This window comes from Lissotriton helveticus, chromosome 6, assembly GCF_964261635.1.
Source record: "Lissotriton helveticus chromosome 6, aLisHel1.1, whole genome shotgun sequence".
In the NCBI taxonomy this organism is placed as follows: Eukaryota; Metazoa; Chordata; class Amphibia; order Caudata; family Salamandridae; genus Lissotriton; species Lissotriton helveticus.
The window spans coordinates 792896727-792968815 of NC_136067.1; positions in this window are offsets into that span (position 1 = coordinate 792896727).

The window sequence follows — 72089 nt, forward strand, 5'->3', positions numbered from 1 at the left end:
GGAGAGGCGCCGGCCCCGGGACTGCGAGGACCAGCATACAACACCTTCAGCTGGTCCTCTTCCCACGTGAGCCGCGCCCCCTCCCAGTGCCCGCCCCCAGCCAAGTTCGATAACTTCTCGCGGCCCCCGCTCCGCGGGGGCCGCTCGTGGATGAGAAGTTGCTGCTGCCTGCTTTGTGTCGCATCTGCTATTGGAGAAGCCTCTAATCTCTAACCTTGTTGCTGGTTTCAGGAGAAACACCCTTGTGGCCGCAGAGGAGGGAGAGGCGCCGGCCCCGGGACTGCGAGGACCAGCATACAACACCTTCAGCTGGTCCTCTTCCCGCGTGAGCCGCGCCCCCTCCCAGTGCCCGCCCCCAGCCAAGTTCGATAACTTCTCGCGCCCCCGCTCCGCGGGAGCCGCTCGTGGATGAGAAGCCCGGGCAAAGGGCGGGCCGTCTGAGGCCGTCCGGGGACGAACGAGGACGGGACGGGCCACCCCTCTTCGATTTTCGCCTCGGACCCCATGATTAACGGAAACAAGCAGTGAATATCCAAGGCGCGACGTGGTGAGTAATAACTGATTCACCGAGGCGTAGATACAGGCACAGGAGCCTGGAATACCATTCCATCCTTTGCGAAACTTAAACCCACTCTCCCAACAGGTCTTAAATCATCATCCGAGACAATCTCACAAAATTATCCTGGAACAAGAGCAATCTCATAACTTTCAGTGGATCTACAGGTTACCTTAATGGCACTAAAAAAGCTACGATCAAGCACAATATATATGAGACGAATGGGCACCGAGGAAGCTGTTAGGAAATCCTCTGAAAAAGCATTAAAACACGGCCAACTTACTTGTACTCCAGCAATTAACAAATACTTTTCCGCTTTACCTTCGAAAAATCATTTACTTAATAACATTTCTGAAGTAGGAAACAAATCCGATCTCATGGATACTAAGGATGTAAAACAGTCTCCATCTTCCACTCATCAACGCGAAAACACCCAAAGCGACTTAGTCTCTGAGAGCAACCAAACTAAGATCCTACTAGCTGAAGACCTCCAAAAATCGGACCACGAATCGTCTCATTTAACACCCCTAACTCCGATAAAACAACTGGATAGTCAAATCTGCCTAGAGGATTCTGCCTGTAATATCATGAAATCAGGAAAGGATAAATCAGATTCACCGTTAACTCAACAACAGCCATTCACCAGCTCCCCGGAAAAATCATCTCATCATTATTCAGACCATGTGTCTTTTCCTGATCCCTTTTTCCCTAATTTAACTTCCACTAACCCCGTATCTCCTCTGTCAAAAGCTCTTTTTTCCCTGCAGGAAATCCTGGAATCGGTCCTTACTCATCTAGGCCATATACTAGCAAATTCTGACGACACTCTCGACGTACAAATAGGTATACTCAAATACCTAGTAGAGGAAAAAAGGAAAAAAGACTTAATTAACGTAACGTTAAAACATCACGATACAGATAAGTCGCTGCATTTGGAAGGCCATTTAACAAACCGAACCACAAACACATCGTCTCCAATTCAACGAGAAACAAGTTCACAAACTTCTGAAGTAGTAATATTAGAGACAAAAACGAAGGAATCAAGGAAAAATAAAAAATCTCCTATCACTTACTCACTCAAGAATCTATTCAAAGAAGATACAAAAAATACAACTAAACAGTACCCCATTTTTTTAAAATCTACAAAACAAACTGAATTACACCCAATTGGCCGTGATAATGACGCCGCGATAACCACTGCCTATACAGATCCTGATTTAGACCAAAAGGAAAATACCCCAAGCACAAACGGACCTGAAGATGCTGGGGGGAAAAAAAGGAGGAGAAAGCCACTAAGAAGAATTTACAAAAAAAAAGGGCGCAAATTCAAATTCCAAGATCCAACTACTTCCATCAAACCCGCAAAGGGCCAAAACGCCGTAACAATCCCTTTCACTTCGACATTGGCGGAACCTTCAGTTTTCTCAAACTATATCTAATGTGAAATGTTTGAATCCAAACGCTGAAGCTTATTTTCCGGCCCCATTATCTAAAAAAACTGGGCTAAGAATCAATGCAGCAAAAGACATAAACAATAGCAAATTCCAGTCCGGGGAAGGAATACCATCTAAACATTTAATAATTGAAGAACTCTTCCCCACAGACAACCTGCCACTAAATCGAGGCCGAATAATCAATCTCCTTCAACAAATACCATCTCTACAATCCCTCACAAGTAACAAAATAGATTTGGTGCTTTTTCCAAATAAAGAAAATAATAAATTAGCACTGGTATCATTCTGGTCACCAGTACTCCCAGGAATAATCATCAGAGAGAAGGAAATCCTACATAAAAATGGCTATGATGTGATTCTAAGAAATGAACCAAGGAAAAACAGACATAACAATGGAATAAATGGCCTATTTAATTCTGTTACACAAAGTAAAAGTCTTTACTCAACTAACTGGGAGGATCTCGCACCAAATGTTTCCAGAAACGACAGCTTAAAAATTCAAGTAACTCAAGGTGAAAGGACAGTATGGAGCCATGACTCAGAAGGAAGCGACGTCGAGAAAACAATAAAATCTTGGGCTTGGATATCGGAAACATTAAATTGTAAAAAAACTGTTAATCTCCAACAACATTCGGTTTAGCAAAGGTCTGAAGATTATCACATGGAATATGGCTGGGAAAACTGCTAAAAAAATGACAGAGGCCACAAAAAATTATCCAGACATCCTGGCCCTACAGGAAACATGGTCAACCATAACCTTTTCTCAAAAAGGATACTATGTTTACGACATTCCTGCAAAAAAATCTAACCGGGCCATGCAAAGGGTGGATTGGCAATTTTATTAAGCGAGGAATACTCATGGTCTCAAGAAAACATCGTTACAAACACAGACAATTTGCAGTGCATCAAGGTGGCTATGAAAACTCAATCAACAGCTGTTCATAATACAATATTGCTCTTCAATATTTATGCCCCTCCCAGTAATAATCATGATGCCCTCTTCGATCACATAATGGAAATTATCATCCACATACTCGAAGATCGCTCCTACATGCCATACTTAATCATGGGCGATCTGAACGGGAAAATTTCAAACTGCGAAATCGGTAAATGGGCAAAATTGTTTAAAGAAGAATCTTTTGAAATGTCCCTCCCTCAATTCCCTAAGGGTAACAAATCAGATAAGAGAGGCATGTCATTACTATCATTACTACCTAGTATAAACGGGACAATCCTCAATGGTAATACTGAAGGAGATATACCGGCCTCATACACTAGACAGGGAAATGGAATTTCTTCTATTCTTGACTACTTAATCTGTGGGATGGATATAAAGGAGACAATTACTCACCTAAACATCTACTTCACAGAAGAGAGCGATCACGCTCTCTTACATCTAACAACCCTCTGGAAGGCCTTCACCACTTTCATAAACCGGCCAATATTTCATAAATCTACAACTGAAGTAAATACATCCCAGAGGCGGATTTACTGGTCCTCTGCCAACATGGATTATATCGCCGCACTGGTTGCTCATACCCAATTGCTGACCAACACTCACTCAGACGATCCCATAACGAATTTTGAATATATAGTCTACAACCTTAAGAATGCGCTCGAAAATAAACTACAACAGGCTAGTTACTTGAAAAGTAAAAATAACAACAAAAATAAAAAATGGAACTCGCCAACTGTAAAAAAGCTCAACAGACTCATTCGAGCACAGTATCTGAATTTCTCTACAGCAACTAAGGTGGAAATCAACAAACTAAAAAATCAAATACGTAGAGAGAAATGCAAACACAAAAAGCAGCTGCAGGACTGTAACTGGGTTGATATCCAATTAGCAGCTAAACATCGCAATCAGCGTAAATACTGGTCTTTGATTGCTAAAATGACTGGATCAAAAAAGAAGCTTGTAGCAATCCCCGTCTCGTCTGAGGACTGGGATATATATCTGCGCGACCTCTATAAATCTAACTTATCCTCTTCTGAAAGGAAGGTATTAGACTATTACACGGAAAGTAATGACATCAAAATCACTAAGACTTCGGCAACCTCTATCACCACGAATATAAGAAAAGCAAGAAGCACTGGCGCCTCAGGTCCTGACCAGATTCCTATCAAGGTCCTCCAAACAGACCCCAAGGAGTGGAGCCAGATGCTCTCTCCTCTGTTCAATTACATCTTTGACACTGGCGAAATACCGGAGTCCTGGCAGGGAAGTACTATCATCCCAATTTATAAAAAAGGAAACAAAAACACAGCCGGAAATTATCGACAAATAGCGCTGATGGATGCTTCTGGGAAAATCTTTGCAGCGGAGGTATTGGACCGATTAAAAACCTGGGCATTTTCTCAGGGATTAATACCTATGTTTCAGGCAGGATTCCGACCCAATCATTCCGTTATCGACAACATAGCAATATTTCAGACCATTTTAGACAAATATACAGAAGGGAGATCACAACCTATATACGCAGCATTTATCGATTACTCAACTGCTTTTGACCGTGTGGACAGACCGACCCTGTGGAACAACTAAAGGAGGATGGGAATACCTGAACAATTACTTCAGGTGATTGTTAATCTTCACAGCAATACATGGTGCCGAGTACAAATGGGGAGTGAAAAGGGCCTGACAAAAATAATACGCATGTCTAATGGCCTTAAACAAGCACCGATTCTATTCTCTTTGTACTTAAGTGACCTACCTTTCCATCTGCAGCAAGGCTCCAGTACGCCTCCGAAGATCGCTGCCCAACGCATACATGCTTTGTTATATGCGGACGACATAGTAATGTTTGATCTTACGCCTTTTGGATTACAACGTCTGCTAGACATCTTAAACAATTATTCGAAAGACAACTTTTTAATTCCCAATCTAAATAAAACCAAAGTGGTTTCATTCTCTGGAAAGAAAAAAGGTGTCAAGTATTGCTGGAAGCTGGGCGGAGAGAAGTTAGATGAGGTTGAGGAATACACCTATTTAGGCAGGATATTTTCACATAACATGAAAAACATTAAACAAATAAACCACCTAAAAAGGAAATGCGAATTGCACGCTGGGGCACTTTCGAGACTGTATTCGGCCACCGGTAATAGGCACTTTTCCGCACTTATAAAAGTGTACCGAGCAAAGATCCCTCCCGTTCTGTCGTATGCCACTGAACATATCTCCATAAAACAGTGGTCTTATATGGATCTAAAAGAAGGCCAAATACTAAAGAAAATACTGAAAGTTTCTACATCCACACCAGTGCAGGCGCTAAGACTTGAATTCTCGATTACTAGCGCTTACGCTACAGCTGTAGCTAATATTATCATGTGGGCTTATAACCTTCTCCACGCTAAAGAAGGCTCACTACGATTTTTGTTAAAGACCGAGACCTTTGATAATGATACTTCATATTCTACTTTTTCTAGAAACATGATAGCGGCATTTCAATTAGCAAAAATAAGCTCTGAAATTCTGTTAACCTGGTCACCCTCACAACTCAAACTTTTTTAAAAATGTTTTACATCCAAACTGAGTTTTGATCTTGACCATTTACACTGTAACAATTTATCTTTGTACAAATCTTACACCGAATCCTTGGAGTACAAGCATGATCAGCCATACCTAGGCTTTTCCCTTACTCATGGTGCAAGGAGATCTATCACGATGATGCGCCTGGGCATATTACCTGTGTTATCTTTTACTTCAACTTGGAGCCCAGACAGATCCCCGCTATGTACTCTTTGTCAGGGGGGTAATCAGAACCTCGAGCACCTCTTATTCATATGCCCAAATGCCAAAGTTATAATCGCACGGTCAACATACCTAGACCCTACTTATCGGATATGTAGGATTGTTACTGCAAAAGAACTGTTACTTGTATGTAAACGGCCTCCGAATTAATTTTTTTGCTATAAAATTTATAAATTTTTAAAACTTTCATTGAAATTGTATTGATATGAAAAGTAAATTGCAACTTTTTATAACATTTGTGGTCCTCAGTCGAGTACCAAAACAAATAAAAATATTTTTGACTTGACTTGACTTGACTACCCACTACATTGTCAGTGAAGTGGATCTTTGGAGTTCCAGGTCATTACACAGATAGGGTGTTGGATTCCGCAGTGGGTGCAAGAGAAACTAGTACAACAACTAAGGAAGAAAGCTAGTGCATAAAGTACACACAGTTGGACAAATTTACAAGGTTGTGGGAAAAATGATGCAAAAGTGTCGCAAGGGGCTTGAAGACCTGTCGCAGTGTGTGGTAGAAAAGACGCAAGAAAGGACAGAAGTGTGCAAATTGCCCACTGCTATTCACGGGTAGTAGTTACCAAGAAGGATGAATAAAGGGCCTGCACTTTGAATTTGAAATAAAGAAGAATAATTGATAAGCTTAGGCAAGAATTGTAGCAAGTAGCTGTGTGTATTTGTGGTTGTTGTGTTCATTGAGTGGAAGATGACTAAGGTGAAAAATTTGAGAGGTTGCAGAGATGCAAACTTTCCATTTCTTTGTAAAGGAAGTGGGTGTTCAGTTTTCCAGTGCATATATATATTCACAGAAAAAACATAGTTATCAGGCATGTTATAGTTAAGAATTAGCATTTCAAACAACCTTAGAAATTCACTGAAAAAACCATAGGTTTCAGCCATGTTATAGTTAGGAATTAGCATTTAAAAAACCTTAGAAATTCACAGAAAAAACCATAGGTTTCACCCATGTTATAGTTAGCTGGACATTTCTCTCATACAAAACCATTGAAATTCCCCCGTTATAGTTAGTTCAGCTAACTATAACTCGTGCGCCCACAATGCACTGCTGATGACGTCACATATTACATCAGTCATTACATGGTCAGTGACATCACTGATGACATCACTGATGACATCTCAAACGACATCACTGATGACATCACTGATGAAATCATCCATGTGAAAGAGTGGCAGACCTCCTCTCACCCTAATATAACCTATAATACACACATTCAAAAATAGATACTAAAACTTTCAAAAAAATGGAGATACCAATACCAGTTAAACAACCTATTCAGTAATTCCAACATCTACATACACATCCGCTCATCTACTAACAGTTCTATATAGTCACTTAAACATGTAGTCACTCGGATTTTGAGTCTAGGAGAGGATGGCGGCTGACTAACAGCTCAGTCGCGAGCTCCCAATCTCGAAGAGCAATTCATATGGTATTCCTATCAGAAGCGCTGAAATGAGCAGGCAATAACGTACGGCAAGGAACCTACCGGCGAGCCGAGTTGGAGTTGTTGGAGTTGCTTCGGAGCCGTCAGAGTGCTGGAAGCAGGTGGTGGCGGTGAGAGAGAACCAGGAATCGCGTCGGACCACAGGTAAGAGAGCACGGACTACAGAGCCTGTCGGGGGCGACAGCAGTCGCAGTCGGTTGGGGTGCTCGGTTTCCCAAGAGTGAGCCAGGCAGAGCTAGACGGAGGACGGGAGGATGAGGCTGCAGATCGCGGATTGCCAAGAGTCGTGGAGCTGACCACAGAGCAACAGATGCACAATATACAGAAGCAGGGAACAGGAGCAGAGAATTGTGAGCAGGTAGAGTGAAAAAGAACAGTGGGAGCTGAGAGCACACAGAAAAAGAAACTGAGTAAGAGAACGGATCATGCTAAGGACATAGCGGCAGTCATAGTCACAGCCGGTAACAGCAATTAAAGCTCAGCTTCATAGAAGGGAGACCACAGATTTCGGAGATACACGGCGGGTGCGACTGGGTCCCAAAAGTTAGGCTCTCACTGGTGAGCTTCTGTTTGGCGCTATTTTACCCTCTTTTGCTCCTGCAGCCCTTCACAGAAATATATTGAGGCCTCCCAGCACATTAATCTTGGGGCACAGAAACGGAGCAGAAAGGGAGTAGAGTTTAGGATAAAGCAGCAAGAAGACAGCGAGAAGTCTACACCACCACAGCTATACAATCATAGTGTCAGAGAAAGGAGAGGTACACTGGAGGGCTCAGAGATACAGTATTCAGCAGATGGTGCCTACAGAGTCAGGGGGAGCTCAATGGTAGTATGGGCAGAGCCACAGGAGGGGGTTATAGCCTGAGGAGTCTGAAAAGTGGCTATTTGGGACGTAAAGATATTAAGGTTTCAAGGACCACTGAAGACCAAAAAATTGCTAGCGTACCTAGGATCGAAGACATTGGTAGAGGGAAAGGCAAGGCCTGCGCCACACGCGCACCCGCATCCGAAGCTTCTAGAGGGAGGAACAAAAAAAGCGCTGCACCTCTATCACATGCGACCCGGCTTAGTCTAACAAAGCCAGGTGGAAAAAGTGCTCTTTCTTTAAAGTACAAGAGAAGAAAGGTCTGAGTGAGGAGAAGGAGGAGAGACCTAGAGAAGCCCAAAGAGAAATTAATACACAAAAAGGCTAAACGATGGCAGGGAAGTCAAATTTGGGTAGCATTGGAGTAGCACCGAGTAATAAGTATCAAGCCCTGGAAAACCTTGAAATGCAGGAGGCAGCAAAAGGCAGTCAGGTACCAGAGACATCAAATCAACTTAAACAACCTAAACAAGTACAAGCCCAAGTATCGTCTTCCGAAACTGTTTTTGACTTAGAGCCAACCCACTTGAAGGGGAGAAATGACCTAAATCCAGAGGAGACAGGAGGGTCTCACGTAGAAAAGATCCTGGGGGAAATGGGAGAGATGATGAAGGAGCTAAGAGACAAATTTGCAACATCTGAACGGACCCATATTAAGATACATGAGTCATGTGAAACGCTGGACAAAAAGATGAATACCTTGATAGAAAGAGTCACGCATGTGGGAGGGGAAATAGAAGTTTTAAACAAAAAAACTGAAGCAAGCTGCAAAAAAATAAATAAACTGAAATTGAGAGAATCAGAAATGAGTGAGAGGATGGAGTCCGTAGAAAACCATGCTCGAAGAAATAATCTCAAGATTCTAAATATTCCAGAAGGTTTGGAAGGAGAGGATATAAAAGGTTTCACAATTCACCTTCTGGAAGAACTGATGCTTTGGACTAAATCAATAAACCTTGCTGAAGATACATCGTGACCCTTTCAGAAAAAGTGACCAAAGGAAAAATCCCAGGAAAATATTGATTAACTTTCTGACCTACGCGCTAAAGGAGAAGATCTTAAGCGAAGGCTTAATAGCAGCGTCATTTTCCAAAGATGGGTGGACTTGTAGGATCAGATCTGACATCTCCCGAGCCACACAAGACAGGCAGTGGGAGCTGGGCCAACTTATGCCACAACTTAAGGCATTATGAGCAAATGTTCAAATGCGCTTTCCAGCTTCCCTGAGGATTATGTGGAACAATAAAATTTTAATATAAGGGATTTAAAGGAGGTGGAAAGATTAATGGAGCAAATCAAGGCTCAGCAGGAAGATGATGCTCATACCAGTACGCACCCGTTATTAAGATACATTCGCCTTAAAAAAAAAATGGTTCAAGATGCTCGATGGATCTAACGGATTAGATGTAATCATAAGTTAGGAATACAAGGAAACACTTTAAGTAAATTTGCACTAAAGAGATAGGGAGCTCAAACAAGGGGCATTTATGCCCAAAGGAAGAAAGAAGAGGGAGGCTTCTCCCGGGGGTGGGGAGGGGGGGAACACAACACAGGTATGCTCACCAAAAAAAAGAACTTAGAAAAAAAACTTTCACTGGGTGGGGAGCAAATTGGGGGGAAAAAAAACAAATTCCTAATTACAAGTCAAGAGGAGTTATGGGGCCACCAAGCAATTTAGAAAGAGTGACCAAGAATGAGTAATACAAATATAGGAGGGAAAGAAAAAAAGCTTAACATACTGACCTGGAACGTAAATGGGCTGAGATTAAGAAAACGAAGATCAAAAATCCTGGAATACTTAAAAAATGTTGACTGTGAGATATTAATCATCCAAGAATCACACTTAACAAGAGAGGAATGGGAACCTATATGGAAGAAGCAAAGCTGGATAGACCATTGTATCTGCACAAATCAAAATTGCAATGTTAAAGGAGTGGCGATTATATTTAAGAAGTCCCTCAAAGCATCAATAGAGAGATCAGTAGTAGACAAGAAAGGAAGATGGGCAAGTGTGACAGCAAAAATACTAAATAATCTATATACAGTGGTGGGCTACTATGGACCAAATGTGGACAATCCAGAGCCAATACAAGATCTGTACTCACATTTACTTACAGTAAACTCACCTATAATAATAGGAGGTGATTTTAATTTCATATTAATCCCAAAAGAGGATAGATACCCTTTAGGGAAACTACCAGTAACCTCAAAAACGAGAGATTGGGTTGGAATTTGCATGTGGGATCTAGGGATAATGGATATTTGGAATGAGAAAGGGAACAAAGAACATACATTCACTTTTAAAAACAAAAGGCTAGGTCATGAATCTAGAATTGACTTTTTTCTTCTCAGTCATAAACTTGTTTAGTTCACAAGAGAGGTGGAACACGTACCAGAACATTTGTCTGACCACTCCGCGGTAAAACTAAACTTGGTACTGTCTGAGTTACCCACGCCCCAAATGTGGACTGTAGATAAGAGGATACTCCTAGATGAATCAAGAGTGGCCAACTTAGCAGAGGAGACACAACAGTTCTTTGACTTAAACAGAGAAGGAACCTCGAAACAAATAACGTGGAACACATATAAAGCCTAAATAAGAGGGAGTATAATTGCCCATAAGAACAAAGAGAAAAGAATTTATATAAAAAGCATTGAAAGGGACCTAGCGGGACTTAATATAGAATTAAAAAGGGCCAAAAACACTCAAGAAAGCAAAGTGCTGAGAGAAAGGGTAAGAACGAAGAAAATAGAACTGTCCGACTACCTGGAAATAATAGTTAGAGAAAGATGGGAGGTTAGCAAATTGTCAAACTATGAATACGGTGAGGGTTGTGGAAGAATTCTTGCCTGAAAAACAAGAACAGAGCGAGCCAGAAACCGTGTAAATAAAATACAAAGAGAAGATCAAATTGGATATGTCTCTGATAACATGGAAATAAGAAAAGAATTTGCACACTTCTTTGCAAAGCTATATACTGAAGAAACCACCTGCCCTGGTGATCAGATACAGAGACTGCTCGAAGAAATAGAGATTCCCGAAGCACCCCTAGAACAACAGAGACTCCTGAACAAAGAAATAACTGAGAAAGAGGTCTTGGATGCAATAAAATCCCTAAAAAGAGGGAAGGCGGCGGGCCCAGACTCCATACCAAACGAACTGTACCAGGCACTCCAAGAGTATGTTCTGACTCCGCTCACCAACCTTCTTAATCAAATTTTTTTAAATAATGGAGAACTTCCTAAATCATGGAATGAAGCCATAGTAAGTATACAACTAAAACCAGGAAAAGACCCTACTAAGTGTGAGTCATATAGACCTATATCCCTATTAAATAGCGACTACAAGATCTATACACAAATTCTGGTGAAAAGATTAGGGACAGAGGCAGGGTCCCTAATCCATCCAAACCAAAAGGATTTTATTAAGGGAAGACAGATCACCGAATTATCCCATGAACTTATTGCTACTATAGACATCGCAATGCACAATCACATACCCTTGGCAGTTATAACTTTCGCCGCTGCCAAAGCGTTCGATAGGGGTAGTTGGCCTTTCTTGAGTGCAACATTGGCAAAATTTAAGCTGGGAAATAATTTAGAGAAGGCAATAAAAAATATTTATAAAAACCCAACTGCTAGAATATTGGTCAATGGGACACTTACAGAAAACGTGCATATAAAGAGAGGAACCAGGCAGGGTTGCCCCCTGTCCCCATTGTTATTTAATTTTTATATAGAACCATTAGCTTGCCTTCTAAGAAGGGATGAAGAGATTGTATCCTTTAAATATCAGGGATGGGACAAGAAAGTCGCTTTGTTTGCTGACGACTTAATGATTTTCACCGGGAATCTGATCACCGCCCTCACAAAAATAGAAGGTATCATAAGTAAATTTGGGGCAGTTTCAGGCTATCACGTAAACAAATTAAAGTCAGAAATAATGGAATGGAACATTGTGTCAGGGAACCCTCTAGTGAAGAACAAAGGGGCATATTATCAAGGGGGTTTATCTCCACTTTTTTGGCTTTAAAAGCCAAGAAAGCGGAGATAAAATTATCTCCCTATTACCTAGCTGTCGCTAACACCAGTTAGCGACAGCTAGTAGGAGATAGCGACCATCTTGGGCTCCACTTTGCATGTCAGTGATATTTATCACTAATGACATGCAAAGTGGGCGTGCCAAGATGTTAGCGACTGCAAACAGTCTCTAACATCGCTATCTCCTATTACCAACTCATGGAGATATTCGCGCTAAGCGTGAATATCTCCAAAAGCTAACACCTGCCCTGAGCAGTTCTTAGCCATGTTATCCAATGGGAGGTGGATAACATGGCTAAGAGCATTAGCTCGATAATGCATGAATATCGCTGATTTTCCAGCGATATTCATGCATTGCGGCCAATTTTTATCGGATTTGCGATAAACCTTGGTAATACCAAGGTTTATTTGCAATAAAAATCGCCGCAGCTCAGCAGTAAATTTTTGTCTCTAACCAAGCAATAGCGATAATTATCGCTATTGCTTGGTAATATGCCCCAAAATAAAGTACCTGGGAATTGAGTACATTCAAAAGTTTGAAGGAATAGCAAGTCTAAATTTCAAAAGAGTGCATAAGGAAATAAGCAGGCTTTTAAAGGCTTGGTCAGGTCTACACTTATCTTTCCTAGGTAGATCAAATTTAGTAAAAATGACAGTACTACCAAAATGCACATATCTTTTTAATTCACTCCCAGTGGGTTCAGTAAGGGAGAAATTAAAAAACTGCAAGGGGAAATATCTGGCTTTATATGGGGGTCAAAAGGGGTAAGGATTAGCTGGAAAAAGCTGAGAAGAAATAAGCTACAGGCGGCATAGCCAGCCCAGACCTATTGGAATATTACAAAGCATTCCAGTTCCAAAATAAAAGGATTCTGTTAGGCAAAACTGAAGAATGGCCTTTGCATGGGAAAGCACTAATTGGACCTGGAAATGACCACTATCTATATAAATTGTGACATCCAAAATTTTTCCAAAAAATCAAATTGAAGACAATAAGAGCAGCAGCAAGAACCTGGTATGACATAAGAACCACCCTGGTAATACCATATTATAGTAAATGTTTAAAAGATAGCCTAAGCAACCCATTGAAAGAAGCTAACATAAACTACTGGGGACAGCTGATAAAAGGAACTAATATTATAGAATGGGAAACTCTGGATAGAGAAACCCAGGGGACACTATCGAGATTCAAATATTACCAACTAACAAGTTGGCTCAAAGGAGTAAGAGAAAGCTTTGAAAGGGATGACAGTATTGAACAAAAAACTCCAAAATACGAAACCCTTCAGAAAGGAGATATCATATTGGTACTGGGCTTTGATAAGATTGGGAGAAGAAGAATATAAAGTCCCTCAAGACACCTGGGGTAACTCTATGCCAGACCTAGACATTGGGAACCTTTGGGAAACTTCTAATTATATCGCAGGCAGCGTGATAAAATCAGCCCCGTTGAAGAAGAACCACTTGTTTACAATTCATAGAGCATATTGGACACCCAAAAAGCTGTTGAAATTTAAAAATAGTATGGTAAAGAAGTGTCCGAAATGCGGAGTGGAAAGAGCGGACGATTTACACATGGTCCGAGAGTGCTCGATGCTTGAAGAATTCTGGAACCAGATTGGTAAGACGCTTTCCGATGTTCTAGAGCAACACATAGAGGTAAGCATCGATCTAATTATTTTTGGGACATGTAAATATTCGCAAAACATCAAACTGTCTAAAGGGCAAGAATATATTCTCTTCTTATTGACTCTTTTAGCCAGGATGGAAATATGTACAAATTGGATAAAACAAGCATCACCAAGTCATTCCGACTGGTTAAATTCGACTCTAAGGGTTTATAAACTGGATAAACAGGGGGGAGACAGAGTAAGGAAAATAGGTTCTGGAACATTTGGGAAAAGTATAAATCGATAAATTAATATTAGATAGGGGGTCCAATGATTAAGGCAAAGGTACAATTGATTTCAAGCTGTGTCTTGAACCGAGTAGTCAAAATGATTAGCTCTTTTCCCTCCGAAAATAAGGTGCTAAGAGATGGACAAAAGGAGCCCCCAAAGGACAAGGTAAACAGAAGATCTCAAGAAGGAAGGGGCCGCTTAAAAGAAATGGGGCCTCTGACTCCTCCATACTCTGAATATGTTTTGCTTGATGAGGACAAAAAAATAAAAATAAAATAAATAAATAAACATGTAATCACTCATCATATGTACTCATACACCTACACATCCTGTTACACACCGATACTCATCCATACAGTTACTCACACACATACTCACACATGCAAATAAAGTATCAAACATCCATTTGTTTGTATATACAGCTATACACACACCAGTACACTTACTTTTACAGAAATGTACAAATACTTACTCTCTTAAACAATCAGTTATAGAAACACATACTTATTTATATAGGGACTTTTTCAATCTGTCACTGTTATATATCCTTACTTATATACATCAATAATCACATACACTAGTTTAAAACATATGTACTTACTCATAAAGACACTATTGAGGCAGTCAATCACTCACTAGCATACCCATACACACATTCATCCACCCTTACAGTCCTGCACACATGCTATCTTCAAAACACATACAAACAGTGAGTCAGTCATTCATGCATCTGTGCCCTAAGTAATACCCGCCACCAAACCATACAGACACTCATTCTGATACTCAAAAAAACAACTAATAAACCATATAGACACTTGTGTACCTACTCACCAACCCATGCAGCCACTTATACACAAAGTGAGACACTGATACAGATATTTACATATTTAAACATTACCCGCTAAGACATGTATTCACTAAGATGCACTTAATAAGTCAGTTATAAAAGGAAATTTACCAAAAAAATCCATTTAGATGCTTATTTACCTATTTATTCTTCCATCGACCTTTAGATGTACATATACAAAAATATTTATTTTTCAGAAAGACACACATTCAGTGGATGATGTCATCAGTGATGTCATCAGTGATGTTACTGACCATGTGATGAGTGATGTAATATGTGACGTCATCAGCAGTGCATTGCGGGCGCGCGAGTTATAGTTAGCTGAACTAACTATAACGGGGGAATTTCAATGGTTTTGTATGAGAGAAATGTCCAGCTAACTATAACATGGGTGAAACCTATTGTTTTTTTCAGTGAATTTCTAAGGTTTTTTAAATGCTAATTCCTAACTATAATGTTGCTGAAACCTATGTTTATTCTGTGAATATATATATAAATAAACATGGGCAGCATAAAGGAGGCAGTCCCCACACATATACCAACATTTATACACTTCAAGTAATGCATAGGCAAAACCTTATGAATATATTCTAAAATAGATAAAATTAATCCATAATAGTTATTCAAAAAACTGCATAAAACTGAAGATATATAAGTAAAAGAACGTTCTCCAATCCACCCATAAATATTAAATAAATATATATTAATACATACTAAAAACTCATTAAACGTATCAATTAAAGTCAATAAAGGAATTTAGACAGTTGATCAGTTGGTATCAAATTAGAGACATGTAAATAAATCTTCTGACATGTTGAGACTAGATGGCTGCTTAGTATTGAGTTCTAAAATGTATCTGTTCTCTACCTGCCGCAGTTTCTCCTCTCTGTTCCCCCCTCTCCTACTTGCTGGGACAGAGTCAATGACAAAGTATCTGAGATCACGGCTATTCGAGTCATGCTTGGATTTAAAATGTCTGGGTACTGGATATGTATTATCTTGGTTGTGTATGGCTCTCAGGTGTTGAAGGATCCTTTTGTGTACCTGGAGCTTTGTGCTCCCTACATATAGTAAGTTGCAGGGGCAGGACAAAACATAAACAGCATATTCTGTTTTACATGACAGTAATTTGTTAATTCTGTGCTCTTTCTGATGTTAATGTTAATGTTAATGTTAATATAAATTTATTAAGCGCTCGCACGCCCAGGAGCTTCATGGCGCTATAGAAGAAACACAGCACACCGGTTAGAGACAGAAATAGGGCGACTCATCAATAAGCCTGGGAGAAAAGCCAGGTTTTAAGGGAGCGTCTGAAACTCAAGATGTTGTCGCTCAGTTTTAATTGGTGGGGAAGGGAGTTCCAAAAGGTGGCTGCCAGGAGGTCAAAGCAGCAGCCTCCAAGACGCTTCCTCTTATAAGAGGGAATGGTCAAAAGGGATTTGTGAGCAGATCGAAGATTACGGGAAGGGTTATATCTGTTGAATAGATCTCTGATAAACTGAGGGCCAGAGTCATGCAAAGATTTAAAAAGAATACACCCAGTTTTGAAGGCTACTCGTTGCTCAATGGGCAGCCAATGTAGCTGTTTTAGCCCTAATCTGACAGACTGCCTTTTAGATAGGTTCAGAATAAGTCTAGCTGCTTGGTTTTGAACCAACTGGAGGCGTTTTAGCTCTCCAGCTGGGAGCCCGAGATAGAGGCTATTGGAAAAATCTAGTCTGGACAGGACCAGAGAAATGACAATCTGAGTAAGGGCAGCCGAGGAGAAAAAACAGGCAATTTTCTTAATTTTCTTCAGTTGAAAAAAGCAGGATGACACAACTGCGCCTACCTGTCTTTTCAGGGAGAGATCCTCACTGATAAAAATCCCCAAGCTCTTAACTGAAGATGACTTGGGCGGAGGAGCTCCCATGCTAGATGGCCAGAAACTAGGGTTCCAGCTAAGTGCACTCTTCCCAGGCAAGACCAATTCAGTCTTGCCTGGGTTAAGTTTCAAATGATTGCAGCTCATCCAACTCAGGATGTGAGACATGGTGTTTTGAAAATCTATCACTGAGTCCTTGGTGTCTAAAGGAAAGATGAGCTGCAAATCATCTGCGTAATTGAAGATGGTAACGTTAGCTTCCCTGAGAGAATACAGAAGAGGGCGTAGGTATAAATTAAAAAGCAAAGGTGATAATGACGAGCCCTGAGGCACTCCACAGATGGTAGGTGTAGTGGGAGCTGTGAAAGAACCCAATCTGACAGATTGAGTGCGGCCTGTAATGAAAGAGCGAATCCAGCTCAATGCAGGGCCCCTGAGACCCGCTTGTTCGACACGGTTGACCAAGATGGCATAGTCAACCGTGTCGAACGCCGCCGAAAGGTCCAGTAGTACCAGAGCCTGATGGGTCCCCCTATCAGCATTCCGCCTCAGGGTATTCTGCACCGCGAGGATGACCGCCTCGGTGGAGTGACAGGGGCGGAAACCCGCCTGATTGGGTGCAAGGTACTCTGAGTCTTCAACAAATTTGGAGATACTATCACAGACGTGAGCTTCCAGAAGTTTGGCACAGTAAGGCAGCAATGATATAGGCCTATAGTTAAGAGGGTCCAACGGATCAGCTCCGACTTTTTTTCGTAAGGGAATGAGGAGAGCTTTTTTAAGGTTGTTCGGGACTTTACCCTGTGAGAGGGATCCATTCAGCATGGAAAGCATACCTTCAGGAATGGTAGTTCCCACCTCCCTCAAAATGTGAGGGGGCAGATATCGTCAGGTGAACCTGATTTAACCCTGGCAAAGAGTTTAGATAAGATGGCACCATCAATAAGGGGAAAAGATTCCAGGATAGATGGGTTGTGATAGATATCCGCCAAAGGGGAGGGAGACGGAGTGATGAGGATGCTTTGTTTTATGGTACGAATTTTGTTAAAGAAAAAAGAATTCAGGGAATTGCAGAGATCCTGGGTAGGGGCCACAGGTTGAGAAGTCCTGTCACTGCCACTGAGACTTTCCACGATGTTAAACAGTTCTTTTGATTTATTGCGGGAATTAAGGATTTTTGCCGAGAAGTAATCAGTTTTATGTTTTTGGATAGTTTTCTGATATTCCTTTCGGGCCCTACAGTAATTGGCTTTGTCTAATTCAGAGTATGCTGTTCGCCATTTCCGCTCCTTTTGACGAACTTCAAGTTTTAAGACTTTGAGGTGGGGTGTAAACCACCTGTGAGCATCATTGGGGCGGGAGCGAGGACAATTAGAGCAAGGAGCGTGTAACTCAGCAGCCTGAAGTAGCCAGTTGGAAAAGGCTTCTTCAGTCCCATCAATATTCTGATCTAACGGGGGGAGGGATGCAGTAAGTGTGTCAATAAAGGCGGAAATGTCAACGTTTTTCCATATCCTAACTTTCCCTCCTTTTTGAAAAGGCTGTTTTTGATTTTTTGCAATTATGATAGTAAAATGAATCAGGAAGTGGTCCGACCAAATACAAGGGGTGATGGAATTAATAGCCAAAGGAATGTTCTGTGACCAAATTTGATCAAGGCTATGCCCTTTGTCATGAGTGGGTAGGTGTATTTGTTGGGTCAGATTCATATCCAAAAGGGACTCTTTCAGTGCAGCGGCCTGAGTATCCAACTCAGTGGAGTTCAGCCAGAGATTGAAATCGCCCAGCAGCACGATTTTATTATGATTAATTATTAAAGGAGCTAGATGTTCTACTAAGGATGCCACAAATGTGGGCATGTTTTGAGGAGGACGGTAGATGAGGATCATAAGAAGTGATCCGCTATTGGTGTCCATTTTGAAGATCATATCCTCAGATCCAGTAAGATCAAAAGACGGTAAAAGAGAAAATTTGTGAGTATTGTGAATAATTGCTGCAACACCCCCACCCCTTTTGTCAGCAGGTCTGTTAACATTAAGAATATAATAGTCAGAAGGAACTGCGGCCAAAATATAAGGTAAGGAGTCTGCATTGAGCCAGGTCTCAGTGAGGAGTAAGAGGTCGGGTTGCTCGGCCTGAAGTAGGAGAAATATGTCCATGTGATGTTTGACCATGGATCTGGTGTTTAGATAATAACATTTGAGAGTAATCTCTGGGTCAGGTGAGGGAGAAGAAGAAGATACGGGGTTAGGGTACGTGGATTTATTAACCGTGTATTTGGGGTTCAGAATTCCATAAGTTGCAGCGCGCTTACGTACGTGCGCAGATAGGGCTGGTCCCGAGCTGTCAGGAGGTCTGAGTTGCAGCAAGTCAGAGGAGGAATAGGAGTAGGTTTGACCAGGGGTTCTGACCCCGAGCCCCGGACTGCCGCGGACGGCCGCAGACGGGCTTGCCTTAGGCGCGCCTTCGGCGCGCAAACGGCGCTCCCGCTGCGCTCGTCCGCTGCGCTTCCGTTGGCAGCACATAATGTAGGGGGAAGGGGGTGTGGCCTGCAGGGGGCGTGTTGTGTTTGTACCTTGCTGACATGCTTTGCACACCTTACAGTTATAGAATCCAGTATGTTTTTGAAGCCAATTGGCTGATTCGATGACCTCAGGACTAGTTTTAATGAGTTCATCTCTCATGGAGCGCCCTCTGCTATATGTTATAGATGGTCTTTTGGGTAGTTTATGTCCAATTATTGGGTCGCTCAGCACTAAAGGCCAATTTTTCTTAATTATAGATTCTATCTTTTTGTGCTGTTGGCTATATTGGACAACAATTCTGAATGTATTTTCTTTCTCTTTTTCTGTAGTACTGTTATCTATGTGTTTTGTTTCAATGCCTGTAATTGCTGGTTTATTTCTACCTGTTGTTAGTAGTTCTAGCCTTTACTTTTTCATGGATTTCGTGATGGCTGTATTGAACACTGTTTCAGTGTAACCCCGCTACATAAATCTTGTTTTGCATTCTTGCTGAGCCACATGTAAGTCACTATCCTTACTGTGGATTCGTCTTAACCTCAGCATCTCCCCATAAGAGATACTTGTGATCAGGTGTTGAATGTGTGAACTACTAGAATGTAGGGTTGAGTTACCCGCCGTGGTTTTACGATGGAGTTTGGTTTCGATTCAGCCATTTTCTACAAAAATCTCTGTGTCTAGAAAGGTTATTGACGTGGCACTTATGTTGGATGTGAAGTGCAAGTTCAGAGTATTGTTATTGATGTCTTGCACAAATTATTCAGCAGTTTTAAGATCCCCATCCCATATAACAAATAAGTCGTCAATAAACCGAAGCCAAGTTTTGACATGTTTGTTCATGGCTTCTTTGTGTTCAGTCATGAGGACCAGCTCCTCCCACCAGCCCATGTGTAGGCAGGCATAGCTTGGGGAGAAGCTGGCACCCATGGCAACACCCCTTAGTTGTTTGTACAAGAGGTTGTTGAACATAAACACATTGTTATTTAAACAGATTTCCACCATATTTAGAATCATTATCTTGTGTTTTCTCATCTTGCCCAGTGACTTTATATATATATATATATATATATATATATATATATATATATATATATATATATATATATATATAAATATAATATATATATATATATATATATGTACGAAAACTCCTCCACGTCACTTCCAATCCGCACGGACCAGCAAGGCGTTCACACAGGAGACGGACCACAGATATATATATATATATATATCACTGCAACTCCTCCCACTAGCGAAGAAGCAGAGGCCACAGCGGGGAAACTGATGGAAGCTCTTTATTTGATGAAAGGGCATAATGCATTTCGGCTGGAAAATGGCCTTTCTCAGAAGCCATTAAGTGTTTTCTGGAGACTCATTCACCCATTTTGTATTCGCCCTGCCACTTTCCCATTGGATGGAGATCGCCACACCCCCTCGTTAGATATCTGCACACTGCTTGCTGTTCAAGGGAACTCCACGCCCCTGAATCCATTGCCCAGGTAACTTCTGCATGGGGTGTGTCCATGTGGATTTGCAATGTGTGGAAGAATAACGGAGTAAAAGGTAGTCAATATCCAGTAGATAAAATCACTAAGTGCTTCCTCCAGTTCCCAGATGTTCCATCCCCCCAGTTACAAGGGTCAGCCAGGCAGGGATCAAGAAGACAATGCAATTTCGATCCTCCGTGAAGTCACGGACCGCGTTGCAGCCGCCCTGGATTGCAATGTGTTGAGAGGCGGGCACCGGGCTGTTTCAATACCTTGCACTTGAAGAAAAACTGCCGAAGCAGGATATATATATATATATCTAAAACAACAGTCACTGTGAATACGAAGCTGTCAAAATGGCGGTCTGAGTTTGGGTTACCTGGAAACCCTGACATTCAACTCACTCTCCTCCCAGTCAACAGGAAATAATCAGACACTACCAGTATGCTCCAAAACTCCAGTTTAACCTCTTCCGTGCTCATGATGGCCCTGGCTGTCATGAGTCACGGTGGGTGTGTGCGCACGACGGCCGGGGGCCATCCGAGCCACGCCCAAGATTCGAATGTCCCAGCACAACGGCTTAATTCGCGCCTCAGCGAATCCGCTAATAACACAAAAAGACGTGTTTCGGCATTACGCCTTGTTCACGGTCATCAACAACATAGTGTGTTATTTCCTTATTTAAGTCCATTATAAAAAGTGAAAACGGAGTTCACCCATATAGTGCATTCTGACAACCAGAATAGTGGAGGCCATCTTAGGCTGATTCACTACCTTTCGTGTAATATATATACAATATGTAATCAGACATCTTACAATGTTGTGAATTACAATGCTGTCTCAAAAAGCTAAATTAAATTAAAGCAGTGGTATCCTGCAATGGTAACATAACTGTATATTTATAAATATATACATTTGATGTTTTGCGATCCTTGTTACAATCGATCTCATTGTGAGTGCGTTTACAAAATAAAATATATATGTCTCATAATAAACAAGAATGTCATGTATATTCTTAATCCAGCCCAATTGGGCAACCATTATATTCTGTCTGTTTGTAATTGGTCATATAATGGTTGCACCCAGTCCTAAAATCCTGGAGGAATGGTCTATGAACTCTGCATTAAGTTCAATGCGAATGCGGGAAATATTGATTAAATACGCCTGGAGTGACCGTGAATTACTCATTACACAGATTGAAGAATTGAAGGAAGAATTGATAACAATCATGGACACAGATGCGTTTAACAAATCCTTGTCAGCAATGAAGGAACATTTGAATAATCATGAGGAGGACATTAAAGTCCGAAAACAAAGGACATTGAATAGAGACTATGGCGACTATGAAAGTGGCAGGATACTCACTTTCAGCAGAAAATATGACCACGTTTATAAAGAGAAAGCCTCAATGGAGACTACAACAACCACGATCACTGAAAACGGAACTTCAGAGGTGTCAACGGCAAGTGAAAGTGAGTCAGACATATCAAAGGGGGATACCTCCGGAGAAGAACGAAGTGCACGCCGGTGACTTTTTTAGACAAGTACAGGACATTGCGCAAAGGATGTCAAACAACGAGAGACACTCCAGCCCAGAGAACAAGGAGTCAGAGAGGGCAGGGTCGAGGCAGAGGACGAGGAGATGGAGGAAAAGATGACAACTAATTCAGAAACAATGGCAAAAGAGGCAGAGGAAACGGCCGCATGGGAGACAGCAAGACCCACTCCAAAAAAACATACTAATGGATCCTGCCATGGTTAATAGAACTATTATTAATCTTTTGAAAATACATATTAGTGACATTGAGAAATACATACTATGTCTAGGATTGTCTTTCTGTCCCTCATCTTCTTTTAATGATGCTGACACTAGGATTGACCTTTTTAAATATGTGAGAAAGTTAAAACTTAAAAAATGGCATATAATGAGGCGACAGAAGGGGAATGGGTGTGCAAGTCAAACCACCTGCTTGAACATAGGTGGCATTGAAACTCTGACTTCTATGCTCAAATTACATCAATACACTGATATCAATGTCTCTATGATGAACGCAAAACAGATTCTAGAGGAGCTGGGCATCACCGGTGATTCAGCAGCCTCCATCAAGTTCAGACCTTGTTCAACCCTCTTACCTTCTCTTCCACATGACAGCATGGACACCTTTCATGAGAGTGCAACCAGGGCACTGACCAATTTTAGACACAAATCGTTTAATAAGAACAAACACAACAACATTCTGACTTTCAAACAACGACAAGTTCTCAAGTCTCTGGCTGATGATAAGGACATTGTCATTTGCCCTGCTGACAAGGGGGGCAATGTTGTTATCCTTGGAAGAGACCAATACATTACTGAAGCTCTCCGCCAACTAGGGGACACCACATACTACACACCTATCTCAAGGGACACGTACACCACCAGTATTACCACCATATGGGAGAAATTGACCACATGGAAAGATAAGGGGATTCTTGAATGGAAGGAGTTCTGTTATCTCAAAAAAGACTATCCCAAATTGCCAGTTCTTTATCTTTTGCCCAAGGTGCACAAAGACCCAGTTACACCACCTGGACATCTCATTGTTTCGTCGAGAGGGAGTGTAGCAGAACATATATCCAAGTATGTTGACCACTTTTAGCAAGGACTTTGTCACCAGGCTTCGGAGTTACATCAGGGATACAAAAGACTTTTTGGGCACAATACAGAACATAAAATGGGAGAGCGATTTCCTTTTGATCACACTAGATGTACACTCACTTTATACCATCATTGACCACCAACAAGGGTTAGCTGTATGTTCTCATTTTTGGCGTTAGCCTTCGTCAATGACGAAGCCTAACCAGATAACGCATCTGTTTGCTGTTTTCTGAGTGCACAATAAATCCTGAATGAGGATTAACCCAACGTGAGTGCTTGTCCTTCCTTTTTGAGGATATATATATATATATATATATATATATATAAATATATATATATATATATAAATATATATATATATCACCTACTGGTGGTCACCAGTAGGTAGTTATAGTTTGGACCTTGTTTCTATTCAAAAAGCATTTTTTCTTTTGCCAATATCTTTGGCGCCATATGACGAATCTTAGCAAAATATTCCAAAATAATGGTTCACTCAGGTCAGCTGCTGTCTTAAAAATGTTGGGGTGATTCATCAAGCGGGGGCCGGGCAAAAAGGGGGCTCCCAAAACATGTTTTCTCTATGTTAATTCCCATAGGAATTTTTGGAAGAGGCTACAGTCCGAACTGCTGCACGGAATTACACCAAATTTGTCAAAAAGGAAGCTCTTGGTTCAGAAAGGGACCTTTTATTTAAATGGTGTAAATCTATTCCGTAGTTGCTGAGAAACGTAAAAAAAAAAGTATATATCTGAGCACCGAGGAGGGTTCATGAACCCTCCTGAGCATGAGCTAAATTCTGATTGGCTGCCAACACTCCAAACTAGAATGTGTTGGCAGCCATCTTGTCACTCTGTAACCGAGTCACAAGAAAACAGTAGAAAAAAACATTAAAAAATAAGAAAAAGGGGCAGAGTAGAAACACCCTGACCCCCTAAACTGCTTGAATTCTTGCTGAGTGCACTTTGTTTTCTATAAGCCCTCGGGTGGACCATATCCTGGGGGCAATGCCCAATTAATCAGCGGCGTCCAAATCCTCGCTCTTTTTTTATAGATTTTACTTTTAATTTGCAAGTCCAGGATTTACTTTACATTAAAAAAAATCCTCACAATGCTTAAATATCATAATGAACGAATGAAAGGTTCTGGATTGTAGGAGCTAGATGCACATTTAGTTTATTTTACAAAGTTTAAATCTCATTCACTGTCTCAGCATTTACACTTTTCAAAAGCAGTATCTCCAAACTGCCCCATCTACCTTTGTACTCCCACCGCCAAAACCACACCATGTATTTTATGGCCAAGTTCCTACATCAGCTCTTTAATCAGAGAGGAAAGATATGCCCTAGACAAGCCCATAAACTTTACTAAGCTGTCACTAATCATGCTCACCCGCAGAAGCTTCTTCCCCTGACAGTGTAATTGCTGACTGCAATGGTGTGAACTCCCAGCCACGGCAAGCTATGATGTGTGTGTGTAATTTGGGGAGCTTCGGCCGATTAGCATACCACTCTTGGATTTACTGCTATGGGCTCTTCACAGCTAGCCAAAAAAATCTGAGTTTGTCTGAGTGCTTCGGTGACTCAGTCCAAAGTTTTAGACAGGAATCTAGAACTAGTTTAAAATACCCCTCCCAACTTATGGGCTTGGTGATAGGCTGGCCAATTACCCCTGTGTCACTTGTGATGCGTTCACCCAATCCTGGCTTTTTAGCCAACATGACTTTGCCTATGGGGCCAAGAGTCTCGCAGCTCTAATAGACAACATGAAAATACAGTTATCCTTTGGTTTGAAAGGGAAGGCTGTTGGAAGGCTCCACTCAGGAGTTTGCACCACTGACAATTTTTGGATGAGGGCACTCTTAGTGCAATGTGATGCAATGAGATCATTAGAAAGTAGAAAGTGTTCAATTTCTTCTGTAGTCCCTTTGACATGGATGTTGGACACGTATATAGCACTCACTACACTCACTACACTGTACTCACTACACTCACTACAAATTGAAATCCAAATTGTGCTTAAATATGCATGCTGTTGATACCAGATTCAATAATACTAATTTTCAAATTATCAGTCTATTGCAGGCAGAAAGCATTGAAGTGGCTTTAAAAAAAACTGGTGTCTCGCACTCCCAGGAGGCCCTGCCCGCTCCCTGCACCACTGTGCAAACGTGCCTTCTGGTGCATTGTAAGGTGGGGGATTTAATCTTCTTAAATCCTGAGGGTCCCCGGGGGCCAATTAGCCCACCAGGTACCTCCAGTAAGCCCCACAAAGTGGGATTGCTGAGAGGTGGTCAGAGGCCACACCCTTTTTTACACCACTCTGCAAGCACCCACAGCTGGTGGGGTGATGAGGTCCTCTTGAGCCCTGGGGACCTCAGAAGTAAAGTGGACTTCATCCCCTGTGCAACAATGCACCAGGAAGTGCGTTTGCAGAGTGGTGTAAAAAGGGGCCATGGCCTCGGACCACTCTTTTTTCTTATTGAGAAAAAAGTCAGGTAGATACATAGACACATAAAGGTATACTGTTACATTATAATGATCCTAACAATAAGAGCCACAGTACAGTACTTTACATTAAACATTTCATATTTACAGATGTGTACATTGTCCCCTACATTTCTTTGTTATTCCGCCATAACAATAGGGGTTCCCATAACATACCCTTCTTCCTGGCTTTTTGTCCTTTGAATTTATATAGTGAGATGTCCTGCAGTCTAATATTCAATAGCTGGTGAAACCATAACTGATATGTAGGTGGATATGTAACTTTCCAAGCTGTGGCTATCAGCAACCGTGCTATAGCTAGAGTTATAAATACAAAATCTCTTTCTGATGTATCAATAATTACCCGACAATCAACCCCTAGCAGCATCAGGGCTGGGGTGATAGTAACTTCCTTATTAATTGTCTGTAACCAAAAATCCTCTATACCACCTTTTAAGCATTGACAGCTTAGTGCAGGAGTGGAACATATGTACACTGTCTGCCGGGCCTGTTTGACATCTGGGGCATTTGTCGTTCTCCCTCTTCCCCCATCCATGGAGCTTAGCCGGCGTATAGTATAATTTAAACAGGGTTTTGTAATGCTGGGCCTTTGAATTGGCTGTCAAAAAATTTTTTGGTCCCTAATTCAAGTGACATGTCTAGATCAACCTCCCCATCACCCAGCTTTTCAACCCATTATGTTTCTGTTTTTTACAGGTCATCTGGGAGGATCTTGATTAGTACAAGATAATAATCCCTTATCCTGCTATCCTGACGCTTTATAATTTCCAGAATTGGGATTTTATTCAGATTAATAGAGTCCATGGGAAGACTTTTTATACACCTCTGCACCTGCATATACTTAAACTGTATATTATTATTAATACCCAACCTCTGCACAAGCCCTGTAAATGGAATATGCACAGTGTTGTGAAGCAGATCTGCCACCCTATCTATCCCTGCCTGTTCCCAGCTCCTAGCCATGTCATCATATAATGCTTCCGGTAGTAGAGCTTAGCACCACATGGGAGTGTATCTATTAAAGCTGGGAATCTTCAAGATCTTGCTAACATTTTTCCAGACCTTCCAGGCCACCTTGACGCACTTAAACAACGTTTTTTTATAGTTGCTTGGTTCAAGTTGTCTTAAAAAAGCCCTTCTGTGTCACTCCCTATAGATAGCTAATATTTTGCGGGTAAGCCCGGAACCTTGGCTCTACCTTGATCTGGTAGAAGAAAAATGCCCATCTGCTGCGGAGTGATGACCCAATAATAGAATAAAATGTTCGGGGCTCCCCATCCGCCAAGCTCATGTTGGAGTATCATCAACTTCATTGCTCACCGTGTCTTCTAGTAGCCCAAATGAAGTTGGTGAATAAGGCATTAACTTTATTTATATTGACTTCTCCCAATTCCAATGGTATTCCCCAAAGAAGATAGAATATTTTGCGAAAGATTTTCATTTTTATTATATTAGTTCTTCCGATTATTGTGGTTATTTTTCAATAAAAGGATCAATATTGATCGCTCACAGAGTATCCATAAAGGGTATTATATTTACCCCTAAGTAGGTAGCCACTTCACTTTTATGGGTGTCTTGTAGCTGGCACTGGGAAGAACCGAAAATTTGAGTTTTCCCCTTCTTCAATAGGTATCCAAATTTCTTCCTGAATTCCTCAGCCATAATTTCTATTTCCCTAATTGCTGTCTCCGGTTCTGAGGTAACCATTGCGATGTCGTCCGCATACTCTAAAATCTTGGTTTCATATCCTTTAGTATCACAATAATGTTTGCAGCACACCACTTATCACAGTCTATTTAGACAATATTCATGTAGAGAAAATAAGAACAATTCATCGGGCTCTTGATGATCTTTGTTTCTTTTTTATTCTCTCAACTCCAATCCCTTATGCCAACGTGTTTCGCCGTGGTTTTAGCAAACCAACTAGCTTCCTCAGGGCTCAAATGCATTTTTTTTGTTCCGTAATCCATCAATTTTGTTGTTATACACCACTCATTATCGCTTGTGTTACAGTACTCCCTTTGCACAGGTTGTCAAACAGCCCTGCCGCCAACCTATCTCTATCCAAATTGTCACTCATTTTCAATATATACACAATACGTGATCACAGAGTGTCTATAGAGCAGCCCTCCTTATCTTCAAAATTCTATAACACTGGGTGTACAGGAGATACTAGCGCAACTTTAGCAACTTTCTGAACAGTACCTTGCATTTTTCCGAGAGCCTATTGCGAGCATCTGCTGTCTTGGCTTGTTTCTTCATGATGAGACATAAATGTTTGTAATATGACATCCAATGTCAAGACTGTACTATCCTGAGAGTCAATATCTAGTTTCCCACTAGCAGCGCCGACCAGTTGTGAAGTTGGAGAATAGACCCATTTGAGATATTCTTGCCCTCCTTTCTTCTTGCTTGCTGCCTTCTCTGCTCTGATACATCTTCTGCACCTTGTGTAAAGTTGCAGCGAAGTCCACCTCGCTAGTGTAGCTTTCATTAGAGCCTGTCAGTGATATAGGTTCATCCACTGAGCAAATACCACCCGACAGGGAATAGAAGCAGTATGCAGCTTCTGAGTAATTCCCTTTTCTTCCTGCCCCGCTTTCCTTACTGCATTGCGCTGTGTTCAGTCCTATCCCATCAAGAGATCCAGAAGCATGCTGCGGGGATTGTGTGCCTTCATGTGCCATTTTGTTTTAGGGGGTCCCTAATGCCACTGTTGCCCCCAAATTGCCATTCACTTGCTGTAGACAGTCATATTCAGCTTCTGGTTGAGGTTGTGAGGGGGTTAGTGCTTGAAAAGTCACCTTTCTTAACCTTGCTGCCCCCTCTCTGCTACTTCTGTCTCCTTGAAACCTGCCATAATCTCCCCTTAATTCTCGCTGAACTGCTGTTGCTGCCAAGTACCTGTAATCATAAGTTCCACATTCCAGCTGTCTGAGGGGATTTGCCTTTGTCACGCACCCGTCAGTTGCCTCCATACTCCATTGATGCTGCCTGCATCCAAAATTCCACCAGGCTTGTTGAGCACTACACGCTTCTTTGTTCCCCCCAGGAGGTCTGCAACTGTGTGGCTGGGCAGATGTTGCTGGTGCAAAGCTCTGCCTTACCCCTTCCCCTCGGAAGCAAAATCGTTCCTGTTAAATCCCTGAGCTCGCCGTCCCGGGTGCAGTGCCGTTCCAGGGCCTGGCTCCACATTGATGCGAGTTGTTGCTGCATTAGCACCTTCCAGCCAACGCCAATTGTTGGGGTCGCTACTCCTTTTCCTTGAGCCCTGGGAGGAGCAGGCTTAGGTTTCATGCTTCCCGATATGTAAGCTCCGGGGCGGTCAATAGACTCCAAGGCAGTGCTTAGTTTAGAGCAGGCGGAGGATAGTTCCCGTTGCCCTGTGGTTATCCTGCACTCTGTCTGGCAGCTGTGCGTCCAATCTGCCAGAGTTCTCTGTAAAGCGTTCAGGATTGACCTTAGAGGCATCCGCATTTTCTCTTTTTCAGCCGCTTCATATATCTTTCTCTGGGTTTACTGTGTCATGGAGCTGCAAACTGCAGCGGGCACCTCAGCTGACCGCCATTTGGCTTCCGACGCCCCACGTGTGATAAAAATCTAGGTGGACTATGATGATTGGCCTCGGCCCACTCACAGCAATCCAGCTGTGAGGGGCTTACTGGAGGTAGCTAATGGGCTAGTTGACCCCCAGGGACCCTCAGGATTCAAGGAGACCTAATTCCCCAACCTAGGACTTGCCAGAAGGCGCCTTTGCAGAGTGGTGAAGAAAGGGGGCATGGCCTGTGTCCACGTGTCAGCTATCCCACTATATGGGGCATACTAAAGGTATCAGGTAGGGTAGTTGGCCTCTAAGGACCCCAAGCAGTGAAGGAGAGCTTGTCAGGAAGTGTGTTTGCAGAGTAGTGGGGAAAGGGGGCATGGCCTGCTATGAGAACTTAGTTAACCTGCTGTGTGGGACTTACTGGAGGTAATAGAAGTGGTAGTTGGCCTTCAAGGTTGACCTTAGGGGCTAACTACCCCTCCAGTTATCTCCAGTGAATCCCACACTGTGGGATTGCTAGGAGGTCTTCAGAGGCCATGCTCACCTTTGTCCACCACTCTGCAAACAAGCCTCCTGGCACAGTACTGGTTGGAGGATGAAGTTAACTTTAGTCCTGCAGGACTTTGGTGGCCAAGTAGCCCTCCTGGTACCTCCTGTAAGTCTTACGTAGTAGAATTCCTGAGTACTGGTTGGAGGCCCAGCCCCCTTCCTCCACCACTCTGAAAACGCGACTACCAGATAAAGAAGTATTTGTAATATAATAAGTCTCGCACTTGCAAGAGTTAGAGTTATTATCATTGTAAATCTAAAATTGTTTTATTATTATTTCTTGGAGTGGAACGGATGTAGGTTGTGTGCAGTGGAATTATGTGGTATTTTGTACAGTGAAATTATGTGGATAGAAACTGTGTGGTATATAGTATATAGGAATTATGTAGAGTGGGATTATGTGGTATGGTTGTCTGTGTTGTGGAGTGGTAACCTCAGGTTTAGTCTTCCTCATTTCCAAAGAAGCTAAACTATGAACTCAATAAGACAAAAAAAGAAGGAATCACTGAGGAGCCCTTCTGGACCTAGTCAGAGGTATGAGCAGGGTCACTGGAATTATGTGACCGTTTGACTGCACTACTTTCGAACAATTATACATTTTCCGCATTAGTCACATAATTCATCATCTGCTGTCTAATCTGCAGATTTGAACATAAAAAGCCTAGTTTCTAGCTCAAACGTTACTAAAAATGCAGCAACAAGTGTTACAGTGTGGTGGAATGTCCTTTGTAAACCTAGAATGGTCACCTAGTAAGTATTGCTAAATGTGGGTATTAAATTGATATTAACAGTGTGCAAGCCACTCTATCTTCTTTCTGCGCCTCTCTTGCCTCTTTCTGAATTTCTGTTGCTTCTTTCTGCACTTCGTTTGTTTCTTTCTGCACCTCTCTTGCCTCTTTCTGCATCCCTCTTGCTTCTTTTTGCACCCCTTGTGCCTCTTTCACACCCCTCTTTCCTTTTTCTGCACCCCCTTGCCTCTTTCTGCACCCTTCTTCCCTCTTTCTGCTCCTCTCTTGCCTCTTTCTGCACCCCTCTTCCTTCTATCTGCACTCCTCCTGCCTCTTTCTGCACTTCTGTTATTTCTTTCTGCACTTCTATTTTTTCTTTCTGTACCTCATTTGCTTTTTTCTGCACCACTTTTGCTTCCCCCTTGCTGAATGTCTGTCGCTTCTTTCTTCACTTTTCTTGCCCCTTTATCCACCCCTCTTCCCTCTTTCTGCATGTCTGTTGCTTCTTTCTCCATTTATCTTGCATATTTCTGTACCTCTCTTGCTTTTTTCTGCATCCCTTGTGCCTCTTTCTGCACCCCTCTTCTCTTTCTGCATTCCTCTTACCTCTTTTTGCACCTCTGTTCCTTCCTTCTTCACTTCTTTTGTTACATTCTGCACCTCTCTTGCTACTTTCTGCACCCCTCTTGCCTCTTTCTCCATCCATCTTCCCTCTTTCTGTACCTCTGTTGCTTCTTTCTGTACTACTCTACTCTAACTTCTTTCTGCAACTCTCTTACTTCTTTCTGCACCAGTTATGCTTCTTACTGTACTCCTCTTGCCTCGTTCTACATCCCTCTTGCCTCTTTCTGAACCCCTGTTCCTTCTTTTTGCTCTTCTTTTGTTTCTTTTTGCACCCCTATTGCTTCTTTCTGTACCCCTCACTTCGCTTGCGTCTGTGTCCACCCCTCATCCCTCTTTCTGCACCTCTGTTCCTTCTTTCTGAACTTTTCTTGCTTCTTTCTGCACCTCTTTACCTTCTTTCGGCAACCCTTGTGCCTCTCTCTGCACTTCTCTTCCGTCTTTCTGCTCCCCTCTTGTCTCTTTTTACACCTCTGTTGCTTCTTTCTGCACATCTTTTATTTATTTCTGTACCTTTCTCTCTTTTTTCTGCATCCCTTGCGCCTCTTTCTACACCCCTCTTCCCTCTTTCTGCACTCCTATTGCCTCTTTCTGCACCTCTGTTCCTTCTTTCTGTACTTCTTCTGTTTCTTTCTGCACCTCTCTTGCTTCTTTTTGCACCCCTCTTGCTTCTTTCTGCACCTCTCATGCCTCTTTCACACCCCTCTACCCTCTTTCTGCGGCCCTCGTGCCTCTTTTTGCACCTCTGTTCCTTTTTCATGCACTTCTTTTGTTTCTTTCTGTACCTTACTTGTTCAAGTCAAGTCAAAAACCACTTTATTCTATTTAGTTAAAAATCATAAAAGCATGCTACAATCACCTTACTTGTTTCTTTCTGTATTCTTGCCTCTTTCTCTATCCCACTTCCCCCTTCTGCATCTCTGCTGCTTCTTTCTATACTTCTCTTGCTTCTTTCTGCACCTCTCTTGCTTCTTTTTTGCATCTTTCTGTGTCCCTCTTATCTCTTTCTGCACTCCTCTTACCTCTTCCTGCACCTCTGTTGCATCATTCTGTACTTCTCTTGCATCTTTCTGTATCCCTATTGCCTCCTTCTGCACTTCTGTTGCTTCTTTTTCCACTTGCCTTGCTTCTTTCTGCTCTTCCCTGGCTTCTTTCTGTCTTTCTGTTGCTTCTTTCTGCATTCCTCTTGCATCTTTCTGCACCATTCTTCCCTCATAATGTACCTCTCTTGCATCTTTCTGCACCCCTGTTTCCTTTTTCTGCAAATCTCTTGCCTGTTTCTGCAGTTCTCTTGCCTCCTTCTCCACCTCTGTTGCTTCCTTCTGCACAACTCCTGCCTATTTCTGCACCCCTGTTGCTTCATTCTGCACTTCCCATGCTTCTTTCTGCACCTGCCCTGCTTCTTTCTGCACCCCTGTTGTCTCTTTCTGCACTTGTATTCCCTCTTTCTGTACCTCTCTTGCCTCTTTCTGCATCTTACGTGCCTCTTTCTGCACTTCTCTTCCTTCTTTCTACTCCTGTGTTGCTTCCTTCAGCAACTCTCTTGCCTCTTTCTGCACTTCTCATGCCTGTTTCAGCACCTCATTTGCTGTTGCTTCTTTCTGAGTCCCTCTTGTCTCTTTCTGCATCCCTATTGCCTCTTTTTTCACCCCTGTTCCTTCTTTCTGTACCTTTCCTGTCTGTTTATGTACCTCTCTTGTCTCTTTTTGTGCCTCTGCTGCTTCTTTCTGCACTTTCCTTGTTCTTTCTGCACCTGTCTTGCTTCTTTCTACACCCCTGTTGCCTCTTTCTGCACTTGTATTCCCTCTTTCTGCACCTCTCTTGTCTCTTTCTGCATCTTACGTGCCTCTTTTTGCACTTCTCTTTCTTCTTTTCACACCTCTGTTGCTTCGTTCAGCAACTCTCTTGCCTCTTTCTGCACTTCTCTTGCCTGTTTCTACACCCCGCTTGCTTCTTTCTGCACCCCTCTTGCCTCTTTCTGCCCCCTCCTGCCCCTTTTTCACCCCTGTTCCCTCTTTTTCTACCTTTCCTGTCTGTTTCTGTACCTCTCTTGCCTCTTTTTGTACCTCTGCTGCTTCTTTCTGCACTTCCCTTGCTCTTTCTGCACCCTTTGTGCCTCTTTCAGTACCTCAGTTGCTTCTTTCTGTACATCTCTTCCTTCTTTCTGTACTCTTCCTGCCTCTTTCTGTATTACGCTCGCCTCTTTGTGTGCCTCTCCTACCTCTTTTTGTACCCTTCTTGCCTCTTTTTGCACCTCACCTCTGTTAGTTCTTTCTGCACTGCTCTTTCTTATTTATGTACCTCCCTTGCAAATGTATGTATCCCTCTTACCTCTTTCTACACTCCTGTTGCCTCTTTCTGTACCTTTCTTGCCTGTTTCTGCACCTCTGTTGCTTCTCTTTGCACTTCTCTGGCTTCTTTCTGCAACTCATACTACTGGCTCCGGGTCTGGTTACACAGAGTCAGTTACCACCCATACTAGTCAGCAAAATGTTGGGGGCACAGGATGACTTTGCAACAATGGCTCTTTCTGCACCTCTGTTGGTTCTTTCTGCAAATCTTTTGCTTCTTTCTGCATCTTTCTTCCTCTGTCTGGACTTCTGTTGCCCCTTTCTGCATTTGTCTTGCTTCTTTCTGCGCCTTTCTTCCTCTTAATGCACATGTCCTACCTCTATAGGCATAGTTAGAAATTAGCATTTAAAAAAACCTTTGAAATTCACTGAAAAAAACATAGGTTTCAGGGATATTATAGTTAGAAACTAGCATCTAAAAAACCTTTGAAATTCACTGAAAAAACTATAGGCTTCAAGGAAGTTATAGTTAGTAATGAACATTTGAAAAATCTTTAAAATTCAATCAAAAAAACAGATTTCACATTTAAAAACCCTTTGAAACTCACTGAGAAACCATAGGTTTGAGGGACTTTAAAATGAGAAATTAGCATTTAAAAAACTTTTGAAATTCACTGAAAAAACTATAGGCTTCAAGGAAGTTATAGTTAGTAATTAACATTTTAAAAACCTTTGAAATTTGCTGAAAAAAACACATGTTTTAGGGATTTTATAGGTATTTGGGCATTTAACTTTCTCAAAACCAGAGAAATTGGGCCGTTATAGTTAGTTGAGATAATTATAACTCGCGCCCCCGCAATGCACTGCTGATGACATCACATATTACATCACTCATGTCATGGTCAGTGACATCACTGATGACATCACTATCGACAGCTCAAATGACATCACTGATGACATCATCCATGTGATAATCTGATGCACCTTCTCACACCCTAATATAACCTTTGATACACCCACTCTAAATTACATACTGCCATTCTCAAAACCATAAACACTCCAACACCAAAAACTACATACCCACTCACTGATTCTTAGATCTACACACACATCCACTCACTTACCCATACAGTCACTCATACATGCAGTCACTCATCAATACATCCACTATCAAATGCACTAATACACCTATACAGACAGTCACACACTGTCACTCACCTATAGAGTTACAAACACAGCTACTTAGTCATGCAAAGAATCAATCATACTCACATTTACTCATCCATATAGTTATACACACACCACCTCACTTATTATACAGATACTAACATATACTTACTCAGTTGTGCAATCACTGACGCAAGCACACACTCATCCATACAGCCACTCTCACAATCACTCTGTCTCACATATAGGTATTTATATAGTCTAATACTCACATATACTGTCTTTCACATATGTAGTTACTCACACATGTAGCACTGAGATATCCATTCACTCACCAACACACCCATACAACCACTCAACCACACACACACACACACATATGTGGCCAAGCACATGGGGAAGTCATGAAGCCACCCACAACCCAGCAACTGACAGGAATATGAAGACAACAAATAGCCTAAATTTTAAAAGACTTCAAGCCCTTCCACATGCTCCCAATAGAATAAAAAATACCACCAGCCAGCAGCAGTGAGAATGTCAAAAACACATTAAAAAACGATGTCACTGGCCTCCGGCAGACCAAGCCCCATGCAGTAAAGGACCGCAGTGTAATCACAAATCTGGATAAGGACTCTGCAACTAACTCTCCCAGTTATTTTGGAGAAGGATACCCTCCACATACAACACCTTCAACTCTCAACCAACCTATTAGACCTTGCAACAAGACAACTGTCATGTTCATGGAAACAACTACATCCACTTAGCCAGACATCTTCACTTATTAAACGGTCATCATCATGCTATTCATCTACTCCGGGGTCCCACTGGACCCTTGCCCCTTGGTGAGTCCACAGACCCTGGTTGTTAGAAATAGGATCCCTGGCTGGCCAGGGCTTACACCAAAGTCAGTCAGAGACCACCACTTCCACATCAGGGCAAGGGAGTTACATGCCAAGATAACCCCTGCTCACCCCCTTGGTAACGTAGCATGAGCAGTAAGGCGAAACTTGGAGGCGATGTGAGTTAAGTGTTTGCGCACGCACCCCAGCAACAACACCCAAGGCCCACCACAAAGGAAACTCCACACAAGGTTATGTATAAAAATAGCCTTTGTATTACACATATTGTGTTTTTATCTAGGAACCTAAATCGATATTTCTATTTTATGCCCTTGTACGGTTATAATAAATAATATCCCTATAAAGGCATAAGGAATCATATCCATATTTAGTCGTAGCCCATGCAGTCACATTAAACAAGGCTACTTCCCCAGACTCCTAGAAAGCACAATGAGTTCTCTAAACAAATCAAACCTCCAGCAACCTGGGAAATCCCCATTGCTTTTGTTTTGATTTCGTCCTAGAACTCCTGTGAAGCACTGTAAGAACGGCCAGTTCTTAGTGACATCTTTATTGACGTCATATGTCCAACCTTACATCAAACCCGGCACCTTTAAGGTATAAATATACCAACGCTGCCTTAAGCAAACACACGGTGGTGGTTTTGGAGCAGAGCAGCTATCTACTTACCCGAGAGCCCAGCTGATGCGAGAGCCCACGGACGCTGCCCCTCCCTTTTGACGCACTGAGAGAGACGCTGTCTTTTCTCCTGCCGAGAAATCCAGCTCCGGTGTTTCCAGATACCTTCGCGGGTTACTGGGATATCGAGTCCTGAGAGAGAGACACAAGACCTCCTGCTTTCTATTAACCCAGGTACGGAACTGACTAAAACCTTAGAGAGAATTCTTGAGTCAGATTCTTGGCAAAAACCAACTTAACTTAAACTGCTACTTACTTACTCCTTCCCACGTATTAGGCTTAGGTCAGGTAAACCGGGGTAGGCGTATTTAGAAGCACCAGTTGAGTACGTTAGTCAATGTATAAATGTATGTATATATTTTATCTATTTTAAAATATCTTATGGCTAAGAAACCATATCAATGTTTTTACAGTATTATTTCTTAATCCTCCTTTTACTGTACGCACTTTACTTTACTATGAGTATTGCAATTGTGGCAATTCATTTCTCTTGTATGAGAAAGAAGACTGCTCAATAAATAACACCTTTTATTGAAAACGCCCGTCTCTCTTTTCTCTGCACTCTGGTGAAACTAAGTATGCACACTTGACTGAGTGAAATAGCTGTCTATTGTTTTCACACGACTCTAGAGATACACTCATATTCTGAGGGAGCAAAGTTGTCATGTTATATGGTTGTCAGAAGCTAATCCCTTCTTGTCTATCCAGGGAGGTGAAACTCCTCCTTGTTTATTCGAGAAAGTTTCTAGTGACCTCTGAGCTAGCTGGCAAAACTTAAGTCTAATATAGTCAGTAGAGACCTAGTCGACCTCAGTCCTACGTCTACACTGCTGAATATATTATTCCAATGCGCAGAGCCTATTGGGAATATAGGAACTACACTACATGGCGCCCAAAGTTTGGTAAGGCGATAAATCTAACACAAGACGTTAGAGTAACTCAGTCGTGCTTTTTCACACAGACCTTTTTTCCCGTAAATACTCCAAAAGACGTCTGGAGTGGGTAAAAGGTTAAAATCCGCCTGGACTTAGTAGGAAGATTCCTATTTATAGTTTTTGGTTTAGTCAACGTTGAAGGATACAGTGTTCCAAAATATTGTGCACCTAATCTTTGTTTCCTTGAAACTTGATCTGCATATTAAAAAGACTTTCTGTCAGTAAAATGCTTGACGGGGACGAAGAAAGAGATGCTACAGCGTCTCAACTGTTGTTGGAAGACACAACTCTCCAACAGAATGACCCGAATGCTATACTCATTCCGGTCAACATAAGAAGAACTATAACTATTAAACATATAGAAAACGGACTGACATCACGAGGTGGTATAGTCATATTCGTGATAGAGGCCCATGAATATCGGCAGACAGAGGTATTCTATTCATGGATAAACTTTCCAGCAGCACACGCTGTCACACACGACTTCCTCTATTACAAAATAGAGGAACCTCTGGAAGAGTACACCCCTTTTGAGGAGGTTGAAATCCCACTAAATTACCAACAGCACCTGCTCTGGTTTAAAGGCGCCCTAAAACATAACAATCACATCACCAGGCTCGGTCCACTAGGTAGACCAGGAGCAACGTGGCCGGTTCTAGCCAGCTACACACCACATCCAGACATTGATAAAATGTCAGTACCAGAACTTTTAGCCCAGCTAAAACAACTGATTAAAATACATAGACAATTAGTCCAAAATGTAATGCGGAGTACAACGGTCCAACCAGCAATTAACATTCCACAGCTGACCCCTCATCAGGGGAACACAAACAAAATAATACCACAGAACATACAATCATGTCTTGGTAAAACACCCGCAAAACGGGAACAAATTCCATTCTGGTTAGCACAAAAAATAACTCAAATAGAGGCAGCATTTCCAGATACTACCCCTACTGAGAAACACAGAATTGTTATTATCTGTCTTCCAATGGGGATCACACCACATGTGGAGGACTGTGACACTTGGGGAACAGTCTTTGCTTCCATTTACACAAAAACACATGGTGTTCCGTCCATGGCGGTAATACCAGATGTACTAAGACAGATTCAAAATGAATACGGTCCAGAACCTGCTTTAACTCTGGGTATGAAACTACTGAAAGACTTCAAGCAGGTCTCGGCTATATTATTAGCCAACATAAAAGGAGAAGCAGCATCTGTGGCGATCCGCCAGAAATTGAAAGAAACAGATATAGCAGAACAACCATTTGAACTTGCCAGAATCATAGAAAAATCCTATGAAGAACTAGGAAGAGATAGTTTGGGTGGGAAACCAGTAAAACCCCGTCTAACTGAAAATCCTGAAAAGATATTTATTAAAAATAATCTAAACACTCCAAAAAAGAGCTGGGATGGGAATAAACAATCCACTCCCAAAGAAAGAAGATTCCAGTCCAGAGGAAGGTCTCCTCGGCGGAGAGAAATATCTCCGGACCAAGGACACAAGTCTCCCCAGAGGGAGCCCTCTGAGAAAAGATACAACCTTAGAAATAGGGATATTTTGAAAAAACCTGATAAATATCAAGATATTGATACACGTCCCTCTCGATCTTTTCAGACTTCCTCGCAGAAATCGGAAAGAAGAGGACGGTCAGAACACAGGTAAGAGCACGTCAAGTCCAAAGACAAGGAACCTGCTCATCTAAATAAAAAATTACAATTTTCAAGAAAGAAGGTAGCCAGTATTAAAATAATTAAACATGCCGAGGATACTGAGGACACAACTGAAAAACGGAGAGTGGGCACAGACAATGCTAGACAGCGCAGCAGAAGTGACCATAGCTCGCAAGATCCTAATGAATCATCTGGAGACAGTGGACACGAATGAATACATTCAGGTGGAAACTGCAGATACCAGGGTTAGCAAACCTCATAAAATATACGAAATAACATTACGTATAGAGGGAGATAAGACTAGGAAAGTGAGGGGTCTACTTTTGGATAACCTTTCAAAAGGCTATGACATCCTTATAGCTGAGAAAGACTGGCCACCAGAGTTTGTCAGGGAGTGCCCTCATGGCGAAGAAATGATTATGCCTGCCTTCTCAAATCATATTCCAATGCATAGAAAATATACATATGCAAGAAAATGGGCAGTAGCCCAAGCTCCTGCATTATATAAAAATCATGTAGGATGGGATGAGGACTCTCCTCCTCACAAAATCCAGTTAAAATGTCAACCAACTGCACAAAGGCAGTACCCAATTAATCAAGAAGCTAAAAAACAAGTCCGGGAGATCTTATATCAACTTGAATACCAGGAGGTGATTGAAACATGCACCTCACAAATGAACAATCCTTTGTTTCCTGTCTCCAAGCCAGACGATTCATATCGTCTAGTTTTGGACTACAAACACCTAAACTCATGTTGCAAGACATTTGCAGTACAAAACTCACACAGTGCAGCACTAATGAATAACATCGTGCGCAAAAAATACAAAACGACATTAGACATCTTTAATGGATTCTTTTGTCAAAACATTGCGCCTGAAAGCAGGTATTTGACCGCTTTCTCAATAATGGGGTCACAGGAAAATTCTGTCGACTCCCACAGGGATTCAAGAATAGCCCAGGATTATTCTCAGCAAGAGTAACAGAGTTACTACAAATATATGATGATGAGGCATTATCATATGTCGATGACATCTATCTAACAGATGATGACTTGGATACTCACTTGAAAAGGGTAAACACAATAATACTTGGGTTTGCTGCAGAGGGTTACAAATTCAACTTTAAAAAGTCACGAATTGCCCATCCAACAGTCCTGTTTTTAGGATATGAATTATCAAGTGAAAGCAAAAGCCTAGCAGACAATTTCTTAGAGAAATGCGCTGTCCTCCAAGCACCAAAAATCATGAAGAACTTACAATCAATACTAGGTTTCCTGAATTTCGGAAGAACTTACATTCTAAATTATGCAGAGAGGGTTAAACCTCTCTATGAATTAATAAAACCCGATTTCAAACCAATCAATTGGACTCAAAAACACACAGAAATTTTGAGATCATTGCAAACAGACATGTTAGCTAAAACAAAATTACAAACACGCGAAAACATACGCAACCTTGTAATACGAGTCATCCCAGGAAGATGCGGATTCACGTACCTGACCTCTAATGAGGGAGAAACGGTACCAATAGCTTACAAATCACACTTGTACACACAAGCTGAAAAAACATTCAGTCTTACGGAAAACATTGTAAATGCGGTTCAAACTGCTGTAGCAAAAGAAAGAGCCCAAGCACAAGGCAAAAGGATAACTGTTTTAACAGCAGAATCAGCCTTTGAGGCATTAACAAGCCCACGCAATATGACTAAGGTGGCATTAGATCCAAAATGGATCGAATGGGAAAATTCTCTTGCTGCAGAAGACGTGAAATACTATTTTGACCCGAACATGAAAAAACTAAAAAATTTAACATATGAAAAAGAATATCCTCTGCCAATCGAAATTCTGCCCCTACAACTTTTCGCCTGTGTAATATATACAGACGGATCAGCACAACCCGCAGTTTGGGGTAAGCAAGCTTACAGTGCTGCGTGTGCGATTGTTAAATGCCGGTGGCACGGAGGTAAATTGAGACCACTGGTAACTATGTCTCAATCTGTAAAAGACAGTTCAGCTCAACGAACTGAACTACTAGCTTTAAAAATGGCGCTCGATATTGCCGATTGCGAATTCCCGACACTAATAGTGTGCGATTCACATTACTGCGTCAAATCTTACAATAATGACTTGCAGAACTGGGTACAAAACGGTTTCAAAGATGCGAAAGGTGGCACAATCAAGCATAAAACACTTTGGGATCAAGTAGTTCTTTTGCAGAAGGAACTACAAAAGACTCACGTGATACATACACTGAGTCATCAGCGTGATGGCGTTCACGCTGCAGGGAATTCATTGGCTGACACAGCCAGAGCGGAAGCAACTAATCCGGCTTCCGTAGCCACAAAAAAGCGTTCAGAAAAATACATAGACAGGGAAACCATGCTGGCAGTAAAAACGTCTTCAAAAGGCGACTGTACAGCATTACCTGTGAACTATCCACTCAATTATACATACATAATCGATGCAAACTCCGTTCCTTTTGCTCGAATCCCTGGAGTGGGGGATAGAGTAATTCCAAACACGAACAGGAGAATCTTCTTGATTCAAGAAGCACATATGGGATTAGGTCTAAGGCACCTGGAGATCAAGGAATCTCTGAAAGAATTACAATCAGAATACTGGTGGCCAGGGATGAGACTGCATAACTACAAATTTGCAATGGGCTGTCCAAACTGCAACAGAGATCGCAGTGGTGAATCGACCGGAGTAATGCCAGGACCCTTCCTTTAGAAAGCATAAGGCAATCTATACGCAGAAATGCGTCCTATTAACATTCAAGACTAGATTCACTTAAAATTGCAGACACCAGTGCTCGGCTGACGCCAGAACTGTTATAAAAGATTTGCGAGTCCTTATCGGCACATATGCAATTGGCATGCTACATTCTGACCAGGGTCCTGCTTTTAGCTCTCAAGCTTATAAGGAGGCCATGACCAGCATGGGCATTGCATTGCGGTACTCTTGTCCCTTCCATTCTGAGGGAAATGGGATTGTGGAAAGAAATAAACGCGACATCAAGCAATCTATAACGGCGAGGGTATTAGGTTCGGGTGATGGGTGGGTCCAACATTTAACAAGTGTCCAACGTAGTCTTAACAATCTGCCAAGAAATTCTCTAAAAGGTTTCAGTCCGTACGAACTATTGTTCGGGACTAGAATGCATATTCAGGACTTAGATAGTCAGACTTCAGTGGTAGAAGAAAAATGCTTTGATATCAAAGATCGTTTGGCTATTTTACAGGAGTTAAATGAAACAAGAAAAGACCTGAGCAACGTAAAGTTAAAACAGCAGCCAACAGCCACTGAAGATAAACCACCTGTCCCAGCAAGGCCTGTCTGGATTCCAAAGATTGGGGATCTAGTCAGAGAAAAGATTGCGGTGAAGAAGGAATTTGGGCCTTCTTACAGAAAAGCAGTACCTGTCTTAGCTGTCAGCGGAACAAGATCATTTGTACTACCGCCCCTTGCTGGTAAAAAGGAGAACCAAGTTGTATCCATTGACCTGGTAAAACCACAATCATGTGGCCAATAATAAGTAGTAGGCCTAGAGGACTCCCAAGAAGTAGCAGAGTACCAAAACTTGCTACAATACAAGAGGTGCAAACTGATAGACTAATCACATTTGATAAACCTGCAGTGAATAAAAAAGGACTATGCAACAATGCCATGGAACTTGTGCCTCTTGAAACCCAAATTGCAACAGTTCATCAAGAAACACCAGTCTACAACGATGTAGCCTCAGACTATGCTAATGAATCAAAAAATGCAAAAGCAAATGAAAATCCGGAAGCAATTCCAACAATTGACAGAACTGCATCTGGCTACTTCATTAATTTCGATAACTTTTCTGAAGATCCAAGCGAACCAGAAGAATCGCCAACAACAAAAAATGTTAAAGACAAAGTAACTGAACTCTTTCATCAACTTAAAAAAACCTATCTGATTTCTCCATGGATTGAATTTTGGATTGTGTTAGGTGTACTTTTCCTCCTGCTTTGGCTCATCATGGTTCTTTGTTTGGGAAAATTCATTGAGGGAAAATACAGTACAATGGACACAGCAAGTCAGAACATCAACTTGGTCCTAAAGCCACACAAGTCATCTCACATCGAGAAAAGAGAACTATCATCAGTGAATGTCACAGCCAATCCAATACCCGGTGGGGTAGCATGGGACAAAACGGATTACGAAATCTATGGCCCGGTCGAGCTCTTGAAATATCCACACCAGTTCAAGGTTTCATTATGTGACTTTGTAAAACTGAATACATACTCTGATGATTGGGACTTTGAAAGTATTAATGATATGATGTCAGATTTAGTAATGTCAGCAAAATTTACAGAACATGATTATTTACAGGGTTCATCAAATTATGAAGAAATGTATTGTTATAATCACTTTGCACATCACTATTTGCATAAATCGGCTCACCCTAGAAATGTTTTTAATTATAATCAATGGGAACATTGTGCAACTCCACCAAAAGGTAGTTCAAAAACATTTTACTGGAAATTCCCGTACTTCTGAGGATTTAACACAAGTGATGCAGAAACGTTTTATTTCAAAACGTTAAATAAGACAGGAATGAAAACAATGTTGACAAATACTAAATTGATCTATTCGGAAACATTTTATGAAAAAATTATCACATTTGGTTTTGATTTCTGGAAAAATAACATGGAAACAAAAACCATCTGGGGTACCAAAGATTGGCAGGTCCAAGGTTTAGAAGCATTATTTAGAGCCTGCATGATCCCAGAACAAATTATATTCTTGAATGATACCATTCAACAGACAACCTGTCTTGGCCTAGCCAGAATTAAAGACTTAAACAAATCGTCTATTCCAAAGCCCATACCTGATGATAATAGCACTACAGACATGGAGATAGACGTAGCCCATATTTTTAACCAAAACAGAACACATCCTGATTGGAAAAAATGGTTGATCTGGCCCACAGACACAAATAACTGTCAAGATAGATTCCTGAACAAAATACAGGGGTTAAAAATGACCAGGCCAGACCCAAGATACTCCCAGAGACAACATCCAGGGATAGTTACAACATACAGTGTAGGGAAACTCTGCCTCGAATGGCTACAGAAATCCACACTGGCTGAAATTAGGTAACACTTAACTTTACTTAAAGATGGTGCTGACTTGCGTGATTTCATAATGGGACCACGCAAACAGCATCAAAAACGTTTCATAGCGGCCGGTATATACGCTGCATACAACGAAGCTTGGAAAGAAATGCAAATTGAAACAGCAGAAAAAATATGAGAAATTGATCGTATTAATTTGGAAAAATCATTTTCTGTTGTGGACAATGGGTTAATGACTCTGTCACCCAGGATATATTCACTGGACAGTATTGTATCATCTGCTATTGATATAATAGAGCAGGACTTACTAATGTTACAACACGGTCAGTCCCAATTACGTTCTATTGTACAGCTTGGCTGGACGTTGCAAAATCTTTTTTTTTTTTTTTTTTTTTTTTTTTTGGTGTAAGACGTTTATTAAGTACTGTCAGGTGTACACAGCGTCACGCCTACAACCCGGAGGCCGGCCGCTATCCACATATAATCAGGTAGTCACAAGGCATCATTTATAGCTATATACATTCAAACTTGCAGTCACACTTCTAACATCATGACAGTACGCTTATTCAGTAATCAAATCCATGCGTCTCACTTTTTTCATTTTATTTTTGGTGTGTTAACTTGCAACTCGTGCGGTATCTTAACTCGTCAATGGGGTGTCCGTCCACTCGGCAGAGCCTAGTCCATATCAAGCGTGGCGCGACCTACACACCACACAGCTGGGTTGCTTGGTTGCTTTGGAGCAATCTACAATGTCCTGAAGTGGAGCCAGACTGGCCCAACATTTGCCTAGCCCCCATTAACCTCCCCTGAACAAACAGAGTCTCACGTTATTGGCCGCTGAGGCCCATACAGGGACACTAGGGGGACATCAATACCAGCAGGTGAGGTCACAGTTAACTCACCCCTCTCCTCAACCCGTGAGCACAATGCCTTGTAGTAGTACTACTGTAATGGGTAATGCCCCACGTCAATTACATGGCTCTTCCCCAGGTATTTCCAGCAGATAACATTGCAGTGGGGCCCATACATCAGTAGGCCTGGAGGCGACAGGCAACAGCTCTGAATAGGTATGCAACTGTTCCTGACAATATACCAGATCACTCATCCAATCCTTAAATTTGGGGGCTCTCCCTCTTCCCCATCTGCACGCCACTCTTCGCTTAGCCAACAACATAGCTAGTGCTACATATTTGCGATGGGCCGCCTGAAGCGGTTCCACATACCCCAGCAGTGCCATCACCGGGGATAGCTCCACCTGTGCGTGTATCATTTTGGAGATGGCCGTAAACACCTGTACCCAATAGTGTTGGACCTGGTCACATTCCCATGCAAGGTGCAAGAAATCAGCCTCCGGGGCCCCACATCTATCACAATTTGCAGTATCTCTCAAGTGAAATCTGTGTAGTCGTGCAGGTGTGTGGTAAAGTCTGTGTAGAAATTTGTAATGAATGATTCTATATCGACTACTGGATGATATGCGTTCTGTCTGCTGCAAGCAGAAAGTCCATTGCCTATCCGTTAGGGCCGTGGCCAATTCCTGATCCCACTTTTCCCTGGCAGGTACTTCTGTATACTCCACCTGGGCACGGATCGACTTGTAGAGTGTGGACACTAGTTTGCTGGGGTTGTCGTTCAGGAGAATATGTTGTAGCGGGACAAGGACAGGTGGTTCGTGTGGAAAGTCGGGTGTCACACCTTGCAAGCCACCTCGGAGTCTGATATAATAAAAAACCTCCAGTGGTGTGGGCTGGATTCCACTGTAGAGCTGCTCCCTTGAGCGGAATACGCCATTCTGGTACAGATCTCCCCATGTACTCACATTTATTTTTTTGAGTAGTTTCTGAAAGCCTGGCTCCTGTAACAGTGGCATCCTCGGGTGATACACCAACGGCAACAGTGGGGCATATAGCATCTCCAGGTCTAATTTCGAGCAGATATATCGCCATGCTGTCACTGTGCTTAGCACAGTATTGGGGGTTTTATCTCTGCCCTCCACAGCGGAGTAGAGTGCACCCTCAATAGGCGTGGGATGCGCCAGCCAGTGTTCAGCAGCTAATTGGGGCATATATCTGGGCTGCCTAATCCAAAAATAAGCAAAATGGGCCTGGGCTGTACGGTAATAAAGTTCAAAATCTGGGATTCCGAACCCCCCCTGTGAGTAGGGCCGAATAAGGACTTCCCATTTGAGCCGTGGCGACTTTCCGCCCCACACTAGACGTAGCAGTTCAGTGCGCAACAGTCGAAAAAAAAAGGTCCCTGGGTGGAACGGAATGTTCATAAAGAGGTATAGTAATTGAGGGAGTATCACCATCTTAATCAGCGACGCCCTGCCAGCCATGGATAGCGGAAGGGTAATCCATCTGGAGACGTTGTCGCTAATCTTATCCATAACAGTGCCATAATTGGCCCGGATAAGTGCGTCCCTGTCTTTCTCAACTCGTATCCCCAGGTATTTGAAGTCTCCCTCACACCAGGCAAGCGGGTAGTCCATGGCGAATTTATGCGTTGACGCCGTTAGCGGGAATATACAGGATTTGCTCCAGTTAATCTGGACCCCGGAGAGGACTCCAAATCGCACAAACTCTCTAAGGATAGGGTTTAAGTTGTCACCAGGGTGACGAATGTAGAGCGTGATGTCGTCGGCATACATCGAAATTAATATCTGCCTTTGAAAGCACCGCAGTGCACTATCTCGGTGATGTTGGCGCAATTTGGCTGCTAGGGGCTCGGTGGCTATGGCAAATAGTAGTGGGGAGAGGGGACAGCCCTGTCTCGTGCCTCTGGAAATAGTAAATTCCGAGGACAGTTTGCCGTTAATGAGGACCTTGGCCACTGGTTCCGTATACAACAATCTAATCCAGGATATAAAAACTGGCGGAAACCCCATACGTCCCAGCACCTGGAAGACATAATCCCACTCTAGCGAATCAAACGCCTTTGTGGCGTCTAGAAATACGGCCGCCATCGGTAGGTCTTCATGAACCGAACCAAAAATTGAAAAAAACGTGCGGAGGTTATGTGATGTTGCCCTACCCGGCACAAATCCAGCCTGATCCGGGAGTATCAAACCAGGCAACAGGAGGCCAATGCGCGTAGCTATCAGTTTGGCGAGTATTTTCACATCACAATTTAATAGTGACAGGGGTCTGTACGAATCACAGCGGGTAGCAGGCTTCCCGGGCTTAAGAAGGGACGTTATTAGGGCGATTCTCATGGATGCAGGCAGGTGGCCTACCTCCAGTGCGTCCTCAAATACCTCGCGCAAGACCGGTGCCATGAATTCTATATATGTTTTGTAGAATTCGATAGGAATGCCATCTAGTCCCGTCGCCTTTCCAGAGCTCAGGTGCATGATGGCCTCCCGCACCTCGTCAAGTTCAAATGGGGCACTAAGAAAGGCACGCTGTGAGTCACTCAGCCATCCCAGCGACACATCTGCCAGGTAGTCGTCCAGTGACAATTCTCCTGTTCGGGTTGAGGTGTACAGAGCACTATGATGTCCTATGAATTCATTCATTATTTGTGTGGTGTCTCTAAGGAGAATCCCCTCTGCCGTTTCTAATTCAAAAATAATAGCGGGTGATCGCATAAGTTTAATCGTAGCAGCTAAAGCCTTCCCAGGCCTTTCGCCTTCCCCATATCTCCTGGCCACCCAGTGTTTGTTTCTGAATTTCACCTCCCGCGCAGCCTCATCATTGTATTCCGACAATTTTTCTCTTATGGTAGCTAGTGTGTCGCCTCCAGGCTCAACCCGAAGGGTAGCCTCCGCTTCTCTAAGTTCCGACTCTAGCAGTGTCAACCTGTTTCTGATAGCTTTAAGTACCCCCGATCCCTTCGAGATGCAGAGACCTCTGAGCGTGACCTTAAAGGCATCCCAGATGGTCTCAACGTCTTTTACAGAGTCTCTATTGCGCTGGAAAAAATCCAGACATTCAGTCCTAAGTTCTTCCTGAAATGTATTGTCTAACAACATCATGGGTTGCAATCGCCATGCCGTTACTGGGGGCCCCAATTCAGCGCCTCGCAATGTGACGAGGACGGGGGAGTGGTCTGAGTATGTTCTGGGGAGATGCGTTGAGTGGATTAGGGTTGTGTAAAGCTGTGGTGTTAAGAGAAAGTAATCCAATCTAGCCCAGGACCTCGCCTGTGCTGTAAAGTGTGTGCCTTCCCCTGCCGCCCCGTGCATAGCTCTCCATGCGTCTAGTAGATTAGTATCCTTAATCGTTGCCCGGAGGAACTCCCTCCCCGTGGTGTAATGGTGGGGGGCCGGATGTGACCTATCCAAAGCGGGGTTCAGGGTAATGTTGAAATCTCCCCCCCAAATGAGATGCTGTGGCCCAGTTTCAACGATAGCCGCCCATAGGTCAGTGAAGTACTTCACATCATCCACATTCGGCCCGTAGCAGCAGGCCAGGGTGACAGCCATGCGCCCCAGTCTGCCCCACATCAAACAATACCTCCCCTGTGTGTCTGCTCTCGTGCCCACCAGCTGAAAAGGCGTGTTTCTTTTTACCAAAATAGCAGTACCTCGTGCATACGACGAGTAGGAGGAGAAGACTGCATGTAAAGCCCATTTCTTTCCAAATGAGTGTAAGCCCTGCGGTTTAAAATGTGTCTCCTGAAGAAAGGCAATATGTATTTTGTGGCGGTCAAGGTAGCCCAGAATCTGCCTCCTCTTCCTAGGATCTCCCAGCCCTCTCACGTTCCACGTAATTATGTTCAAGTCAGTATCACCCATGTATGCATCTGAAAATATCAACAAAAGGCCATGGTTCAAGACTGGGCCTCCCCGACCCCCACAGTCCACATAGTATGGCTGTATAATGCACACACCATAGTCTCCAGCGATAACAAAGGACCAGACAAACAGAAGATAGCACTGCCTCCGCAGCAAACCGCTGCAAAGTAGAGTTCACAAAGCGCACCCCAGGCGTATTCACAGACCCTGCGGAATCCGAAACACCCATATCTAAGCATAGAAATCGCTTGTTGATACCTTTCGCACATGAAACAAACAGTAAACAAAACATTCCCCAATGTACGTATCCATCCCTCCCTCCCCAAGAGACCCACAGCCGGCACATAGTGCGCACCAAAGCAGTAGCAAAAATTCCGCTCTCCTCCGCCCTCGGATCTCCAATTAAGGCTGTAAAGTGAGTCCAAGTCTCAATACCTACTGTTAGGATACATCCCAAATCTACCCTACCCCCCCCCACCCACTGAAGCATCCCCAACTCGCCAGTACTCAGAGCCCCCCCCCCACCCAAAACCCTACCCAAACATTCAAACATGAAGAGAAATAGTACCAAGTCACTTGGGGTATACCCAGTAGGGGACATCCGAGGTGCACTACCGCCCACCCTTAGTCCTCCCGCTCCGTGCATGCTCGCCCCTTGTGCCTCTGTACGAAAGGGGAGGTGAAGCGGGGGGGGGTGGGTGCCTGGCATACGTTACCACCTGTAGTCCGCGCCCGTCCGTGGCACCCCTTGGAGTCGTTGAAGCCTTCATAATCAGAAGTGGCACCATCTTATGTCTTCGAATCAGGGACCACTCCACAGTAGCACGTAGAACTCCATGGAGCGCAAAATCAGTTCACAGTTCACTCAGCCCTTGCGTCGTCCTGGTCCTCGGCGCCCGCAGCAGGCCTTCCACGCTTCGGCAAAGTTTTAATGTAATCCTCGACTTGTTGCGGGTTGACAAAGAAATGTTGCTTCCCCTGGTGCGTCACTCGCAATCTGGCCGGGTACAAAAGGGCATAGTCAACTTGAAGGTCTCTAAGTTTCCTCTTCACCACCAGGAACTTCCGCCTTTGTTCTTGTACCACCGGGGTGAAGTCGGGATAAATTGAAAAAGTAACTCCATCGTGTGAGAGGGTCTGATTTGCCCGGGCCGCTCGCAACGCTGCATCGCGATCTCTATAGTTGAGTAGGCGCGCTATTATGGGCCGCGGCGCAGCGCCTGCTTGGGGCCTGGGCCCCAGCGATCGATGAGCGCGCTCCACTATGAATTGGCTGGAGAAGGCCTCCGCTCCCACCGCTGCGACAAGAATCTTTTCAATGTAGAGCTCCATTTTCCCTGTATTGGTTGTCTCCGGAATGCCCGTGACGCGAATGTTGTTCCGTCGGCTTCTCGCTTCCAATTCCTCATTTTTGGCGGCAATGACTCGCAGCACATTGTCCATACGCGACAATCTCGTAGCGTGGGAGGCTGTGGTGTCATCATTATCGGAAATACGGCGTTCCGCTTCTGTGAGACGCTCTTCGTGAACATCCAGTTTCTGGGCAATGCTGTCCATCCTGGCCGAGAGGCTGTCCACTTTGTCCACCACTGTGGCGAAGCCCTGGCGCATCTCCTGGAGCATCGTAGTAAGGTCCTGCGCCATCGGTGTTGATGTGGATTGCTCCGCAGATGGGCTTCGAGGTGGTACGCCATCCACCGTGTGCCTCGTGGTCTTTTTTTGCACAGCAGGTTCAAATTGCAGTTTGGGCTGCTTGCCGTCAGGTTTCCCCATTGCGCCACAAGGCCGACCTGTCCAGGCCGAGCGCCGGACCCTTCAATAGTAGCCTGCCGTGTATGGACTCACTGCCTCTTAAGATCAACCACTCACTGAACCCCCAGGTCTCAGTGCGCTTCAATCCGGTAAGTAAATAGGGGCTCAGAATATCGTAAGGCTGTATCAGGCAGGGTAGATGGGTAACTGCTCCCAGAGCCCTCTCAGTACTGGCGTGTGTTTGGCCTCGTGTCAGGTCGTTGTGCAGTGCAGCCTGCAGTGCCCCAAGTCTTCCTCAGTCCTGTGGAGAGTGGCAGATTGCCCACGTTCTCCACGCGAACACAAAGGTGCACCTGCTGGGGAGGCAACGGCCCGGTCCCCCTCCCAGCTTTATCAGGCCGGCCGGGGGGGAGAGCCCAGTCCGCCTCGTACCGTGCGTACTAGCGTATGGCCGCAGCGCCGACGTTGGTTTCAAGCGCCTCACCTCCGTCTGGTCTTCACACCGCCTGCGTCTGTCCCAGGCTGCCACAGCACAAAGGATAGGGTCTCCGGCAAACGATTGCGGGAGGATGCGGTAAAAACCGTAGTCTGCTGTCCCGGGTGCATCCAGGAGCTCCGTCCACAAGTGGCGCTCAGGCCTGCGCACCTCGTGTTGCGCACCGGTGTCTGGTGTCCACCCACGCCGCCAGAGAGCTCCACAGCGGCAGGGCGTCCCAAGGCGGAAATCTTCAACTCGCTCTAACTTCGGAGTCATACAACTCCGAACCACCAAACTTTCACCGAGTGTTCAGCTGACCACACTCGGCAATTACAGGGGTTTTCAGACGTCGCGGATCAGGTCAAGAAGGATAAACTACGGATATTGGCGCCAGGCTGCTGGAGCCTCACGGGAGTGCGGCCATTCAGCTTGTGCGCCCTCTAGCGCCCTGGACGTTGCAAAATCTGCGTTCAGGCTACGTGCCCTGGCGTTTAATCAACACAACGTCATTATTCTCTATCTTTAACGTTACTGATACACAAATCAGTTTGGCACAAAAAGGAGCAGACTATACGATTCTGAGCATTGAAAAACTTGAGAGATTACCATTGACAATGTCAGAAAGACCTGTCATTGAATGGATAATACACAGAATAATTACAATTCCGATAACAACTTTCCAATTTAAATACTGCCAAGAGTATATACCAGCGGGCCTGTACGAAAGGTTGGGTAAAGGGTACATTAAGTCATCATGGAAATTGCCTTACACACACACATGTTATATTGAAAATGACCAGAATGTATTTCTTAGTGGTGACAATTGTAAACAATCACTAAGAGGTATACTTCTGTGTCAAGGTATTAATCTGCATGGGGCCTGTGAGGGGAATTCAAATAACCTTTCATGTCACCAACACGGCACACCTGCAACACGAATAGAGCCATTCTTTAGACTGCTTTCTGTTAGCAGAATGACCAAGTTCCGCGGGAACGAAGAAGAATTCCTCCACCTCCAGGACACAGAAGCAAGAATGCGATATAGAACACACTCCTGTCTACTGTCCCCTAAAGGTATGAGGGAATAAACCAAGGAGTGTCCACCACTCTCCTCATACGATGGGGTCAGCTTGCAATGGGAGGAGTCTCAGAAGGTGGTCCAGGCTAGGAAACAAAAACCAAGTTGTACTATTTAATATACACTCTATCAGATAGTACAGCAACTAATGTAAACATTGACATGCGTGGTTGTACCAGGTATTCTTACCCCAACTGAAGGTCAGGCTCGCCTTATCGATGAGTTCAGTGAAAAGGGATTTCAGGAGACCCAAAACCAGGCCAGGAAGTACAGAACTCACGAAGGACTCACACACCAGACACATGAAGGACAAACAGTAAAAGGAGTGAGGTGCACCGACCGGCTGTGTAGGGGAATAAACAGCGGAGCAGTTACACACTCAGGAGGAGAGACACCCGGCCCCTAGGGAAGACTAGGGCGGAGCGCTCTCTCTCAGAAGGTAAAAATAAAACAGGGAAAAAGTAAAGGAGTCTTAGTGACGCAAGGCTGGAGGGAAAAGAAATGAGACGAGCAGGACGCCCGCAAAATGCGTGAGGAAAGGTAGGGGAGTCGCAAGAGATTGCTCGAGCAGAGAGAGAGAAATGCCGAAGACCGGCACAAACTTTCTCACAACGCACAAGGATAGCGGGATACCGCAGGAAGAGGCGATGGCTCAAGGCAAGCAGAATTTTCTCCAAGAACGCCCGGAGAGATCTTTAGCACGCCACAGAGGACGCGATCAGGAACCAGGAAGTGGAGAGGGGGGCGTGGTACCGGAACAGTAAGCCAAGCAACGGCTAAGTTCTGCCGCGCCTCTTTACTCGTGCTAGTGAGCGTCTATAAAAGACTATGAAATTATGGTTAGGGTTGTGGGCTAAATACCGGTTTTCATGCAATCCCACATGTCAAGGCTTCTAATTCCTAACAGTACCCCTCCTCAAAGGCCTATTCCCAGGACCAGGCTTGGAGGGATGGAGTCTGTGAAATTGTCTGATTAATCTGACTGCATGAATGTTTTCAGCAGGCTCCCATGATCTATCTTCTGGGGGGTATCCTACCCAATCTATGAAGTACTGGAGTCTGCCTCTAGATTTCCTGGAATCCAGAATTTTATGTACTTCGTATTCAGCTTTTCCATCTATTTGTACAGGTGGGGGAGGAATTTCAGGGACAATGGAGGGTAGATATTTCTTGATCAAGGAGCTGTGGAAGACGGGATGTATTTTCATGCATGGGGGTAATTGCAGTTTCAGGGTGACAGGGGTTATGATTTTTTCTATAGGAAAAGGACATATGAATCTAGGTTGGAATTTCTTCGAACCTTCCATCCTAAGGTTTCTAGTGGACAGCCACACTTTCTCTCCTATTGTGTACATAGGCTCTGTTCTCCGGTGTTTATCAACTTGTTTTTTCATGGCTTCTTTGGCTTTACCTAGCTCTGTCTTTGCTGATTCCCATACTTCCTGGATGTGGGCGTGGTGTTGGTCTAGTGCAGGCACAGAAGATTCATCCTGTTTTGACACAGTAGGAATCATTCTAGGGTGTTGTGCATGTAGAAAGAAAAAAGGGGAGACGTGTGTAGAGGAGTGACTAGAATTGTTGTAAGCAAATTCTGTTAAAGGTAGAGCTTGAACCCAAGTAGATGGAATGGATGTTAATAAACAACGCAGGAACTGTTCTAAGGTTTGATTGGTTCTTTCTGTTTGCCCATCGGTTTGGGGGTGATAGGAAGTAGAAAGTCTGTGATCAATACCCAGAACGGAACACAGCCCCTGCCAGAACTTTGAAACAAACTGGGGACCTCTGTCAGAGATGATGACTGTGGGTAACCCATGTAATTTTACTTTGTTGTCCAAGAAGATAGAGGCTAGTTCTTTAGAGGACGGCACTTTTTTCAGAGGAATGAAATGTCCCATTTTAGACAACAGATCCACTACAACATAAATTGTGGTGTAACCTTGGCAGGAGGGCAAATCAGTCATAAAATCCATACTTATGGTGTGCCAGGGTGAAGGGGGGATGGCTAGGTGTCTTAGGAGCCCTGTAGGTGCGCAATGAGAAGCCTTTTGGCGTGCACATGTGGCGCAAGCTTGTACATAAGCTAACACATCCTTGGTCATAGATTCCCACCAAAACCATCTGTGACACAGCTCATTCGTTTTCCGACCACCAGGATGTCCGGCCAAAGGGCTACTATGACACCATTCTATGATCTTTTATTGCAGAGCGGAAGTAGGGACATACAATTTGTCTTCATGATAATACAACCCTTCTCTGATGGTATGTAGGGGATTATGCAACCAGTCTTTCGGTGGCATGGCTAGGAGATGTTCCTTGATTTCTTCAAGGAGTTTGTAGTCTTTTTCTCCCACCCCAAGTATCTTGTGCTCAGGAATAATAGGAAGAGGTTGTTCCTTGTCTGTACTTTTTTCATGTCCAAAACGTGACAAGGCATCAGCTTTTCCCTGCTGCGCCCCAGGTCGATAGGTGATCAGAAAATCATATTCACTAAAGAATAACAGCCACCTCATTTGCCTTGGCTCCTTTAATCTGGTCAAGGAGGACCGGAATAAGAGGAAGAGGGTATTTGTTTTTTATAGTGATTTTATTCAATGCTCTGTAATCCAGGCATGCCCTGAGCCCACCTTCCTTCTTATCAATAAAAAACAGAGGGGATGACACAGGTGAAGTAGAGGGTCTGATAAACCCTTTGGTAAGCATGTCATCTAAATATTCTTTCAGATACTCAGTTTCTGAGGGAGTCAGGGCATAAATTCGACTGCAGGGCAAGTCTGCGCCGGGTATTAAGTCGATGCGACAATCATAGCTCCTATGCGGCGGCAACTTAGTAGCTTCTTGTTCACTAACGACGCCTTGATAATCCAAATACTGGTCAGGTAATCTCAGGTCAGCCCCTTTTTGAACGGCACAATATAACAGGAGTTCTGGTTCTATGGCTTCTTGGTAACAGTGAGCTTTACAGTACGGGGATATCAAGGTAACAGTTCTTTTTTCCCAGTCTATTAACGGGTTGTGTACCTGTAACCATGGAACTCCCAAAATGGCACCAAAATTTGGAGCATCTATTAAATCAAAAACGAGACTCTCAGTATGACCGTTATTAAAAACTATGACCATAGGCGAGGTTTGATAACTTATCAACCCAGAAGATAACTCGGACCCATCTACGGCCCATATGGATTCAGGTTAGTGTTTAGCAACAAAAGACAGACCCAGTTGTTTAGTGAGTTTTATGTCAAAAAGGTTTCCAGTAGCTCCGGAATCTAAAAGAATAGACATGTTGTATTGTTTGTGACTCAAGTAAGTGAGAGTGATGGGTAACGTGAAGTGTTTTACCACGGGGTGTGGTAACAGTTTGTTGGAAGAGATCTGCTGGGGTGTGTAGCTTGAGGAGTTGATCTCTCTATTCCTCAAGCTTTCTAGTTTTCCAAACTAGAAAGGCTGCTGGCTGATAGTCTTGGTGTCTTAGGGCGCACGGGGCATTCTTTTGCATAAAGGCCCCCTTTGCCACAATACAAGCATAGGTTCAGCTTTCTTCTCTTATCCTTTTCTTCTGAGGATAAAGGTCCTCGTATTCCCCCTATTTGCATGGGTTCTGGGATATCTTTTGGTAGGGGTTTCTCTGGTCTGGTCAATACAAATCTGGGTACATTACTTCGGTTCTTTTCTCCTTTCCTCTCATGCAGCCGATGATCCAGTTTTACAACTAGATCGATAAATGAGGCACAGTCTTCCGGTGGGTTCACTATTTGTGAGAGTAAGTCTTTTAACTCATCGCATAACCCACGATAAAGCAAGGAGGGTCTCTTATCTTCTGGCCAATGAGTTTCAGAAACCAGACGATTAAAACTAGTGATGTAAGACAGGAGGTCTTTGGACCCCTGTTTAAGATTTAGTAGAGCGGTATCGCTGGCTTGCATATAGGTATGTTTAGCGAAGAGGCTTCTAATCTTCTCTTGAAATAGAGCGAGATCGTATAACAAAGGATCATTATTCTGTACCATGGGTACGGCCCATTCAGCTGCATTCCCAGCAAGGTAGAAAATTATGAAGGCCACTTTGGCAGAATCATCGGGAAACGAATCAGCCTTGCATAAGAACTGAAGTTGGCATTGGTTCATAAACACATTATATTTGGTACTATCTCCTGTGAATCTTTCAGGCATTGCTAAAGGAACAGGACTAGGAGTATGCACTGTGACTTGGACTGGGGATATGGCAGAATCCCCGCTAGCCCCTTTGTCTGTCTCAGACGAACCCAGAGTGAATCTGGCTGGATGTATGTAACTTTTGCGGGATTTAGGGATAGTTCCTGGGTCTCTATCAGCTGCTCTTAACTGATGAACCTCTGCCTGTAGTCTTTGGTTTTCTACCCCCAATCTACCTACTTCTGACTGAAGGGCCATTAATGCAGCAGTGAGGACCTCCATGGAAAGGGCCTGGAGGTTAAGGTCGGGAGCTCCCAAAGAAGGGTCGGGATTCATCTTCGCTCGGGGGAAAGGTATTTCATGGGCTTGGCTTTCTGTTAGCAGAATGACCAAGTTCCGCTGGAACGAAGAAGAATCCCTCCACCTCCAGGACACAGAAGCAAGAATGCGATATAGAACACACTCCTGTCTACTGTCCCCTAAAAGTATGAGGGAATAACCCAAGGAGTGTCTACCACTCTCCTCATACGAGGGGGTCAGCTTGCAATAGGAGGAGTCTCAGAAGGTGGTCCAGGCTAGGAAACAAAAACCAATTTGTACTATGTAATATACACTCTATCAGATAGTACAGCAACTAATGTAAACATTGACATGTGTGATTGTACCAGGTATTCTTACCCCAACTGAAGGTCAGGCTCGCCTTATCGATGAGTTCAGTGAAAAGGGATTTCAGGAGACCCAAAACCAGGCCAGGAAGTACAGAACTCACGAAGGACTCACACACCAGACACATGAAGGACAAACAGTAAAAGGAGTGAGGTGCACCGACCGGCTGTGTAGGGGAATAAACAGCGGAGCAGTTACACACTCAGGAGGAGAGACACCCGGCCCCTAGGGAAGACTAGGGCGGAGCGCTCTCTCTCAGAAGGTAAAAATACAACAGGGAAAAAGTAAAGGAGTCTTAGTGCCGCTAGGCTGGAGGGAAAAGAAATGAGACGAGCAGGACGCCCGCAAAATGCGTGAGGAAAGGTAGGGGAGTCGCAAGAGCTTGCTCGAGCAGAGAGAGAGAAATGCCGAAGACCGGCACAAACTTTCTCACAACGCACAAGGATAGCGGGATACCGCAGGAAGAGGCGATGGCTCAAGGCAAGCAGAATTTTCTCCAAGAACGCCCAGAGAGATCTTTAGCACGCCACAGAGGACGCGATCAGGAACCAGGAAGTGGGGAGGGGGGGCGTGGTACCGGAACAGTAAGCCAAGCAACGGCTAAGTTCTGCCGCGCCTCTTTACTCGCGCTAGGGAGCGTCTATAAAAGGCTATGAAATTATGGTTAGGGTTGTGGGCTAAATACCGGTTTTCATGCAATCCCACATGTCAAGGCTTCTAATTCCTAACACTTTCTAACGGGAGTTATATTCTAATAGTGGAGCACAGCTGTTGTGGCATGGTGCCAGGGAAAGCCTATCTCATAAGCGTGAGTTCCATGGTCACATGCTGTATGCAAGTATTGTATCCAAACAGCACTTCAGATACGGAGACAACAATTTGGCCTTCTTTGAATATTTCTTCTATTTGAATTGATACTTTAAGCAGAATAAAGTCTGTTCTTTTACAGACAACTGTGCCCTTAACGTCATCAAAAGAAACGTATGATTTGTAAGTTGCAAGGACAACGGCAGAGATACATAGCCTTTTATCAACAAATTGCCCCGTGCATTTCGTAGAAATGCTAAGCCAAATTCTAAATATGTCAGATACCAGTGGTATCCCACATATATTTAAAACAATTTTTTCGGGACTGTTAACACCCTTCGAAACAGTTCTGGGCATTTTTCCTAATTTTGTCCATTCTGTCTTTGGCGGCCTACCACTTCTTTTGGGTCTCGTAGCAGGAATTTTATTTTTGATCCTTCTGCTCCGATATGGCAAGCCAAGTCGCAGACAAGACTCCAGCAACAATGGAAGAAACGATCTTGGCTATACGCTATGGGGACTGCATAACTAAAGTCCTTGGATTAGCCCGGCTAAGAGATTTGAATATGACCTGGTTTCTTTCATTCAGACCCATCTGGCAGAATTGCATCTTACCTGTGCTTCGATGTATGCCATGCGGAGAAGAATGGGTGTTGGACGTCTGTCTTACACTACTATCAGCAGTACCATTGAATACAGATACTTTGCTAAGTACTGTAACGGCTCATGCACCGTGTTGTCCCCAGCGGCTACCCATTCTGATGACGGCATTCGTTGAAACTTCGCCACTACGATTAGGTGGTAGTGAAGTACGATATGAAAGCTGCATCACCCAGGTACGACCTTCTGTGAGCATTGCTGATCCTGACATTGATGATAGCAATCATTCTCAAGACTGTACTGTTGAAGCATTTTCAAACTTGGTCGAACTTTCACCTGAAGCCGTAGACCAATTTTTTGCGAGTCTATCTGAAACAATGTTCTCCCCTGAACAGAAAGAATAACTTTTTAAGCAACAAGCATACAGCGTTCCCTGAACTCTGAATTCAGCCTTCAGCTTTGATAAACAAAAGCTACTGAAAATATTTAGAACTATTTTTTTCTTCTTCCCTGAAAGCAAATTTTTTTTTTTCCCAATTCAAAAATATTTACCTTTTTGCTGGCACATATACTCTGCTTGAAGTAGAACTATTCTTAAAGAACAGAGCTTCTATTTTTAGGAACTCTAGAGACAATATATTACCTCAGCCTCTAGCACATTTACAAACAACTGTATTTACATGTGATGGAATGGTCTCGACCTTCTTTTCTGTATTAAGAGCCATTTCATGTGTAAATTTCGCAAATCATTCAGCTGATATATATATGCATCCTTTAACATAATTATTACACTGCTTGAATAGCGTACAGTACCAATAATAATTTTCGTGTATTTCGTATACACCATTTCAAATGCAATAAATGTATTTTGGGGTGGGTTGGAATACACATGCACCTTTATATGTTTACTATTGTTTGTTTTAGTAATTATGGACATTAGATCGTGGAGTGGGTATTGTGTTTTTATCTAGGAACCTAAATCGATATTTCTATTTTATGCCCTTGTACGGTTATAATAAATAATATCCCTATAAAGGCATAAGGAATCATATCCATATTTAGTCGTAGCCCATGCAGTCACATTAAGCAAGGCTACTTCCCCGTACTCCTAGAAAGCACAACGAGTTCTCTAAACAAACCAAACCTCCAGCAACCTGGGAAATCCCCATTGCTTTTGTTTTGATTTCGTCCTAGAACTCCTGTGAAGCACTGTAAGAATGGCCAGTTCTTAGTGACATCTTTATTGACGTCTTATGTCCAACCTTACGTCAAACCCGGCACCTTTAAGGTATAAATATACCAACGCTGCCTTAAGCAAACACACGGTGGTGGTTTTGGAGCAGAGCAGCTATCTACTTGCCCGAGAGCCCAGCTGATGCGAGAGCCCACGGACGCTGCCCCTCCCTTTTGACGCACTGAGAGAGACGCTGTCTTTTCTCCTGCCGAGAAATCCAGCTCCGGTGTTTCCAGATACCTTCGCGGGTTACTGGGATATCGAGTCCTGAGAGAGAGATACAAGACCTCCTGCTTTCTATTAACCCAGGTACGGAACTGACTAAAACCTTAGAGAGAATTCTTGAGTCAGATTCTTGGCAAAAACCAACTTAACTTTAAACTGCTACTTACTTACTCCTTCCCACGTATTAGGCTTAGGTCAGGTACACCGGGGTAGGCGTATTTAGAAGCACCAGTTGAGTACGTTAGTCAATGTATATATGTATGTATATATTTTATCTATTTTAAAGTATCTTATGGCTAAGAAACCATATCAATGCTTTTACAGTATTATTTCTTAATCCTCCTTTTACTGTACGCACTTTACTTTACTATGAGTATTGCAATTGTGGCAATTCATTTCTCTTGTATGAGAAAGAAGACTGCACAATAAATAACACCTTTTATTGAAAGCGCCCGTCTCTCTTTTCTCTGCACTCTGGTGAAACTAAGTATGCACACTTGACTGAGTGGAGAAGTGTGGCTCACTGGTTAGAGGAGGCAGACCTGGAAGCAGAGGTCAGCCCGGGACCAGGCTTCAATTCCCGGCTCGGCGGGGTCTTGAGTCCTAAAATGTCCATGGACTCGACATTTCTCGCTCCGGTGCCTACTCGATTCAAGGGTTCGCACTCTGCGACTCTGGGCAATAGCTTGCTTAATCTCCACAACGGCCCCTCGCGGCGGGATGCCTGGCTTTCACCTTACGGATACCCTGCCGGGGTTATCTCACAGGGGAATACCTGGACGGGTTCCTTAAGCAAGCGCTTAGAAACCGCTTGGTGATTTGCGCTATATAAATTCCTGTACATTTACTGAGTGAAATAGCTGTCTATTGTTTTCACACGACTCTAGAGATACACTCTTATTCTGAGGGAGCAAAGTTGTCATGTTATATGGTTGTCAGAAGCTAATCCCTTCTTGTCTATCCAGGTTGGTTAAACTCCTCCGCGTTTATTCGAGAAAGTTTGTAGTGACCTCTGAGCTAGCTGGCAAAACTTAAGTCTAATATAGTCAGTAGAGACCTAGTCGACCTCAGTCCTACGTCTACACTGCTGAATATATTATTCCAATGCGCAGAGCCTATTGGGAATATAGGAACTACACTACACACCAAAACACATTAGATAAAAACACACACTTTACAATGTGCCAACAGGCACGGGCAGAATTTACAGGGGATATGTACAAGACAGGGCCACCTGGACCACTGTCAGGAATCAGCACTTTTAGAACTTGAATATAAAATCACTGTAGCACAAATTAAAAAATGTAGCAAACAACCAGTAACTACGGGTAACAGGTAAGTACCACCTACCCCAACCACCTTAGGAAGATATTGCGATTGGAACCAGGGCCTCACTAGCACCACCTGTACTAGCAAGAACAACCACCTAAGTATCACAATACCTGTAGGGGTATAAGCACATAACACAGGATGCATAACATACATTCAGAGGTGTAAGGAAGGAAAACACATGATGCCTAAAAACATTCAGAGGTGTAGCAATAACAATTGCGTAGTAATCACATTGGCACATAAATCATAAAAGCGCCAGAATCACCTTAGCCACAACCTGTGGCAGTCCCTAGGCCAACTGGCCTCGCAAGGGCTGAAATGTCCTGAGACCAAATGTCAGGGAGGCTGCGCAGGCAGCCAAGAACACAAGCCTAAACGTGGCAACTGTCCACAAAGTGCTGGACAGTTGTAAATACTGATGGGGCCAACATTGGAGCCTCGTGGGCTCAAGGACAGGAATGCATTCAAGAGCCTCTCTGGGCTCGTAGGACAAATGTGGGCTGTGAGCCTCTCTCAGGGCTCTCGAACAAGAACTGGCACTCGAGCCTCTCAGGGCTCGTGAAGCAAGGAAATGCCCCCAGAGCCTCTCTGGGCTCTAAATACAACTGCGGCGCTTCGGAGCCTCTCGGGGCTCTGGAAACCAATAGGGCACCTCGAGCCTCTCGGGCTCATCAAACAATTGGGGCATCGTTGCAGTCCCTCACGGGGGACTCGAAAATCACTAGGTGGCCCCAAGAACCTCGGGGGCTCTCCTGACACGGAAATGCCCCAGGATATCGTGGGAGCGGCCTGCTGCCAACCGGGGCCGCTCTGAGAACACTGATTGCCACCTCTGGGCCCCCGGCACTTCCCTGAGCAGAGGAGCGACCCGGAGCCCGCCCGCACTCACCGGCTGTCGGAGGCAGCGGCTCCTTGCGGCGTCAGCTCCTCTCTGCTGGGCTCTTCTGGGTGGCAGCTGTAGATGGAGAGCTCCCGCTCCTCAGGACTCTCCGGGGCCGCGGCGAGACTGTTCTCTTTTTCCCGGGGTTCTCCCTTCGCTCGGGAGCCTCGGGACGGACAAAGCAGGTTGCTTCCTGCTTCTTCCTCCTCCCCCGATGACGCGGTTGGAGGCTCGGCCGGCTGGGCCAATCCCAGCGCGGGGTGGCGGTGACACTGGCGGCACCTTCCTCTTGGCCCGGTGCTGCTTCGGTGATCTCGGGGCTACCACGAGGGGTAGGCTCCCTCCGTAATTAAATCATAAAAACGGGGCAAATAAAGGCGGCAAATGAACGGGGTGGCCCCCGCGCTGCTCGGTCACCACACGGGGTGAAAAGATGCTGGGTCGGCACCGGCAAAAGCACACAAAGCGTTCCCAAGCGCTAGAAGTGAAATAAAGTGCCTTCCAGCGCTAAAGGCAATCCACAGCGCTCCCAGGCGCTTAGAGGCAAAGTACAGCGCTCTCAGCGCTATAGGCACAAGCAAAGCTCCAGCAGGGTCTGGAGGCAGGCAGGGGGGCAAGGCTGGGCCCAGAGCCAGCTCACTGGGTCTCCAGGCAGGGAGACAGTCCAAGTGGTGGTTCTCCTGGCCCCAGCAACAGCAGCAGCCCCCTCTGGCAGGATCCTGGAAGAGAACACAAATCCTTTGTTTGTAGGTGCCGGGTGGGGGATAAACCAGTCGCAGCAGGTTTTGGAGCACCCTTGATGGCTCAACCACCCCTTTCATTCACTAGGGAGGCTAGGGTCGTTAGACGCACCACAGGGAGCGGAGCCAGCATTGTGTGGGGAAAGCCCAGCCCCATTCAGGAACCAGGTGCACTCCTCCCCAGCCATCAGCATGCTAATCTCCACACTCACCACCGGGCAGACCCATCATGACTCATGGAGCCTGGCATCCCAGCCAGCTCCAGCCAATCACACGCCAGACACATTTTACACTAATATGCCAACTCCTAGAAGTGGCACTTCCACACACGACACAATCATGCCACATACATCATTGCGAAGCATTCAATCACACGAGTCCGCACATACCAGACCCGAGCCTGTACACCCCACGCATCAGGCACTACCAGGGACACATACATTCCCCATGCATTCCTATGGGAGGGCAGGCCTATCTCCCCACATGCACTTAAAGTGCGCACGCACTTTCCACTGGGACACAGTGAAAGTGCGCAGAGACCCAAAAATCACTACCACCAATTCACAAGTACAAGCAAAAAGTTTAGGGGTGAACCCACCAGAAGGGCCAAGTCCAACACAACACCCTTCCAGCCAAAACGCAGGGTAGACCAATCACCACCGTGACGGACTTCCTTGCTTTGGGCGATAGAACACGGACGCGGGCCCGCAACTGCAGGGACACCCTCCTGTTCTACGCCACGGCGAATCCCTAGGGTTCCTTCTAAAGCTACTGTAAGGACTAACTGGGCTACCCCACTGGTACTCTCCAGCTGTCCGCGGCCAGGACAGGCCCTAGGCCAACCAGGTGCCACTGGTTCCTGCCTACTCACAAAGTGGGGGGTAGTAACCCCTGGCACATAGTAGCTACTCTCCACTCTTCCTGTCTGCAAGACAGGGCCAGACTGCCACTGGTTCTCCATCCTAGGGTCTACAACCTCAGGCGGACCAGGAGTCTCAGGGAAGGATCTCCTCCCCCTACCTCTTCTTCTAGGGTTCCTCCTCCTCCTGCGAAGGGTACCCTCAGAACGCCATTCTCCCAACCTAGGGTTTAACCCCTCAGGTTGCACCGGGGTCAGAGGTGGGCTCTCCCACCCTCTGCACCCCCTTCCAGAGTACTGCTCCCTCCCAACCGGGGCGGTACCTCTGGAAGAAGAACTGGCCAGAACACTGATTACAGTAGTCCCACCCTTCAGGTCAGGCCGAACCTGAACCTGGCCTCCCAACCTCCGGTCTAAAACCTTCGGTGGAATAATTGCCTGGCACTCCAGGACTTTCGGGGACTCACACACCATCCCCCTGAGGCTGACACATGACCCATGTGTCGTGTGACTGTCTGTCTGGCGCAGATATTCCATCCCCTGTCCACCTGACAGGGCGTGAAGATCCCCCAGAACAGAAGTGGCGCCACCCGGGTCCCCCCAAGAAGATCTAGCTCAACTGGCTAGTCCCTGGTCTACTGGTGCATCCACTGAGAAGCTCATCCCCCAATCACTCCTTCCTTCGGACTTCTGTGCCCCCCCTCCTGGAGTAGCACTGCCGGACACTGGAACCCCTGGAGCTCTAGTTACAGAGGCTCCATGTTCCCTAGACACTAGGAGATCCTCCTCAAGGGTACTAACAGGACGGCCTAGGTCCCCAACCTGGTGTTCCCTCAAGAAACCACCTTGGTTCTGAGATAGGGCTTCGGGCATCGGGGAACTCTTAGCCTCCCACTGACTCCTGCTCCACTGAGCCAGGTAGTCAACCTCTCCACCCCTCTCACTATACTGGGACCTAGCTGGGCTAGACTGAGCCTCTTCCACCATGCTGGGCTGGAAGATACCTGTACCACTACTGTTGGACTCACTCTCTAATGACTCTATAGAACCTCTGGCACTCTCCCAGCGCTCTGCTTCTTCTGCAAGGGTGTCTGGATGAGTCAACCCATACTCCAACAGGTGTTGGCGCAACCCTGGCAAACAACTACTGAGCACCTGCTCTCTGAGAATCCAGATCAAACAGTTTGACAAAATCAGATTCCGTGTGAACCATTGACCAATCAGACAGTGCATCTTGACATTCATCCACAAACTCTCCCCAAGACTGGTGAGACAGTTTCCTACTGCCCCTGAAACTCTACCTATACTCCTCTTCCTGGGGAACAGGTACCATACTCTGGGAACTGGGAATGGGATTTCCTGCACTGATGCCTATATAACTGCCACCACTGGACTCAACCCTCCCTGGGGAAACCAGAAAATTAAAACTGCGCTCAGGGGACAATCTACCCTCCTGAGCTAATCTCTCCCTGGCAAAGGCCCTCTCAGCCTCCGCCAGCCACTCCTGCATACCCAGCTGCGCTATCTCCTTGGCATGCCCTTACCTGAGCTTTTCCAAAGTCAGCTGGTGCTCCCTCTCTTCCCTCCTATCCAACCACTCCTCTGGGGACAGGGAAAGGGATGGGGTGCTGCATCGGACACTGGACCCAGCAAGGGACTCCCTATCTATGGGGTCCTCGCTCTCTGCTGGCGCCCATTCACTGTCATCCTCATCCTCTGCTTCAGACTCTTCAGGGCTCCCCTCAGACCCACCACCCTCATGGTGTGCGGCCCGGGCCCTCTCTTTCTCACTGTGCTCACGTTCCCAGTCATCCTTCTGCCATAGGATCAGGTTATCCCTAAGCTTGGACTGGGTGTCTAACTCATTCACTGTGATGTCTCTCTCCTCACAAAACTGTACCAACTCATGCATACTGTACTTAAACAGACCACAGAGGTTAAAAGAAGATTCCATCTTGGCAGGATGCTTACAGACACGTGCAACACAGGGGACCTAACTGTCAGAGCTGAAGCAAGAGTACAAAATTTACAAAAAAATTCAGCGAGCTCCCTATCCAGAGAACTCACACTCACTTGTCTAGTGCCACACACCATTCATCCACACGCAACCCCCCCTCGGACTAGTAAGGCAGTTTCTACCACCCCTGATTACTCAACCTGACCACACGTGACAAAGGTACTAGACTCTGGGCGCAGGGCGGGGAACAAATGTACTGGACACTATTACGCTGCTACCACTGGATCCCACCCTCTGGTGAATCCAGAAAATTCAAACTGCACTTAGGGGATAGAAAACCACCTAGAGCTAGTGACACCTAACTCACAGTGCACCAGAAACACATTTCCAAGAAATGACATTCAGAATAAGTCAGAAACAATAATCCCCAAAATGTGATTTATCTAAAATGCAGAGTTTTGTAGTGCGGCCAGTTGCTACTGTGGTACAACGCAAACACAAATCCTTATCCTCTCCGCTGCCGCCAATGTTAGAAATGGGATCCCTGGCTGGCCAGGGCTTGCGTCAAAGTCAGTCAGAGACCACCACTTCCACGTCAGGGCAAGGGAGTTACACGCCAAGATAACCCCAGATCACCCCCTTGGTAACGTAGCACGAGCAGTAAGGCTAAACTTGGAGGCGATGTGAGTTAAGTGTTTGCCCACGCACCCCAGCAACAACACCCAAGGCCCACCTCAAAGGAAACTCCACACAAGGTTATGTATAAAAATAGCCTTTGTATTACACCAAAACACATTAGATAAAAACACACACTTTACAATGTGCCAGCAGGCAGGGGCAGAATTTACGGGTGATATGTACAAAACAGGGCCACCTGGACCACTGTCAGGAATTAGCACTTTTAGAACTTGAATATAAAATCACTGTAGCACCAATTAGAAAATGTAGCACACAACCAGTAACAACGGGCAACAGGTAAGTACCACCTACGCAACCCTAACCACCTTAGGAAGATATTGCGCAGGGAACCAGGGCCTCACTAGCACCACCTGTACTAGCAAGAACAACCACCTAAGTATCACAATACCTGTAGGGGTATAAGCACATAACACATGATGCATAACATACATTCAGAGGTGTAAGGAAGGAAAACACATGATGCCTAAAAACATTCAGAGGTGGAGCAATAACAATTGCGTAGTAATCACATTGGCACATAAATAATAAATGCGCCAGAATCACCTTAGCCACAAGCTGTGGCAGTCCCTAGGCCAACTGGCCTCACAAGGGCTGAAATGTCCTGAGTCCAAATGTCAGGGAGGCTGCGCAGGCAGCCAAGAACACAAGCCTAAACGTGGCAACTGCCCACAAAGTGCTGGGCAGTTGTAAATACTGAAGGGGGCCAACGTTGGAGCCTCGTGGGCTCAAGGACAGGAATGCATTCAAGAGCCTCTCTGGGCTCGTAGGACAAATGTGGGCTGTGAGCCTCTCTCAGGGCTCTCAAACAAGAACTGGCACTCGAGCCTCTCAGGGCTCGTGAAGCAAGGAAATGCCCCCAGAGCCTCTCTGGGCTCTAAATACAACTGCGGCGCTTCGGAGCCTCTCGGGGCTCTGGAAACCAATAGGGCGCCTCGAGCCTCTCGGGCTCATCAAACAATTGGGGCGTCGTTGGAGTCCCTCACGGGGGACTCGAAAATCACTAGGTGGCCCCAAGAGCCTTGGGGGCTCTACTGACACAGAAATGCCCCAGGAGATCGTGGGAGCGGACCGCTGCCAACCAGGGCCACTCTGAGCACACTGATTGCCACCTCTGAGCCTCCGGCACTTCCCTGAGCAGAGGAGCGACCCAGAGCCCGCCCGCACTCACCGGCTGTCGGAGGCGGTGGCTCCTCGCGGCGTCAGCTCCTCTCTGCTGGGCTCTTCTGGGTGGCGGCTGTAGACGGAGAGCTCCCGCTCCTTGAAACTCTCCCGGGCCGTGGCTAGACTGTTCTCTTTTTCCCGGGGCTCTACCTTCGCTCGGGAGCCTCGGGACGGACAATGCAGGCTGCTTCCTGCTTCTTCCTCCTCCTCCGATGACGCGGCGGGAGGCTCGGCCGGCTGGGCCAATCCCAGCGCGGCCTGGCAATGACGCTGGCGGCATCTTCCTCTCGGCCCAGTGCTGCGGCCGTGATCTCTGGGCTACCACAAGGGGTAGGGTCCCTCCGTAATTAACTCATAAAAACGGGGCAAATAAAGGCGGCAAATGAGCGGGGTGGCCCCCGCGCTGCTCGGTCACCACACGGGGTGAAAAGATGCCGGGTGGGCACCGGCCAAAGCACACAAAGCGCTCCCAAGCGCTAGAAGTGAAATAAAGCACCTTCCAGCGCTAAAGGCAATCCACAGCACTCCCAGGCGCTTAGAGGCAAAGTACAGCGCTCTCAGTGCTATAGGCACAAGCAAAGCTCCAGCAGGGTCTGTAGGCAGGCAGGGGGGCAAGGCTGGGCCCAGAGCCAGCTCACTGGGTCTCCAGGCAGGGAGACAGTCCAAGTGGCAGTCCTCCTGGCCCCAGCAACAGCAGCAGCCCCCTCTGGCAGGATCCTGGAAGAGAACACAATTCATGGGGACACAGCCCCTTCTTATACTCTAAAATCCTTTGTTTGTAGGTGCCGGGTGGGGGAGAAACCAGTCGCAGCAGGTTTTGGAGCACCCTTGATGGCTCAACCACCCCTTTCATTCACTAGGGAGGCTAGGGTCGTTAGACGCACCACAGGGGGCGGAGCCAGCATTGTGTGGGGAAAGCCCAGCCCCATTCAGGAACCAGGTGCACTCCTCCCCAGCCATCAGCATGCTAATCTCCACACTCACCACCGGGCAGACCCATCATGACTCATGGAGCCTGGCATCCCAGCCAGCTCCAGCCAATCACACGCCAGACACATTTTACACTAATATGCCAACTCCTAGAAGTGGCACTTCCACACACGACACAATCATGCCACATACATCATTGCAAAGCATTCAATCACACGAGTCCGCACATACCAGACTCGAGCCTGTACACCTCACGCATCAGGAACTACCAGGGACACATACATTCCCCATGCATTCCTATGGGAGGGCAGGCCTATCTCCCCACATGCACTCAAAGTGCGCACGCACTTTCCACTGGGACACAGTGAAAGTGCGCAGAGACCCAAAAATCACTACTACCAATTCACAAGTACAAGCAAAAAGTTTAGGGGTGAACCCGCCAGAAGGGCCAAGTCCAACACAGGTCTACGGACACCACTCTCCCCACAGCTCTGCAGTGATCTGTGCTGCCTTCCAGCCAGCCAGCCCTCTGTGTCAGGGTTCGAGCCTCCCCCCAGCCCGCTCCTGCCTGTGTCAGCTGTATTTATTGTTTATCATTCTGCTCTGTTATTGTGCCTGTGAATTGAATTCTGCCTGTGTGTATTGCCTGTTATTTGTCTGCCCGCATTCCCTGCCTACCTCCGCTGTTTCTTCTTCTTCCCGCCCTGCATCCGGCCCCACTCCCCGCTCCCAGCCGATCGTCCCTCCCCCCTCCCCTCGATATGCCGGCCACTGCAGGGAAAGCGCGTGAGTCCACAGACCCTGGTCTACGGATGTCACTCTCCCCACAGCTCTGCGGCGATCTGCGCTGCCTTCCAGCCAGCCAGCCCTCCGTGTCAGGATTCGAGCCTCTGCTCAGCCCGGTCCTGCCTGGGTTAGCTGTATTTATTTTTTATCGTTCTGCTCTGTTATTGTGCCAGTGAATTGAATTCTGCCTGTTTGTAACACCTGTTATTTGGCTGCCTGCATTACCTGCATACCTCCCTCTGTTTCTTCCTCTTTCCATCCTGCGTTCGGCCCTGCTCCCGCCTCCCAGCCGATCGTCCCTCCCCCCTCCCCTACATATGCCGGCCGCTGCGGGGAGCGCACATGAGTCCACAGACCCTGGTCTACGGACGTCACTCTCCCCACAGCTCTGCGGCGATCTGTGCTGCCTTCCTGCCAGCCAGCCCTCCGTGTCAGGGTTCGAGCCTCCCCTCAGCCCGCTCCTTCCTGTGTCAGCTGTATTTATTTTCTGCTCTGTTATTGTGCCCGTGAATTGAATTCTGCCTGTGTATGACACCTGTTATTTGTCTGCCGCATTACCTGCCTACCTCCCGCCTATGGCAAATCCATCTGCGCCCGTCCGCACCTGGACTCCGCCCAGCGTCAGAACTCCTGGCCCGCACGAATGCCACGACACACGTCCCCGCTACGACTCCAGCACCCTCCACGCACTAAACGCCGGACGATCACGCATCTGCTGCCTAGTTGCCCCAAAGCGCACCCAAGGTCCCTTCTCCTGCCGGAACTGCAGCTTCACCAGCATCCGGCCCGCCATCTCACCTACCAAAGAACCCAACCACCTCAAATGCATCCTTCCCAACACCCACTCCGCCCGCAAACACGCCGTGGAACTCTGGGACCTACTAGACTCTATCACCCCGGATGTCGCCTTCCTGACGGAGACCTGGCTGAACCCCTCCTTGGAACCTGACATCGCGATAGCCATCCTGGAAGGTTATAAGATCACCCGCAAGGACCGAACCAACGGAGTTGGAGGAGGAATCGCCAACATCTACAGGAACACTCTCAAAGTCTTGACAAACACCAACGACACCCTCAGCACCGCCGAACACCTACACTTCCAGTTCCACACCGACCCCAACACCACACTCAGAGGAACCCTCGTCTACAGACCCCCCTGACCCCGACCGCAGTACAGTGACTCCATCGCCGACTCCGTCAGCGCACACGCCCTCGCCTCCACGTACTACATCCTCCTCGGGGACCTGAATTTCCACCTTGAAAACAACAACGATTCCAACGCCTCCACCCTGATCGCCAACCTCGCCAACCTTGGACTTAGACAACTAGTCACAACACCCAGCCACTCCGCCGGCCACACACTTGACCCCATCTTCTCAGCAAGCTCCCACGTCTCCTGCAACCACACCACCGAACTCTACTGTACTGACCATCGCTGCATCCACTTCACCTTGAAGAAACCCACCATGCACCACCACACCCAGGAGATGCCTCACCACTGCTGGAGCAAAGTCACCAAAGACCAGCTAGCCACCACCCTCGCCCAGAGCCCACCCGCCGACCCCACTGACCCCAACACTGCCGCCTGCAAACTCAGACAGTGGTTCAACAACTGTGCCGACACCCTCGCCCCGCTCAAGATGCCCACCAACAGCCACACCAGAAAGAAAGCCAGCTGGTTCTCCGAAGAGCTCTAGAACTCTAAGCAAACCTGCCGAAAGCTGGAGAAAAATGGATCCGTGAACGAACACCAGAAAGCTATGAAGCCCACAAGAACGCCGCCCGCAGACACCACCACCTCACCAGATCTGCCAAAAGGGCTCCTTCAAAGACCGCCTGGACAACAAAGCACACAACAGCAAAGAGCTCTTCAACATCCTGAAGGAGCTCTTCAACCACAGCTCCAACACCAATGACATCCCACCGTTGCAAGACCTGTGCGACTCGCTGGTCACCTTCTTCCACCGCAAGATCACAGACATCCAGGACAGCTTCAATGCCGCAACCACCCCAGCAACCACCGAGACCCCATCCCCCACGACAACCACCATCCGCACCAACCGCCTGCTCTCCTGGACCAACATCAACGACGACGACACCATCAAGATCATGAACAGGATCCACTCCGGATCCCCGTCAGAACCCTGCCCACACCACATCTTCAACGAAGCCAGCACCACCATTGCACCCCACCTCCGGAAAACCATCAACGTCTCCTTGAGCCCGCGACCTTCCCGGAGAGCTGGATACACGCCTAGATCAATGCCCTACTCAAGAAACCCAAGGCGGACCCCAAGGACCTCAAGAACTTCCGACCCATCTCCCTGCTCCCATTCCCGGTGAAGGTCATCGAGAAGACCGTCAACAACAACTGGCCAGCTTCCTCGAGGAGAACAGCATATTAGACCCGTCCCAGTCCGGATTCCGCAGCAACCACAGCACCGAAACCACCCTCATCGCTGCCACCGATGACATCAGGACACTGCTAGACAACGGAGAAACCGCGGCGCTCATCCTCCTGGACCTGTCAGCAGCCTTCGACATGGTCTGCCACCCACCCTACGCACACGCCTCCACAACACCGGGATCAAAGAGAAAGCACTGGACTGGACCACCTCCTTCTTCTCCGGCAGAACACAGAGCGTCCGGCTCTTCCCCTTCCGCTCCGAAGTATTCATTTGCGGCGTACCCCAGGGCTCATCCTTCAGCACAACGCTGTTCAACATCTACATGGCACCGCTCGTCCATGTCGCAGACTGCATGACCTCAACATCATTTCCTACGCCGATGACATCCAGCTGATCCTCTCCCTCACCAAAGATCCCCTCACCGTCAAAACCAACATCCACGAAGGAATGAAGGCCGTCGTAGAATGGATGAGGAACAGCCGACTGAAACTGAACTCGGACAAGACGGAAGTCCCCATCCTCTGATCCACCTGCTCGGCCTGGGATGACTCCTGGCTGCGGA